The 72,089-nt window shown below is 40.9% G+C and overlaps 1 protein-coding gene across 2 annotated transcripts; it reads right to left on the bottom strand.

Moving 5' to 3' along the window:
* Positions 1 to 17,183: 17,183 nt before the first annotated feature.
* KCNK1 (potassium two pore domain channel subfamily K member 1) lies at positions 17,184 to 43,769 on the bottom strand. Of its 2 annotated transcripts, none has more exons than XM_053938798.1 (3): positions 43,158 to 43,768; positions 22,626 to 23,021; positions 17,184 to 19,784 (listed from the first exon to the last, which is right to left on the bottom strand). In XM_053938798.1, the coding sequence occupies exons 1-3, from the start codon at positions 43,510 to 43,512 to the stop codon at positions 19,525 to 19,527; spliced, it is 1,011 nt and encodes a 336-aa protein (XP_053794773.1). In that variant the 5' UTR covers positions 43,513 to 43,768; the 3' UTR covers positions 17,184 to 19,524. The 2 variants fall into 2 exon arrangements, with proteins under 2 accessions (XP_053794773.1, XP_053794775.1); XM_053938800.1 differs by having other exon boundaries at positions 19,677 to 19,784; positions 22,846 to 23,021; positions 43,158 to 43,769.
* Between the last annotated feature and the right edge of the window lie 28,320 nt (positions 43,770 to 72,089).

Below are 72,089 nucleotides of genomic sequence, written 5' to 3'. Positions count from 1 at the left end.
ACGAAAGCTCTTGGGTAAGATGCAGAACCAAACCTCTACCCTCTGCAGGTGTCACCTCTTGAGGACAAGGACAGGGAACAGCAAAGTGTTCAAAGAGATCAGGTAAGACTTGGGTGATGCCTGCTAACACTGGTGCAATGGAAAGCTGGAAGAAGACATGAGACTGGTGACAACACCCTCCCTCAAGTGTGGCCATGCTCAGTTAATGTGCTTCCTTGATCTTTCTACAAAGAAGGAAAAAGAGGTATCCAGAGAAGAGGCACTCATACTCATTTTTTTAGTCAGGTGGGCCAGCCAATATGATAGGAATGAAGCTGGCCACTGCTATTTGATACCTCACATAACCCTTCCAGTGTTCAAAGATGCCTCAGCAGAACTTCATCAATGATTTTTGGTCAAATTAAGTGGCTTGAACACACTGAAAAAAATGGGATTAAGAACATATTTTAAATCAGAAATGGTTTAATCAGAAACAGTTTCTTTGAATTGTATATATTTTTAAATTCCTTTGATTAATTTTAAAAGACCAAATTTATAATTGTAAATTTATAATCTGTTGTTAACATTTAATAAAGAAAGGGGTGATTAAAAGTTTCCCCTCTCAACAGCATTACTTTTCATACCAAACTGTCTTATCAAGAACCCACAAAGCTGAACTTTTCCTTTCAGATTAAAGTACTTTTTTCTTTTCCTTTTCTGCTCAGTCACCAAACCAGGAGGAAGAACCCCATTCCATTAGCAATCCCACCCAGTGGGTAGGCAGCAGAGAATAATCTGTTGTATGAGAGACTGCCTTGCATGATGCTGACTGTACAGAGGAGGCAAGGGATGAACAGACAAACCAGACCCACATGGAACTTCTCCATGCCTCTTTCCCTAGCCCTTCTGCTGACCCAGTCCTGTCACTCAAATCCTGTGATTTCCCACACTGAAAGCAGTTTCCAAAATGCTGTTTAGCTGTTGCTTCAGCTGCATCACTTTTACATACAAACTTTCTTCTACCTGTTGTCCCAAATGTGCAACATACTGCATGGCATCCACAGTGCAGGCATTATCCAGTTATAGGGAAGTATTATAAATTTAAGTCTGACCATCTCCATCAGCCATTTACCTTGGTAGAGAATTTCCACTGAACACACCTGCGACAAATCTCTTTTCTCCTTCCCTTTTCTTGGATTATGAGTAAAATAAAACACAGCCTATGACATTAATGGTCTTGTAATATTGATTGAACTACCTGGATGCTAGGAAACATTACAGCTGAGGTCATTTTTTCAAACAGTGTATTGAATTACAGGTTTCCATTTGCTTTTTGTTTTGCTTTTTCCTGTGGGACCCATTTGTACACTGAACAAAGTAGGAGCTTGCTTGATACAGCTATTCAGTGTTTTATCTCGCCTTCATTGTCTTGTCTGACCACACTATTTCTGTTTTTTTTTTTCATTAAAAGAAAACTGTTGCTTCTTTTCTGTTTTTCTGCACACACTAATGTCTGAGTACATAAAAATAGGTGTACATTTACTGCCACAGAAATCTGGTGTTGAGGGACTTTTGCTTTCTCTTCCATTCTAGGTGGAGGATAAAGAGAAATTGAAATGTCAGAGCTTCCATTCATGGCATGGTCAACATCAGACGGGTGAGATTTCTCCCTATAGAGCACTCACGTGATACACACTTGTAACACATGATAATGACAGAGTTCTGTAACAGCAGATGTGCTGTAGGCATAGTGACACTTAGACTAGTTGAGGTATTGTAGGTGAACTAGCAGTGAGAGCCACAAAGGATTGCAGTATTTGCATTGTGCAAGGGAGCACCAGCCCTCTCATAACCCAGTGCCACCTCACCTAGGCACCACCTTTAGCTTTGAAGCCCAGTTCCTAGTTATTTAGTAGTGGTGTGTTTGAGTGTTGAGTGCCTTTGTAAGTCTTACATCAGAAAATAGGGGGAATAAATTACAGGATGTGTCCACACAGCAAAATGAGGTGTTTTGGCTTCTGCACAAACAGTTGAGTGCAGCTCATGCTGTGGGAGAAGGAGACTCAAGCAGGCTGTGTCACACAGGGAAGGACCCAGTTGGTGGTGGATGTTCACTACCCATGATCCATGTACTCAGGCAAAACTTTTTATTTATGGTTCTGTTTGTGGCTTGCAGAAGCAAATACACCACAATTACTAGGTGGTTATACACGGTAATTCTAAAATGAGGCCACTCTTTGTCTGTTCCCAAGAGTTGTCACAGTGTCTAGGCAGTGATTCAGGTGGGAGCTCAGTGCCTAAAGGCAGTTTCTTGCCCAATGTCAGCATTTAATTGCCAGACAGCTCCCTCTCATAGAGGCTTAGAAAATAGGTTTTGCAAGGTTTGACCCTCAAAACTGCATCTTCCTATGAAGAAAACCAACAAGGTTCATGCACTTTTCTTCCAGAAGCTGTTACTGGCAACAGTAAATTGTAGAGAACTAAAGTCTTTCTGTCCATGTGATCTACAAAAGCTCAAATTATTGCCCCTTCTCTCTATGTCTTACTTCCTTGTGGCCCCTTTTGGCATGGTTCCTATTTCTAGTCTTTCTTCCCTTGGTGTCCCATCCTGTGTCATTCTTCTCCTCTCCTGCTTCCCTTAGCTTGTAAGCTCAGCTTTGAAAGACTCCTGCTCCACCATCTGCTCCCATAGGACCTCACCCAGCTCTGCCAAATCTTTGTGCAGTGCTTGTTCCGAAACACATTAGAAAGTAAATCAGCATCCCAGGTTGCTACAGTCATGGGCAAAAAATCCAAAGAGAGTGGTTTCTCTTTTGCTGTCTTCAAGACCAAAAATCAAAGCAATGGATTCTTCTGCCCAAGAGACCTGGCCATCTCTCTGTCATATGATGTACGATTGGTCCCATAGCAAACACAGGGCACAGAGAGCAAGTGAGGCCAGAGAGAAATAAAAAGCAAATTGCCCAGCTGCTGAGCTGATGAAAGCTTAGAGCTGACAGTGCCTGAAAAAGCATTACTTCTCCCAGTGAAGACAAGATATTTATTATGAAGTCTGGTCTGGGTTTGAAGGCAGTATTTTTTAACTAAAAAATTTTGCAAATGTGTGAAACTTTGAATCTGGGTGTACTGTTAATGCCAGCTTGGGAGACACTGGCATTCTACACACAGAGTTCACAGGATTCAGTATTTTGCCTTTTTTCCTTTCACTCAGCCTTAGTGTTTTGTAAGAACAGAGAGTTGAAACCACCATTTTTTGAAAGCAATAAACTTAAATACAGCCATAAAGTGTTTATACTCTGCAATCTTTAGAAGGAACTATCAGCTGTTAGGGTTTGTGCACAGGTGACCAGCCCTTAGGCTGAACTAACAGGAGAACAGTCGAAAAGCACCAAACATTGCACAGGGGAGGAGAAAGCAGCTGGCCAGCCACACCTGGGACTCAGTAATCTGACAAGAACTGGAAAAAACTACCAGGCATTTCAGCAAGTGAAACAGGAGCATTGGAAACTCCCTCTGGGTGAAGCCCCAAGAGATAAGGAGGTGCTGATTTGTTGGCTGTCACTGAGGTCAAATCAACAAAACTGAGTCCTGTAGGTGAAAATTAAATAGAAGCAGGTTAGTTATTTGGGAAAGTGAAGGTGTTAAAGGGGATTGCTAGGTGAAACAACTCATGTGATTTGGGCTCTGTGGATTACTTGTCAAACACCCATGCAGTAACATCCCAACATAGCCTGCAGCAGGACAATAAACCTGCCATTGCAACCATGCTCTGTGCATCTGGCTTCCTTGCCTTGTCAGAGGGGGCAAGAGGGTGAGCTCAAATGTTAGGCTGGATGGGTTTGGAGGATGGACCAAACACCACCTTAACATCAAGGGTCCTAAGCAATCTTCCTAACATGAACCCAACTTTTAAAATTTATTTTTGTTTTAATGAAGATTTAGCACAAGAAAAAGTGTTTAGAAGTAGCTCTGTTGAGGTAGAACACTGTTCACAGTCTCTGCCACACTGTCCTTTGTAGCAGCCCTTGCCTCAGCATGGCCATGAGAATGATGTTTTTGTTCCAGCCACACCTTAATGTTCTGCCTTTACCCTGTCACACTTGTTTTCCTTCATTAATACACTGCTCAGGGAAGTTGAGGGACTTGGCAAAGCTGGGCAGTTTCTGCAGCTGCCTGAGTAAAGAAGTACATGGGAGCTTGTGTCAGACTGTCTTGTATATGTGCCCTTGTCCTCTTCCTCCTTTATTCCCTGTCAAGTATTTTCCCGGTTAGCGGAGCAGAAATGAAACTTCAGCAATACAGAAAAATCCTGGGGGTGCAGTCTCTTTTGAGCCAGTGGATGACTTTGCTAATTACCCCATGAAGAAAGTTAATGAGAGAAAAAAATCCTTTAGTGGAAAAAAATCCTGATAAAATAGATGTGTTTGTAGCTGATAGCCAGCTAAGGATAAACACAGAAGCAAGAGCTCTGGCAGGCTGCAGCAGTGTGATTTTTCCCAATCTAGTCATAGGAAGGGGAGTTTGACAAGTCAAACACACAAAAGCTGTAATTCTGCACATCTCAGGCAATTCCATCAGTGAAGTTTGGCACAACAATAAAAAAAAACCCAAACAAAACAAAACTAAAACTCCCTGACTCCTCTACCATGTTGCTTGGTGTGGGATGCCACCTGGGACATCCTAGCCTTATGGGCAGAGAAAAACACAACCAGCATCATGGCTGCCTATAAGCCACAGCTCCCTCAGCTGGACGTGTGAGATGCAGGCAGAGCATGAACCTCCCTTAAGGAAAACAAACCAAGGAGAAGGGCTACAGGCACGTGGAGGCCTGTAATTGCAACTGCAGGTGCCAAACACTACTTCCATGTACCTTCAAAAAGGCTCAAACCCCTATTCTATGTGGACTTTTTCATTGTGCCCTGTGTTAGTCGTCCAGGAGCAGCACCAGAGCCTGGGCTTAGTACTTTGCCTTAAGAGGACACCCTCAGTCAGAACGTAGTAAGAAGCACTTTGGGCCAAGAGACATGCAATTTATGTAGGAAAGAAGAGAGGGCTCCTGTCCTCAGCTCATGCTTACTGGGGTGCTCAGGTGCTGTGTCCCCTCCACAGCTAGAGGTCCTGCCTCCTGCCTGGCTGTGGGGTCAAGCAGATCCTCTGAACATATCCATATGCTCCACAAGCCACAGTGTGGGTGAGGTTTTCATACTAGCTCAGACTCAACCTGGCTGTCCAGCTCCTTTGTACACTGCTGTGCCTCAGCCCTAGGTGATCATCTTCTTCTCACAGGCTCAGCACAAGTATTGTGGTGTCTCGTGTCCTACTTCTATAGGTTACCACCACTTGTGAGAACCTAAAAAGAAAATTGATCTTCTACCTTACACTTGCTTCCAGCACAGCCCTCTGATTCCTTTCTAGTCTCAGTTACTCACTCCCAGTATCACCCTCAGTCCTTCACAGCTGCACCTACCCCAGGTACCAGTTGCAACCCTTCACCAGCCCTGGCACCCCTGGATCAGGCCAGGAAGCTCCACAGCTCTAACCCTGAACTGGAGAAAGGTACAAGCGAACAAGAGATGCACATTTGGGTCTTACCTTTTTCCAGGAGCGAGGCCAGAGCTGTTGAACATACATGGATGCACTGGCCTGGTTAGTCTGTCTGCAAGGCTGCTCACACCTCCTGCCCCCGCCAGCACTGATAAGAGCCACCATCACTCTCTGCTGCAAGCCCCCACTCCACAGCTAAAGCTGTCAGGATTTGTTTTACCAGGTGGATTTTTTCCCTTACATTTTCATTTTAATCTCTCCACAGAGGAGAAGCTCTTGCCCTTCAAACCAGACTCTCCCCATCCAGCCACTGATTGCCATCACCTACATCAGCTGCCTGGCTTCATTGAGGCCAGTTAGAGGTGGAGCTGCCTGAACCCCAGAGGACACACTGTTTTTCTTTAAGGAGCTCCACAGATCACTCTGTGCCTGTACACTCATGTTAATGCAGTAAAGTTAGCAAACATGTTCAGCTAAAAGAAAATTATAACATCTTAAAGATAGCATTGAGTATCATTTGGGGGCAGGATTTGTTCTACTGAGGAATATTAATTCACCCTTTGAGGTAATATCTACTTTATCTGTTGAAAAAAAATACAGCTTTGTTTACTCTCTGTTGGTATTTGCCCAACAGACAGTATTGTCTAGTTTTGAAAACACATCAAGCCACACCAAAGAGCTGCCAGGCTCTTACTGAGCTGATGATTCCTTTTTGTATCATAATTTTCCTTATCTTGGGATCCAGGCTGTCATCTTTAATTATTTTAAAATGAACTGCTGCATCCTTATCAGAATATTTTATCCCCTGGTCACTCTTCTATCTCTTCCTTATTCATAAAAGCAAAGAATTGTGATTAGTTTTATTTGATTATTGGTGTTTTGCCTCATTGCTTCTTAAATTGAGGAAACTTTTAATATAAATATATATTCAGCTTCCCTTTATATTCTGGCTCTCTAGTGTAAGTGTTCTTCCAGGCTGCTCAGGTCTTTCCAGCAGACTTTTCTCACATTCTGGATAATGAATGAATGTGTCCTCCTTCCAGTTTGCCTGGAACTTATCTGCTATGTGATGCTAGAGAAGAAAGACTCCTGGAGTGATGCACAAGCCCAGCTGTTCTGTCTGCATTATTCCATTTCTCCTGCTTCATCAACCACAGATCTAATGTCCTGGTCATTGTGCCCTTCCCCACCAGCCCAAACACCATGGTCCTTTCCTGTGTACACCAATTTTCTTTATTTTAATTGCAGCCTCTTATTCACAAAAATCAAAGTCTGATTTACACAATCTAGTCCCACACAGCATGTGCAATATATAGATAAATGCCTAGGTAGCTACATTTATATTGATTCAGCACAACACATGCATCCAGTGACCAACAAAAAACAAATTTGGAAAAGTGGGGATCAAGTAAAATAGGTTTTTAGCATTTTCATTATCACAGACAGAATGCAATAAGGTAGCTCTATACCACAACACCCAAAGAGTCATCTTATAATCTACATGTGCCTCTCAAGAGTCATTTATTTAATATTTTACCATATTATGCTTAAAATTAAGAAATATTCTGTGCAGAATTGCAATTACATGAACCTGCAAATACAAGAGGATGGGACATGCAGGTAGAGTTAGAAGTGGACCAAGTATACAGACTAGGAAGAAGAGACGGTGGGACACTGGACAACAAGCTTCCCTGGTACAGACAAGAACTTGATGAGAAGAGGCCCAAAGAGTGGTGTAGAGCACCCCACAGAGCAATCAGAGCTCCACACCAGAGAGCAGAACAGTAACTGGCATGAGAGCAGAAGCTGAGATGACACCTGACAGTGGAACAAATACTGGTCGATGAAACACAGGCTGATTATATACCAGTTAGCATTGATTCATGTGCCAAGAATAACAGTAGGCACTGCAACAGAGTGGGGGAGTGTGAGGCACTGAGAAAAAGCTCAGCACAACAGAGCAGGAGATGATTAAACAAACAAACAAACAAACAAGCCCTCACCCCAAGGAGGAAATTATTAAAGCAGCATGAACATGGCACTGCAGCCATCTTCTGTGGGAAGCAAATTCTGCAGTGAGCCCACAGACTAGGAAAGCCCACAAATGGCAACTCCACATTGCTGGGGAAAAATGGATTGGTGAGAGCTGCTAGCCAGCATATGTTTGACCTTTCTGAGAAAAGTGGCATGAGCACCTTCATTAATGACCGTGGCAGGGAGATGAGCCGGCCTGGAAGGAGGTTTGATTTCCGGACCATCTGTGATCCTGCCTGCCAAGCAATGGGAAGGCACCAGCCAGCCCAGGCCCTGGCCAGTATTCCTCCTCACAGCCAAGAGAAGGTGAGACAGGCTTCTACCCACTTCTCATATGCAGGGAATCTCATTTAACTCTTGAGCACTGGGGGACCTGTTGGAAATTGTGCAAACAAAAGGCACTGCTCACTGGAGCAGAGGCAGATCTGGGCTCCCTGTGACCACCTCTTACTGGGACATAGGGAAGGATAGCAAGCACAAACACCCAATAGATTAAACCATTTTAGGTCTTGTATTTCATATGTCCAGCCAGTGTTTTGGTATCCATCAAGACACAAGACACTTCCTTTTTTCTTTCAAGCACGCATTTTCATCTCCTTTGTTACCTTTTATCAATGAGCAGGGGTAAAGCTGGATGATAGCAAAACCCATCATGCTCACTGAAAACAATGCGTAATCATAGAAATGATACAAAGGCTGTTACATACAAATACATACAGATGGCAAGTGCTGTGAATAAAATACAGATTGGTTGGCCTCGTCTCTACATAAGAGTTTAGTACAGTGACTCACAAGAATTTGTTTGCAAAGTTGGATGTACTTCAAGAATTACAAACAACCTAAGGACTTGGCAAACAGGACAGTATAAAAAAATCCATTGGTAGGGGTGTTACCAGCCCACAGAGGTATCTCAAATCACAAATTAGCCCGTCTCCCTTCATGTCTATGGTGCAAGACAGTGCCTGTATTTATAATGGATGACTGGATTCTGTCATAGGAAGAACTAGGTACTCCTGGAGCTAGTAAAAATATGGAATGTAATGGGGGAAAAGTGTGGCATAATTCACCTGAATTACCAAATCAGATCAAATAAGAAGGTGTGTTGCCTTGTGCTGAGATATTTTCAAGGGATGCTGAGGAGGATCTGGTTACACTGCAAAACTGTACGCTGCTGCTTAGGCTAAGTGCCACAGCCAGGAAAGATGTGATAGTGGATCCAGGAAGGGTCATGCGAGAAATTTTCCATAGTGTCATGAAAGGTCCTGGCATTGGCTAAATCACCACTACAGCCTCATTGAGCTGTCAGTGTGCACTTCTCATCAGCTGCCTTTCAAAAGGATTATTTTAAACAGACAATTGGGAAAAGGGCTACTCACAAGTTGAGTTCCTCTCTTTCTGAAGGGTAGATCAAATAGCCTGTCTTGTGTAGTTGTATTAATAGAAGACTGAGAGAAGGTTGGATAACATTTGAGCAATAAATACAGGAAGAGGGAGGAATTATTTCCATTTAGATAAAAGCTACTACAAGATTAAGCAGCTGTACACTGACCCTGAAAAAAATTGGCTTGGAAAGAAGAGGATATTTAACTTTCAGAAATAAAGTGCCAGAGCAGCCTTTGAACAGAGATGCTGGGAGAAGGTATTTGACTCTTACAAGATAACGTCAGATTAACCTACAGAAAAGATTGTGTGAACACAGGGATGGTTCTTGGCTTTGGAAATGATGGTGTAATAGATGGGGTTTCAATTGCTTCAGTGCTATTCAGAATTCCAGTTTAAAGGAGACTTAGTCACATGTGTTTGTGACACAAGATTTAGCTGGTGAATAGGCCAGGCTCCTGGTTATACCCTGGTGCCAGGACAGATTTTCTCTTCTGTGCTTTATGCTGTTCATTTTGGGTTTGTTTGAACTTTCCTTAGGGTACTACAGCTTTTTCAGCCAGCACCAGGATGTGGGTCCAGGTGTGTGGATGCCTCAGTGGCACAGGGACAACTTTTCAGCAGTGCACCTATTTGCATCCCCCACTGGTCTCAGAGCAGTGCAGCAAGCAATTTTGCTTGCTCTTTTCCATGAAATTTTAAGTGGCATTAGATAAAACGGGGGAAGGCTTTCATGTCTGGCAGCTGGCAGAGCATGAAACTGGAAAAGAATATGATGAAAAAAGGCACTGCCATTTGCAATTGAGATCTCCTTGCAACTGAGGGGCTTTCTCCTCTGATCTGAACCAAGTCCAGTCCTGCAAAGATTTCTGCACATCAGTAGATTTGGGCTGGGAGAGATTCTCTCATTTTGGGGAAAATTTGCCTACAGAAACCATGACTATTTGTAAAGAACAGCTTTCAGTCTATACCCTTCCCAAGCTGAACACTTATCCAGGTTTTCTTGTTTTATTAGAACAAGAGAAACCAATCCTATCAAGTGATAACAAATTGAAAATGTTGCATATAAATACCTGAAAAGGTACAAACCATTTACACATAATCAACAGAGCTGTTATTTAAAGTGCACATTTTTAACCCAGGAATATTTCCCAGCTGCTAGTCTGTAATCTAAATGAGCATGAAGTCTTCTTTCCTCAGCAGGAGCACTATTTAGCAAAAATCTCCTTCAGAACCAGTCTTGGCAGCCATTAAACATGCTGGATGTGCTTAGCCTAAACCATTAGACAGCAGCATCTCTCAGAGGTCTGATAACTGAGTAAGACTTAAACCTATTAAAAACATAATTTCTGCTGTAGCTTAAATACATACCTGCAGCTGGAATGAAGCCCAAGTGTCTGCTTGTTTTGAATTTGTCCCTCAAATTGAATTGTCACAAATAACTTCCTGTAATCCACTTAGCTGGGTTTGAGGCTAAACAATACCACACAGAAGCACAGAAGTTAATATTCTGATTTGTGTATGGCCTTGAAGTTTGGATGCAAAATAAACCAAATTTATGTTAAGTTTGCTAAATTCCATGGGAATGTGCACTGTGGCTGCTGCATCAGGGCGAGAATATGAATTGAATCTAAGCAAGACAGGAACTGAAAATCACCTCTGATCTCACTGCCTGTTCTTGCTTCCTCATAGTCCTTTAGAGACCTTTTGTCATTACAGAGATGAATTTGGACTCTTGAGACTGAGGGAGAAGCTGCAGGTCTCATACATGCTTTGGATTCTTGCATAAACTGTTTGTGTCAATGCTTTAACCTCTGGTAAAATAGTAGCACAAATACAAAGGTTGTATTTGTTGTATTGCAGAATCTGGTTGCATTTTTAAAGTGTGATAGAGTGATGGTCTACCAAGCAGAAGGGTTTATAAAATCAATAAATAAGATAAACTGGGTTCTTTCTGAGAGACATGCAAAAACGCAGGCTGAAATTGGAGTGGTAATTCCTTGCAATACTTGCAAACCAGTACATTGGTTTTCTACTGATTTTATACCTCACATGTAACAAGATGTGAGATTAAATGATGAGATGCAATTAAAATGCCAGATTGGCCACATGACCTCAGGGAATGCCTCATGGAGCTGCCAACATGATAGCATTAGCACACCATCGTGCTGCTGATGTAATATCTCCGAAAACATTTTAAACCAAGCCTGTATTGCATTCAAGAAGGGCGATACTTTCTGGATTACAGGACAGCTGCAAAGAGTGACAGTGACATAAAGGCAGAAATATAGCAGAAGCAAATTGTTCTCTTAGCTGTCCGCTCGATCAGTTTGGTGCAAACACATCATCTTGTTTCTTGGAATTCAATGAAATTATCTTATTGGGGGTCTTGCTGAACCAGGGTTGTGTGCTTTCCATTCATCCCTGCTTCCCTGCTCCAACTACTACCTCTGGGAGTTTCATCCAGGCTCACATTTTGCAGCTGGGAAAGAAAGTCCTGGGTAACCATTTACCCAGGGGATCTATTTTTGTCCAAGCTTTCAGGGTCAGTCTGCTGTTTGTGTACCAATCATTACATTATTCTGTTTAGTCACCAAGCTCACATCTAAGGGCATTCAGGACTAAAACTTCTCAAAAACCTATTTTCATGTTGAGATTGGTTTATGTTTCAATGTATGACTTGCAAATCAAAAACTACAACTCTTATTAGCCTCCTTTGTAAGAAGCTGAGGTAGCAATACTTGCACCATCAAAATTATCAGTAGCTTGGCAAATACTCAGAGGGTTTTGGATTGTTTAGAGCTGGAACCTCGCTGCCTGCCTCAGGACATTGCCTTATCTCAGTACCATGGAGCTAAGTCTCTTGCCTCATCTTGAATAGGGAATTGCAGCCTCAGTTGCATTTTAATAACTAGACGTCACCAAGGGGGTCACAGTACAAGTGTTCCTAAGAACATCACAGGAGCACTGTCTATCACAGGGAGCAGCTCCAGTGCATGTAAGATTTTTTTAATTTGACCTGTACCCTGAAGTTAATAAAAATACATCTTCCTACTCCGTGCATTACCCTCCCAGAAAGGGGCTTCACTTCTTACCAAGGGTGCATTTATACATTCATATTTGTTCTCAGCACCTTGTTGATGCCTGAGGCACAGCGAGGAGGGCAGGAGGATTGATGAGATAGCCCTATTGCCCAAAATGAGAGCTCTGAGATTGCTTGATGTAAACATGCAGTTGACCCTTCTGGCAGGTCTGCCCACATTTCTTCTGAGCTCTGACAACCTCTTGCATCCCAAGGGTCTACACAAGAGGCAAACAGCTTCTGCACAGAAGGCTGTGCAGATGGACTAGAAGGCATTTACAAAGCTCCTGGCTCTTGTAGGGTGCAGCAGACTGTGTTTAAAACCAATGTCTCTGTGTCAGACACTTAGGACCATTTAGGGCAGAGATGCTGACACAGACTCTCTGTCTCCATGAATCTCCCCCAGGTTAGCAGGGGTTGGGACAAGTATCAGGTGTGCTCCACGGTTGGGGAAAGGGATGAAGGGAAACCTGGGGGTCCCCAAAAAGAGGGAAAGCATGGAGGTAGGGGCATGGTGGCTAATGCCATCTCCCTTTTCTAGTCCATGGCCACAGCACAGCCCCTCTGCAGAGCTACCACCCTGGGTAGTGGCAGGAGTATGGCACCCTGGTTTCAGTGCTGTGCTGAAAAATGCATGTTGAAAAACTGGACCAGGAATGAGCTGAGCTTTTGACAAAATGCTCATGTTCAGCACTCAGAGGAGCGTGGCCTGCTTCACCTGTTAAAGAGGATATTTGAAGGATGCTCATCTCTTCAGGGCAAGCTCGTAACTAATATAATGTGGTCTGTGGGCTCCAGACAAACACGTAACAAAGTCCCATAGCAATGCTGGTTTTGGAACAATTGATTAGAAATTGTGCAGTTAGCCAAAGAAGACAGGAATTTTTTAACAGGGAAGGTAATTAGTATCAGGGACAGAGGATGAGCTGCGATTGTTTCTGTCAGACCTGGAAATCCTATCTGTTCTAATACTGCAGATGTGTCTTGATTGCTGTAAGAAGAGCATCAAAAGGGTCCTTTCTGCCTTTAAAAGACAGAAATTAATATTTTCCCTCCACACATCCTACTTGTAACAGATTGACTAGTTTTGTTCTAGTGACACCACCTCTTTGATAATACTGCTGTCAAATTACTCTCCTCCTCTCTTCACACTGCCTTGGGCACTGGGCCCTCCCCAGGTGCTGGGCTGGAGCAGGCTGACTGCCCCTTACACTCCAAGTCCCACATGGCCCCCCTTCACTGGCCATCTTCACTACTTACCTTTGGCCTCAGAGCAGCTGTGGTCTCTCCTCTTGTGCCCCATGGGAGCTGCTTTCCCTGCACCACTCCACCTTTGAGGCTGATGTTGCTTGCAAATCTTCCCGGGGCAGACTGCCTGACTCCACGCTCTGCATGGGTCAGGAAAACCAGGGGCTTTTCTCAGCTCTCAGCAGGGTCAGCAATACCAGGTCAAGCTCCAAGGAAGAGGGGGTACAAAATGTGGGTCATCTTCTTCTTTTGTATTGATTCTTCTCCCCACTGAACATGAAGTAGGAATTTGAGCTAAATGGAGTGTGTATTTTCATTTTTGCACAATAAATTTCAAACAGGGTTTCATTATCCCAGGCAAATAGCATTAATCTGCAAAAGTAGCCTACTAAACATTTGAGGGACTTTATCCCAAAGGTGATGTTGTACTTCATTACTGGGCAATGATATTTTTTGCATCTCTGTTCAGAAAGTATGCCTCAAATCACAGCTGACAATCGTGAAACAAATTTAACAGATCTTTGCCCATAATCAGGAAACCAGCCCAGAAATGCAGAATTAGGATTTAGTAATTCCTATTTAAACTGACACTACAGATTGCTGTCTTCTGTTTATGCAAACATGCTAATTAATTTTTGCCCACGTGGGGTTGAGATGGAAGTTTTACAGTTGTAGGATAATATGTATTGCAGGCCAGGATTCAATCAGTCTAATGCTCATAAGCAAAGCAGTAATACACTCAAAAAGAAAAATAAACCAATTTAATTCTTCTAGATGAGCTATTAGTTTTTATGTCATTATGTTACCATTAGCACAAACACTGTCTGACATGCACAGTACAGACAAGTGAATCATACAGTCCTTTTGTGCCAGTCATTGGAAATGGTTTTAGAAATAAAGTGGTGGCTGCAGCTAAAGCTAATGGGGGGGGGGGGGGGGAATGGGGCTTTCCTGTCCCCTCACCTAGTCCCCATCATTAGGGCAGATGATGAAATCCCTTTCTACTCTCTGAATCTCACCTTGCCACCTATTGAGATGGCCCAGCTAGGCACTAGTGAGTTCTTAAGGAGAGTCAGACTGAGAATACTGTGAGCCATGCTCCTGAATGGAGAAGAGAAATTCAGAAGGCTAAGGGGGTAATCCAGTCTCAAAAAAAAAAAAAAAAAAAAAAAATCAGGCATAGAGAAAAGAAGTAGCAGTTCTGTTTGCTACTCCAGATACTTGCACATATGCACTATACACACAAGAGTATGAAACCCCTGGGATCAGCACCACATGGATTTGGGGAATTTTGAGCCTCCCAGAAGAGTGAGTTTCTCACTTTTTAAGGTAAAGAGTTCATTCCTGTCTTTCCAGACAGGCTAGGAACTAAAATGAAAGGCTGACCCAAGGCCAGGCAGTGCTTTGAGGCACACTTGCCCTTGGAAAGTTTCAGCAGTGACACTGACCTACGCTTCTGCTCATGAACACTAAGTAAACTTAAGACAGAAAAAGCTTATTAGGATAACAAGCATAACTTGCCTTAGGGGCCACAGGAGCCCTCTACACTGGGGAAATGCCAAACCATTATCCTGATTCATAGAATATATGGTGCGACTGAAGTAACAGAGAGCTACAGATAAATGTAGATAAATGGTGGAAAACTTACTTCCATTAAACTTAATTTCAGGTGACTTTTGGCAATGTTCTTGCTCTTCCTTCCTTTAACTCCTAGTGACAGGCAATGAAGCCCAGCGAAAACTGTGTGGTCACTTAGCAGTTTGCCAGGATGATTTCTCCCTGACATTGGCTGTCAGCCTGTGCACCTGCTCCCAGCCACACTGTCCCTCCTCATTACCTAAATCTGTCATTTGGCCCCAACTGCCACAAGTGAGATTGTCTTGGTATCAGCTAAGGCAATGGCCCTGGCAAACCTGCACCATCACCAGCAAAATAACTGCATCACAGTCCTCACACTCAGTGGCAACATGATAACCTTTGAAGATAATTGTGAGAACTCTCTGATAAAAAGTAAGTAGAATGGTAACTTAGGAAGCCATGAGACTGACATGATAGGCATTAAAATTACATACACCAAGTACCTAATCTGCATTAAGCAAGACACAGCTTTGCAGAGGCAGTCTCCAGAATCTCAAAAAATATGGTTTCTATTTGAAACAAGCAACAAGAAATTTTTTTGGCTATCTGGAAGCATTTTGATATATGCTGCAATAGCGACAGTAGTACAGAGAAGAGAAACTCTATTTTATTGTACTGGTGTACACTTGGAATAACACTACTTTCCATTACAGTAACTTTATTTTGCTTCAGCAGAAAGCAGAATCTAGAAGAATGAATAATGGGATAACATTAGGGCAGTGGTATTTTTAGCAACTTATGGTTCATCTCACTACATTTGTGGCAACTATTTACAAAGCAAATTGCAACATGGAAATTCAAGATTTGGCATTAGCAAACAGGTCCTGTGCAAGTTCCTATCTACCTAGAGGAAGATACACTGTCCAAGTAACAGCACTTGGACTTTCCTCTTTCCCCTTCCTTCTCTTTTTCAAGAGCCTATTCCATGCAAGTTACCTGCTAACTGCAAAGCACATAACTTGAAACAGCTTTGTGGGAAATCTCCATTTGATCCTGTGCAGGACAATCGCTCATCGACCAAAGCAGAGAGCAGGCACCTGAGTATAGAATCTCTTCCACACACCACACCTACATTGACTTCCCATTCCTCCTAGATACTGTCATGGATCCAGAGCTGCACACTGCTGGGAGCTAGGAGAACATCCTGGGGAATGGTTGCTACACACTTGCCCCTTCCTTACACAAGTTCACATCATGCTCCTGGCCATTGCCAGAGACAAAACACTGGGCTAGACAAGTATTTAGTGCAATCCAGAACTGCTGGTCTTATGCAACTCCTCTGACATAAGCAGCCAGCTAGGGAGGTTTTGCAGCGCTGACATTAAAGCTGCAAACCACCCCAGTCTCTGGAGTTACCTACTTAGAAAATAACTCATTTCAACCTCCAGCAAGTCTTCAGCACCCACACAAGGTGCCACTGGTGAACCTTAGGAAGAAACTTTGGGAGAACACATTCATTAAGGGACAACATGGCTGTCACTCAGCTCCAAAATCAAAACTCGAGTGGGTTTTTCCATTTTCTTTCCTCCAACACAATGAATATCCTGCCAGTCCTTTCCCTTGAAATAACAATAAAACGAGTTTATATTTAATGACTGACAGACAAAGAGAAAATAGCAAATGTCAGCTGTAGCACAGAAATAAAGCTATTAATGGGATATATGCCTGCAACAATTGAAGACAGGAAAGTGAGGACAGAACCCAGGCAATTCTTTTATGTGTACAAGTAATTTGCTTGCATTTCTAACTCTCCTTTGTGACTTTTTTTCGGCACTACTGCTTTATGAGCTACGCTCTCCATCTGGGTTTACATGCACCTGCTTCACAGTTTGCCTCTAGGTAAGGGATGCACTTTATACTGAGGTTCTTACATGATAATCTTTCTCCTTCTGATCTGGACTCCAGTTTCAATTCATCTTATATGCTGGCTTCATGTGAAGATGTAAAAGCTATCTGAAATGAGGGCTATTATTTTCATCAGTTTTTCAGATTTCTCAAATACTGGAGCAGTTGGTTCATAAGGACAGAAAAAATGCTATGTCACTATTTTTTATTTGCTATAATCAATCAGCATCTGAAACAAAACCTAACATACCTTGGATTGCTCTTCTCTTTTTTATAAAGGAATATCCAGGAATAAAGGAATAACTAAGCCACAATTAATATCAAGGTTAGGTACAACACAGCCTCCTTAGGCTGAGGAAGGCTAACTGAAGGATGCACAAACATAGAGAGGATTTCTTCAAGGCACACATACCACTAAAAAAAATACTCCCACTTCATTGTGCAGGCAGGCAAAAGCCAGACTTTTTATTTAAGTTTAAAATAACAAATATTCACCTACAATCACAGTATACTGCTTAGTTTATCGCTTCTGCTTTGAATTCTGTGCTTTCATTTCACGTATCTACATTTTGCATTTGTGTACACACTGCAAAAGTAACTTTGTATATCATTTAACATCTGTGCATATCCTTTAGAGCTTAACATTACATGAAAATTAAAAGACATTTTGAATTTTAAGGTACCAAAAACAATCAATAAAGTTCCACAGAAAAAAATAGTATAAATGTTTCTTATAGTATAGTACTCTTAATTTTATGTCAGTGTCATTTTAATGCCATAGTTTTCAAATATTAACAGTATAAAGGGAAAAATTATCTAAAATGCCTTTCCTAAGTCTGTTAGACTCTGGTGATTTATGATATATGTACAGTATATAAATATATTTATGTATATATGTACATATATAATGGTTAACATTCATTATAAATAGAACTGTGTTAACCTAAGCAGTATAAAAATAGCCACTTTCCTGGGAACATGCAAACATAACATGCTCTCACCTATTCAATAAAACTCAAAACAACCAAAACCTTTAGCTCTGATTTTCTACAAATATAAATTTCAGTTGAAGACTTTCAACTGATTTAACCATAAAGTAAGTTTTTCCAGTAAAGATATAAAAAATTGTTTGATGCTAGCTATAATTAAGCTCAAACACAGTATATTTTGGGTTATTTACTTTCAAGTATTTTTCCCACGTGCGCTAAATCTAGACACGCTGCACTTGTTTTCTTTACAGTAAATTATTATTCAGCTCTAAACATTAAAAGCCAAATTACAGGCAATCTGGCATGCTTGCACTGCAGGTAAAAGGCTCTCCTCGACACTGTTCCTATGTGGGAGGCTGTCCTATTATGGCTATTTGTGCTCCAGATCTTGTATTCATTGCAAAGCATTATCAAGATTCTCCTATCGTAACATTCTTAAGGCCAGAAGAGAAAGTACTAGAACCACTTAAATCTCGTCTCATGCTCACTGAAATTCACTCTGAGGTCCTTGGATTCAGCACAGTGACTGGTAGCTGGACTAAAACACCTCTTCTGTTATAGTCAAAGAGGTTCCAGCTTCAGAAGTTGAGCAAGATCTTGACTTTTTAGTGACTTTTCCCAAAGGGAAAAAAAATCGGTTCCATCTAAACCAAATGTGACATTTTTCCTTTTTTCTTGCCATACGAAAAACTGAAAAATTGATTTGCCCTGAAACGTTCCCTTCTTCTCCAAAGTGTTCCGAGTACCAGTTAGAAAAGCAAGAGAAAAAATAGGAGCTATGTTCAAAGGTGATACTGTTTCTGTTCCTCCATATACCCACCAGCTCAGCAGAGCACAAACTGGGCTGGACTGTGGGAGAAACAGCACCAACTGCTTCTGCTGAGCAGATTTCAACCATCATTACATTAGGAGAATGCCACAAGCACATGACTGTGCCACTCATGTGTGGCATATGCTGACTTGTTTTCATTCCATTCCACATAGCTAAATACCCACTCCTGCCCATTTCAGAAGACTGAAATGCATCTGTTGTCCTTCCCTACCATCTCACCTCATCCAGACCTTTGAATTGCTTTTTCTATCTCTCAGAAAAGTATTTCATACAAAAAACAAATAGCACGGAAGACCCAAGGCACACTCTCCTCAGGACAACATTTTTCTGGTGACTGGAGGACCTTTTAAGGAAGTAGAAAATTTAGATGCAAATGACATTCGCAAAGGAAGGACTGCAGTCTTTATTTTTTTCTTCCTAAAATAATTGTTTACACCTGCAAGTTACTGAGTAATAGAGGGATGACCTAGATACTCCCCCCTCCACCAGATCTAGAGATAATGCTCTGAAAATGTTAGATTAAGATGCTAGCTATTGGATTAAAACTGTGACTATCAAAAGTGCACAACCCAATATCTGCTGTCAACCAGTTGCAAGATGAGGCATGTAACTCAATGAGCTGGATGTCAGTGAAGGCCTAGTCTCCTAAAGATGTTCAACGAAGTTCCCTGTGCAAGCCTTTCTCTCTGGCATCTCTGAATGTGGTAAACCTAAATCCTTATTCCCTCAGCCAAAATGGCCTTATGTTCCCAGCCACATCTTAGATTTATTCCCTCTTCCTAGGGTGGCTCCCACATTTTTCCCAGAAGTCTTTTCCATGTCAGAAGTGATAAATCCTTGTTAAAGTAGCACAGTCTTCCAGCTTTTATAATTTGAGAAAAAAATATGAGGCTTTCTATTACTTATGGTAAATAGCATAAATGCACCAAAACACTGGTATGGATACCCATGTATTAATTGTTTAGAGAGCTGTCATTGGAAGTTGAAGACTGGGAATTCACAAAAGGCTCATTTGCCTTCTGATCATCCTTCATGGAGGCTGCTTGGTCTGAGATGGAAGAGAATGAGAGCTGGTCATGTTCCATTATATGCACTTGGTCCTCTTCCTTGTCCTTCTTCACATAAAACAACTTCCTAAACTTTTTGAGTTCACGGAGTTCACAGAAAGTCTCAAGAACCACCAACATTGCAATAAGGCCCATCAACAGATAACCTGCATGGAAAAATAAAAAAAAAAAATTAAAAATTAGTTATTAGCAAACCAGGTAGGGCTGGACCAGTTTTGAGCTTGTGACTTTTCTCACCCCTGTCCTCTCTGACTAGTATATTAATTTTCTTTATGGCATAACGACAGAGCTTTGAACTGTGATATCCTTGGTTTTTTTCCTTTATTAATTCTACAACCAGAAGACTCCACATAAACAGAAAAAGGAATACTAGTGGCTTCAAATCTGTTACAACTGTGCAAGAAAAAAAAAACATGTAAAGGTATTTAAAAAACCATAACAATAAAAATTTACCACATGCACACTCCTGTACTTACTTAGTACTTTCATGATTAAGTGCCCTTCAAAAGATTTTGATCACAAGATGGAAAATAAACTTTTACCACAATATTCCTATATATTACAAGCAGAAGTAAAAATATGGGAGCTAACTATGGTCATTGGTTATTTGTATCAGTTTAGCACGACAAATCACTTACTACTTCATGAAAAATTCAGAATTATTTTCCTCTAAAATTATTAGACATACAACACCCTGAAATACCTGGAAAAACAAAGCTACTAGAAACATGTACAAATCAAATAAAACCAAAATGAAAAATTACTGTAAAATTACTCCTGGAATTTGAAAAACCAACAGTTACTCCATCTTTTGGGCACATTTGCAATATTTTACTAAGGTACACAGATTACCCAAAACCTGGAAGTGTTACCTAAAATATATTACAAATTACTTTAGCCATGTACTGACTGACTTATTTTGACTGACTTATTTTTAGAGGTAATAGTCAGCTCTCATTGACTGAGACTTTTGGAAATGGAGATCTCGATGACCAGCAGTACACTGAATTATTTTTTTTTAATATTCTCCAAACATAAATGTGTATAGTTTAAAAGAAGATATTAAAATTAATATTTATTAATCTCATAAATAAATTAATATTCATTAATCTCCTACTTCTGATCATTACAATTCAATGAGGAGCATGACTACTTATTTATTTTATCCTTTCAATGAAGTAAATGAAGCAGAAGCTAAGTGTATAACCATTAGCAGAATGCACTTGTCCAAGAGCTGCACATTAAGTGTGCTGAAAAATCAACACAGATTAATGACTATAATTTCCATATGGTCACTGTTCTGTTACCTAAGGGCATAAATATCTCACCTGTAGTTACAGATTATTCACTGGCAGGAACACTCTCCTTTTCATTCCAGGAGTACCATTAATCAATTTTTAAATACAGTTCTCATCTAAATCAGCACTACAGCTAAAATTTATTAATTGTTTTTAAACTTTATATCATAGCATCGAATGAGAGCTATGTATTAACACAAGGAAGAACCAACAAAGCTATATCAATTGAAAAGCATCCATAAATCTGCAGTGAGAATTTGTAATTATTTCTGAGACTCAGTCCATTTAATTGCCACTTGATTTAGAATAGGACTTGTGTTCTTCTAAAAATTCTTGAAAAGCCTGTAGCACTCATTAAGCATTTTCTGACATAGAAGTCCAAAATATCTTATAGAAAATTTAGGTTCAGGAGAAAACATTTTATTTGGTTCCTTGAATTGTTCACATGAAAGAAAAAAAGAGTAATTTAAAAGTTATAACCGAAAAACCTATTGAAATTAGATAGTCTAAGGTCATAACTTTGCCTAAAAGCTACTTCTTCCTTTTAGTATTTCCTGCAATTTATTTCCTAATTGTTGTACAGCTTGAAAAAGCTTTAATCTGAACCATAATGTTCTCTTCAGATTTCAAGTTCTTCAGAACAGCAAGCCTTTAACAAGGCCTTTGCCATGTGTGACTTTCCATTCACTTCACCACTTAGCACCCCCAAAATCAACTCTGCAGATCAGCAGGTTAATACTTAAAAGCTACCATTCAAAAGATAAACATGACAGGGAGAGGAGAAAATCTGCAACAGCAACAGGCCTAGCAAGTTAAAGAAACAAAGTATTCTGTTGGCTAGTTCAAGGCCCTGCTTCAAAGAATGGAAAAAACCTCTCTTCAGGGACAACACAAAACCAAGTTAATAGACTCTTTGCCTACATTACGATTGCTGGATCATGCATAGAAGCATAGTCGAATGCAGACCAGTCTTGATGCCTCTGATGACCCAAAGACTGCTCAGGTTGAAGCTGTATGAGAAACTGCCACGTTTCAAAACACTGTTGCTGTCACCCTCAGCATACACTGACTCCAAATACCAAAATAAAGGTAATTTTCTTCTTAAAATTACTGATCACTATGATTTCTTCTGTGTCAAATATAATGAAACAATTTAGATTTAGCATTCATGGTCTTGCTTTTCTACCATCTCAGTCTACTTGTCTGTCTTTGACAGCTGGTATGTACCAGTGCCAGCTTCAGCTACCTTCTGTTTCAACTGGAGTCAGAAACTTTGCTATTCTGCCTCGTTTTCCACGCCTTCTTGATTCATTTCTGTCCACCTGTAATCTAACCTTATGGGATAGCCTTAGGTGATACAGATCTTCTTGGCTCTGCGATGCACTGATGCCCAAGTTGCTCTTAACCATTTTCATAAAAGTTATGTGAGGTTTTTTTTTTTCCCTACTATTAATAAGAGAGTAAATAGCTATGGTTAGAATAATAGTTTTAGCTTTTTCTTTCTTAACTAAGAACACTGACCTTACTTAACAGTTTCCTCTTTACAGAGCTACCTAAATTAATGCCCAGTTTTCTAGCTGACAAATGATCATTATTCACAGAATGGAGAGGAGGAGTCTGATTGTCAGTTTGATGTTGATATTTTTAATATAAAATGCCTTTTACTTAGCTGGTTAGTTTGACACTTACATGTAATTCCTATTTTATATAACTCTCGGAATTTTTGATTGTAGCCTTCTCCTGGCACATAGTCTCCGAGGCCAATGGTGCTCAGGGAAATGAAACAAAAATAAAATGACTCCAAAAAATTCCAGTCATCTTCCAGGACAGAAAATATTGCTGCTGGGATTAAGAAGAAGCAGGAGACAGTAATGAACCCGAGGACCATAGCATGGATGATTGCAACGACCTGCTTGGAGAAGCCCCAGCGGACGTGGAAGTAGAGCACCGGGCGCCTGGTGATGTACAGAATAATGCGCTGCACCACGGCCGTCAGGAACAGCAGCGTGAACGGGATCCCGATGACCGAGAAGATGATACAGAAGGCCTTTCCCCCATCAGATAAAGGCACTGTGTGGCCATAACCTGCAACAAAGCACAGCAGGCATGGGTTGAGTGAAAGTTAGGGGCTCAGCTGCCAGTCTGATGTTGGCTATATTGAGTGAGAAGAGTAAGATGCACTATCACTAATTCTGAATTCTGCTACTCTTGATGAATGCTGTTCAAAGGTCTGTTTTAAGCAGGCAAACAAAACTCAGTACTAGCCATGGGCAAATAAACCCAAATATTTTTGTATTTCAAAATTGTGATCAGCATTGTATAAATGCTTATTTCAGAGAAGGAAGAAAGGCCTAGTCAGGAGTGGAAGCTTATGCCAGGAAATTTGTATTTGATTCTGGGTTTTCCTGCTGAACTTTTAATTTAATTTTACAAAGTGATGTAACTTTTCTACCCACATTGTAAACTGTGGAATAATACATACTTCAGAAAAATGTTCCTACATCTACAATAGTAACACACACTAACACCTTTTGTGAAAATCAATTAAATTACATAGAAATACTATAATCGACATTCAAAGCTATCTAATTCCATGCCTCCACAGATTATAATCCATCAAAAGGTATCTAAAAGCAGAACAAACGTTTTTTCACAGCAAAACTCCACGGATCTAGCCACTGTGGCTAGATTTTTGCCTCACCATTTACACACCAGGAGGAGGAACAGTGCTGCGTTCAGAGTACAGGAATGGATCCTCTGGGTGTAGGGGCTGATGACAGCCAGCAATCCCCATGTCACAAACCTGTGCAATTGTACCCAGTGCAAGTGGCTATGCTGCCAAAGCACATTCCAACAGACAGCATTTGGTTCTAAATGTAAGTCATCGCCACAGGAAGGAACAGTAAATCCAACATAAACCAGGAATGCTTTCTTCTCTTTGCCAACAAAGGAAAAAAAAAAGGCATTTTGTTTTCATTGCAGCTAGGAAAAGGAAATCTCTTGAAATTTACTCTAGGCAGCCTTTACACTGATATCAAACCAAACAAGTGCAGACAGGCCCTACCAATTCTGCAGCCCCAGATCAGCCAGCTCATTTGGGTTATATTATTGCTGTAGAGCAAGGCATTTTCCAGAGCTACTTCAACTAGCTATCTTGAGCAGTCCAGGCAGAACACACAGTGAATTCAGGGTTATACTGCTTCTGATTTCTGAACTGCACTCTGCACCACCCCAGTCTGCCCAGTGTAGCACTAGACTGGGCAGACATTTCATGAGGCCTCCTGGGAACTCTCTGCCTGCTCTGCTATGAAACTGGCTGTTCTGCAAGACCCTTCAAGTTTTATATGAACAAAAGAGATTTCTTCTCTACTTTGATCGATCTAATGATAGAATCATTACTTTTTAAGTTTTCTAGAGGAGTAAATAAATAATAACATTTCCTTTTCTTAAGATGCATAAAGACACTTCCAGACAATGAGAGACAGGCAAAACATCTTATCACTATAATAGTCTTGTAGAAGAAACATATGAGGTGTAATTTCTCTGTGTTAGCTAACCCAACAGGAAATTTCAGTTGTACTTGAATTTTAGATATTATGAATAATTTACCCAAGCTCAGTCTTTTAAGCCCTGGTAAATTGTATTAATTAATGGCTTTTTTTCCTGCTTAACTTCTGTTTGCTTTATCTTCTTTGAGATAAGAGGATCAACACTGCACAGAGCAGTTCAATCAGATTAATGAAATTGTAGAGAAGTGTTCTACTCTGTGCCTAATAATGCTGGAGGTTTGACTGGCATTTCTGACTACTGTCAAGCTGACACTTTCTTGGCCCTGTCTATCAGAAGTCTTGGATCTTGCATCCATGAGGGCATATCCCATCACTTAGTGTTTGAAACTACAACTGAACATGATTTTATCCACAATTATTTTCAAGTGACACTTTACTGCCCAATTGCCATGGGGCTCTTCCATCATCCTTATTGCCTTAATTAACGTTGTATCTTCAGTAAATGTAGTTGCTTCCCTCTTCCAGGTCATTTAGGAATAAGTCAAACAGTCAAACAGCCCAACACAGTTCTACAAGGAACACCACCTGTGACAATCCCTAGGGGAATGAAGAAACCAGTCCTTCAAGAACTAACCATTTCTCCTACTCTGTTTGCTACCTTTACATATCTCAGGCTATGGCAAGTGGGGAAGAAAAGGATTCCTATTTTTTCCCACTATGCAACTGCTTTTATGTAACTTTTCTTGACAATCTTAAGTGTCAAGAATATTGCCTATAATCTTAGTTATCACTATACAAAAGTCATTAAAAAACCCCAAACCAACACAGCTATACTTTAAAAGAGAGGAAATTAGAGATCCAAGGCCCAAGATACTCCACTGTCTGTTTTCATACACTTGTGCTCTACTGCCTCCCATCTCTGCTCCTGCACCTGTTTGTACTTTGTACTGTGTCCTCTTCAGGGAGGTGTGTGTGCCCATTTGCCTTTTTCAGTGGAAACCACCATGATCAGAAGCATTACAGTTGCAGTCCTAAGGAACTTGCACAAGTTATTTTGTCTTCTGTCTTAGCTGTGACTAATTGCCCGTTGGATCACTTTGTAGATAAATACAAAGAATTGGCCATTATATTCCAGGTAAGATATATTTTCTCCCTCCATTTTTATATATACCATCAGACTTTGTTTTCCAGAGTCTCTAGGTAGCTTCCAACAATGTCCAATTCATAACAGCCTGTGTCAAACCCAACATTGCCTTTGAGCATTTCACACTCTTCCATCCTCTCTTAGCTTGGCACTTGTTGGCAGAGGGTATTTTTTCCTTTCATCCTTCTCAGACACTGCTTTGACCAATCTAAGCAGTTGTGTATCATCACTGCTTTGCCTCTTTATAATTCAGTCTCTCCTGTAGCTCATTAATGAGTTCTTCTCTGCGTTAAGAGGCAGTGGCTGCCTTACAGGTTTTTCAGGACCCCGAATTGAGCATTTAGTGCCAGAATGAAGAGGTGCCATGGTTCTGTTCAGCCTAGACTACCACACAAATCCCCAGATAATGCCCCAAAGGGTGGATGTTTGAAGGTGGAGATGGATCTGACATCAAGTGAGGCAAGTAACAGGCAAACAGAACTACTACACCCCTCAGAAAGCTTCCCCCAGCCAGCCTCTCCCAAGCTATGGGGATGAAGCCTGGCAGGTGTGTACCAGGCTGCAGCACTGCCTCTCTCTTCCACTGCCTATTCATAGTTTAGAGGTACTGTTCCTTCTACGACAGGTTTTGTCAAGCCCCAGGTGACCTGCTGCAACACCACCAGCCCTGTGCAGCACCCTGAGATTCTCAGGGCATGGAGACGGTTATGTTCAGCACATCTAGTGTCCTCCCCAACACACCCATTCAAACAGCAGAATCACACCACACAGCATAACACAGCAAGTGTGTCCATCCCTTTGCTGGTCTGAGTCAGTGTCCTTGAGGAAAAGTCAGACCTTTAAGTCAGCTCATAATCTGAAGATGCCCCAATAAATTAAGTGCATCATGTACTATGTATTTTTAAGTTATGCAAGAATCTTCAATTCATCCCAAGCATAACATGACTCACTGGAGTATGATGAAGATGGTCAATGATAATATTTACATAATTTCTAGACTTCCATTTTATAAGCCTTTGACATTTTCCACTGCGTTTAACAGTGAAATACATCCTTCTTCATAACTGGTCAATTATCTTCCAAGATGAAAAGGAAATGTCACATGTTGGTAGATGTGTGTGGTAAGAGAAATCACCTTGGTTGCTGCTGTGCTCTTCCTTGCAATAGAATAGTTTGAGACCTAGTTTTATGGAGAAAGATGTATTTCATTGTTAAACTTATTGTGCTACCAAACTGGAAACACTTTGGAAAATTTCCCTAACACTGTTTTGCTAAACAGATCAGAGAACTTGGATTTCTAGCCAGGCTGAAATACGCCACCCTATACTGCAGAAATGAGGAGGAAAAATTCCACTGTGACAGGCATTTTTAAGCAGAGGAAATCTACTTGGAAATTATATTTTGCTATCTCCTCAGTTGAGTTAATGAAACTGATTTTGTGTGCATGAGAAGAGGGAAGAGGAAGAAGTGCTGTAAACCAAAATTGAGGAGAGGAGAGGAGAGGAGAGGAGAGGAGAGGAGAGGAGAGGAGAGGAGAGGAGAGGAGAGGAGAGGAGAGGAGAGGAGAGGAGAGGAGAGGAGAGGAGAGGAGAGGAGAGGAGAGGAGAGGAGAGGAGAGGAGAGGAGAGGAGAGGAGAGGAGAGGAGAGGAGAGGAGAGGAGAGGAGAGGAGAGGAGAGGAGAGGAGAGGAGAGGAGAGGAGAGGAGAGGAGAGAGGAGAGGAGAGGAGAGGAGAGGAGAGGAGAGGAGAGGAGAGGAGAGGAGAGGAGAGGAGAGGAGAGGAGAGGAGAGGAGAGGAGAGGAGAGGAGAGGAGAGGAGAGGAGAGGAGAGGAGAGAGAGAGAGAGAGAGAGAAGAGAAGAGAAGAGAGAGAAGAGAAGAGAAGAGAGAGAAGAGAAGAGAAGAGAAGAGAAGAGGAAGAGAAGAGAAGAGAAGAGAAGAGAAGAGAAGAGAAGAGAGAGAAGAGAAGAGAAGAGAAGAGAAGAGAAGAGAAGAGAAGAGAAGAGAAGAGAAGAGAAGAGAAGAGAAGAGAAGAGAAGAGAAGAGAAGAGAAGAGAGAGAAGAGAAGAGAAGAGAAGAGAAGAGAGAAGAGAAGAGAAGAGAAGAGAAGAGAAGAGAAGAGAGATTTGTTTGAAACTTAGTCAGTTTCACTAATAAAAGCTTACTATGCAGCCCTCAAAGACTTGCACTGGCACAATTAGAGACATGATGAAGGGTGTGGTAGAAAACTCTTAAACCAGTTTTGCCACTAAAGAAAATAATCATTAGGTTCATTCTCACACAGCACCATTAAATATGATTTAAAAGTGACTTAGACTTCAAGCTGAGGTGATTTAGCATGGTGCTGATCCAGCTCTCTTCAGCCCTGACAACTTCAGTCATGTTTTCTGGATGTGTCATTAAAGATTTCCTGGCCTCTGTGTGCTTCACAGTGCTCCAGGGCAGGAGCAAAGACTAAATGTGAGTGGCTTCAGCAGGCAGAGGTCTGCTAAACCTCTGTGCCAAAGCATTCATGCCTTACTTCTATCACAGATGATAGTCAAGAGGTATGCATGAATTTCTGGGTTTGCCATTTGGGTTTGTGTTTCTTCTTCTTTTTTTTTTTTTTTTTTTTTTTTAAGTCAACAGCACTTTTTTGTTTTGAAGTTCAAAGTCTTTATACCGAAAATTGGTTCATCTTAGTGTCATCCTGAATTTAAGATCCTATAAGGGTTTAGCTACAATCCAACCAAGAACCATGTGGTGTTGGGCTATTTTTCCCCCACAGAACTCTCAATAACAGCACATTCCTAGAAATAGCTATCGAAAACACAAATATCACATCCTTACATCTGCCTCTAGCAAAGATTTAGCATAAATAAACAAACTCTTATCTTGTTTCAACAATTATTTTCTGTTATCTCAGATTCATTTTCCAGTGGAGAAAGAAGTAAAAATTACAATAGTCTGTTGAATAAAACTCAACCAACAGGTCAAAAGCAAGGTGAGACTTCCTGAGGGCTCCCCTGAGAATTCAGCCAGGAAAATTCCAATTATTCTTTTATTGGTTTACTTGCCCGCTAAGCAACAGATGGTCAAAAATCTGTATCAAAGTAGGGGCTCCAAGAGACTACTTTATTATTAAGGTTTCCTAATAGAACCAACTACCCAAGTCTCAGAAACTTAAATCTACTAAAAGAGAAATGTGACTGAGTTTTATTAGGAAAGTTTAACTTGCAGTCCTCTGAAACATTAGAAAACAAGATGAGTTTTTTGCACTGGAATGTTCAGCAACATGTGTGCAGCAGCATTCCCACAATAATGGATTTTTAAAGTCACTAATCACCAAGATTAACAAGCAATCAGAGAAACAAGTTCTTTAAAAACCTTCCTAAGAACTTCAATACCAACTTCAAGGTATTGAAAGGGGTTGTTGTGATTTAACCACAGATGGCAACTTAGTATCATACAGCTCCTTGCTCACTCCTTTAGAATTAGGAATGAAAAGTAAAACTTACGGGTTGAGATAATAAATTTTAGCAACCAAAACAAAGTTAAATACAATAATAATTATAATAATAAAACCAATAATAATAATAAAAAGGAGGATGAAAAGAATAAAAGCCAAGACAGACAAAAGAAGTACACACAATTGCTCATCACCTGCTGGCTGATGTCCATGCCATCCCCAAGCAGCAATTGGCCTCTACCAGCCAACTTCCCACAGTTTATAAACTGGGCATGATGTTCTGTGGTATGGAATATCCCTTTGGACAGCTTAGGTCAGATGTCCTGGCCATGAGCCCTCACAGCTTCTTGTGCACCTGCTCCCTGGTAGATCATGGGAAACTGAGAAGTCCTTGACTTGGGGTAAGCACTACTGAGCAACAACTGAACTTTCAGTGTGTTATCAACCTTATTCTCATAGTCAATACAGAACAGAGCACTGTACCAGCTACTACGAAGAAAATGGACTCTATCCCAGCTGAAACCAGGGCAGGGTACAAGCCTTTTTACAATTCTTCCTGAGGTTCACATCCTGAAATATTCAAAGTAGGGGGAAAAAACTTAACATGGACAATGTTTTGGCAGAGAGAAAATGTCATTTTTTATTAGACTTAGTCAGCAGCTTGTCTATGATATTGATCTTCTAATTTCTCGTGTTGATTCAGTAAAAAAAAACATGATGAAGATTTCACCAAATTTTACACATCCAGATTTTGTCTGTAATTCCAGAAACCTGCACGTATGGAAAAATTCCTTTTAGCAGCTAAGACACATTTAGCGTCTAACTGGCAGTGAAGCTCAGAGGACACACACTTTCTGAAGAGACTGATAGAAGATAGAGCTTTCTTTTTACAGAAAAGGTCTGGAACCACGGATTCATTCCATGCTGCAACTTTGTCTTTCCACAGCCCCTCTAATTTTCATGTAACAGGTTTTCAAGTTCTATCAATTACTTCAGCTTTCTACCACTTGAAAGACCTTGTGTATGCATGGTGTACCACAGGGATGTGCCAGGTGCTACTGCTGAACCCTGCACCTGTGCACTGTAGTGCTCTGCTTGAAGCCTGGTACAGTTCACTAGAAAAGAGATTTCTAAAAATTTATAATTCACACCTGTTACCATCCCAAATGCCCCCTGGGATGTGTCAAAAGCTTTGAATGTGTTGCAGTGGCACTGACTGCAGTGTTTTAATCACATATCCAGTTACTGAAGAATACCTATCTAGTCTTGCAAACTTAATTTCTCACACTGAAATGAGCCACAGTTTTTCTTCCTACCATCTGGAAATAAAAAGAAACAACCAGCTGCAAATCAGTAGGCTTTCCACCTCCACTTTGAAACAAAGATTGATTTATTGTACCATCAGAAATTACAGAGCATGAAAACAGTGAAGGAAACTTGTATTGTGGGCAGTAAGGAATTATCATAAAACATTAAAAAATTAGGCCATTTCACACTGTGGAGTTAAAATCAAATCTGTAAGCACCATCTTTGCATTAAAATGCAACCTCATGTAGAAGAAATTGTTATCTACTAGATGCAGCAGGGGAATAGGAATATTTACTTCTAATCTTGTTATTGATTTGACATCTGGAACTCAGGGAAATTACAAGCATCAACTCCCTTGTTTGGCAGAGAAAGATACATAGTCCTTGCCTATTTTTGTAAGATATTTCAATATTTCATATATAAGTCAGTCAGTCACCATAATGTATTTGAATGTGGATAAATCCTATTACTATCTTCTGTTTCAATAGCTATTTCTCAGAAACATAAAGATTTTAACAACACATAAAGCCAAACAGAAGCAAAACAATTTAACACAAATAGGAAAAATCACTGAAGCAACTAACAAAAACACACATAACTGAAATGCATCATGCTCCACTTTCATGCAATCACGTTCCATCTGGAATAATAAATTATGAGACAATATTTATATAAGGACCAAAGTGAGATACTTATATAGATGAGATGGCTTACTCAAAACTCTAAATCACAGTCCTAAATATGATGCTTGATGATACTCTCACATCTGAATACATTCACTATTTCAAGCTCAAAACACAAATTTGCAAAACTCAATGGGGAAATAATTCAACTGTTGTGAGAACTAGTTTGCTGAACCACAAACAGATTTTATAGATACACTAGTCCTATTCAATTACTCACACGTTTAAGATATCCCACATAGCAAACAATAATCGTGGTAAACACAAATTTGATTAGTTGCACAGGAATAAGGACAAATGGGATAATCACAGCTCTATGTCCTATTGCTAAATAAAGGGAAAGGAAAAGAACTGTGGTTGCACATACTATTTATGTCCAAAAGCAGATGAAATGTAGAGGTTTTTGCTTATCTAGAAGTTATTTAGAAATAAACAGGAATGTAGCATTTAGAAAGGCAAACTACATAGACAAGACATTTAGCCATCAATGTAAAGACACAGACAGAGCAACTTAAACACTGTGGTTTTCAAAACCTGTATTGTCTGTTTAGACTAACGGCAATTTGTTTCAAAACAATGCACTTCACTTTGCAATAAATATTTCTGTTGGTGGGATAGTTGATGATTCCAAAAATTCTTACAACTATAGGATGGCTTTCCTAGTGGAAATTACATAATTCTAACCTCTCAGGGCCAGAATAAGATAGATGTGCATATAATGAAAGCAGGCAACATAAAATCAAGTATGACAAAAAGCATGACAATTCATTAAAAAATACTCCAGCTGCCCAATCAGAACTCCGGACTCACAAAGTCAGTCAAAGACCATCAACACTGACCAAAGCTTTTGAGACCCATTTCCTTAAATCCTTTTCCAGTAAGGTAGCAAACATATCAGAAATGCTTAGCCATCATCCGTGCTGAAGGTTTCATGTTCAGCAACCTCCTGCCAGCACTTGCAAACAGTGACTAACATGGAAAAGGCTGGATTGACACAACCTGTCACTCTGTAAGGAAATCAGTGCGCTGTACATGGCATCTCTCAGACCTCAGCATAAAGGGGAGGGGAATGTAAAATTATTGGTAATTCCAAAAGGCCTAGCACTAAAGAGTCTGAGCAGCAATGAGTAAACTCATAGTTAACACATCTTTTAAAGTGACAGATTTCTTTGCAAGTGTCTGGTCCTATGAACGCATCCAGTTTCTTCCAATTGTCAATGATAAGAATTAGTAAACTGGGTACAATGGTATGACTGCATTACTTCCTTACTACCTCCAAAGACAATACAATTTACCACATAACAGTAGTTACCCAGCAGGAAAAAATGAAGTTCCCCTGAAGACAGGTGCACCTGAAATACACTGGAGAGAAATATTTTAATGATGGCATCTGAATTAACAAAAAGGAGTCCAGTTAAAATTCTTTCAGCTTTGCTAGCTGACATTTTAATCCTGTGTGAAATACTGCTCCTTTACAAGGGACAGACAATTGTCTGTCAGGTACAATTGTCAGGTACATTATCAGTAAAGGAAACACTTTCTTTGGTTCCCAGCTCCTTTCTTATATCTGTTGCTGACTTGTGCTTTTTCGATTCTTTCTGTGCTTCTACCACGTAGCTACATGAAATGCCTAACTGATCCCAAAGTAACTGCTAGGAAAAAAGTTGCTATTGCTTCTGTCCCTCTTGTATTGGTTGCAGTTTGATCAAATGTAGTAACTTAGAGCAAACTAATCCAGCAGGAAGGGAATATGCTTCTTCCAGTCTGGACAGCACAGGGCTGGACCTCAGGATGAGACTCAGGGATTCAAGACATCTTCCTACATCTGGCAAAGCTGTTAGGTAGGCTCAGCCCATTTTGTTTTACAACACCCTGAGCAAACCCTTTGCTAGGTAAAGAGAGGCAACCAGCATGCTAAAGCAGAGAAACTGCTGCCATCTTCTCACAAAGGCTACTCAGCCATTTGGTCAGTTATGTGGGTCACATTATGTGCTGTGTAATATGTTTTCTCCACATAGTACACAACTGAATGATTCCCTAGAAGGGAGAAGCAACATTTCTGGATTCTCCACTGAAGTAAAGATACAGAAATATGCATTGCACACTTTGATGTGGCTTCTGTAAAACTATTCAAGTAACTGTGATTTCCTCTAATATTACTGAGCAGAAAAACTATTACTAAAGGAAAAGAAAAAAGAACATTAAATGCAAGAAAATAAAGGCCTGCTGAAGTGCATCCACAGGATGGGAAATCAGCTTACTGTATGGGAAAACAACCTAGCAGCAGAAATGGAGAACTGCAAGACAAAATACAGAGGTTCCTATTCTCAGCCATACTAATGGCTCATACGTGGTGTTTCACAATTGTTTTTCCTTTGTCTTAGCTTATCCTTTAGCAAAATACATACAGAAATATCACTGTGATCTCTCAAGATGCAGAACATAACAGTAGTGCACTAATCATCAAAGCAGTTTCTGGTATGCACATGCTTCAAGATCCACTGATAAAATATTATTCAGAAATGTGAAAGATTATCACCATCTTCCTTGTGACATCTAAGGTCACAAGGTGTAATGCAAGGCTAAAATCAGGAGCTCAAACTTCTGTTTGAGATGTTGAGAGAGCTTCCATCTTTTGCTTTGATTGAGATTCATGGCTAACAATAACTCCTAGGAGAAATGACATTTTCCTCAAAGCAGCATAAAAAATATGTATGCTTTCAGGTGGCAGCTAGAAAACCTGACCTGAACATTCAGGTGGCTTCACTGACTACACAGAGCTGCACTAAAAGATACAGCTGAAAATTAAAGATGTATCTTTCCACTCTAGGTAGTCAGAATGCAAGTACATAACAACTATAATAATAAACTGAGGCCTAAATCTAAGGCCTGAGATTAGTCTTGGATTTAGTTTTTTTTCCTTATCAACATGAATTGTTGATTCACACAGTGCTGCATCCTGTAATGTTCACAGTTCTTTGGTTACCCAACCAGAGTTGCAGCAGTGGACCAGGAGCCAGGCTGGAGTCCTGGATTTCACAACAGATGTGTAAAATGCACAGAGGTAAATTAAACAATCCTCACATTAGAGAAATTCATTCCTAAGTACTAATCACACAAATTATTTACAGCATTTTGTGTTAGTTTCTGTACACCGCTTAGAGTTTACAGTAGCTGGCATTTTCAAATAGTAACACAATGATACTTCTCTGAGCCCTGTCCCTTTTTGCTATACTGCTCAGTCAGCATCCTAACACTAACCAAAACAGAGCCATGGAAATCACTGATCTGTTAAAGTTGGAAAAACTCTCCAAGATCACCAAGTCCAACCATCAACCTATATAAAATGTATAAATAAGTAACAAGACCCACTGTGAAGTGTTTAAAATATAATTGCGCATTAGTGAATCATACAGCCTAGAGCTTCCGAAACTCTACAAGAGATGGAAGTTCTCTGGTTTGCTTTAGAGTTCTCTCATTTCCTTTAGGCTGAAGGCTTCAAAGGAAAAGGTCTATGCCATTCTTGTACAGCATACAGCTGGGAAAATAGCTACTTTGAATAACATACAAAACAGAGATTCCAAGGCCTTCCCATATTAATCTTAAATACAATTATCAATTTTTAAGGCTCTTTTTCCCTTTTTGTAGAGGGAGAGGTATATACTTCTATAACGAAGTCCCCAAGAGTTAAACATCCAAAGTATTTAATTTTTAGCAGATCTCTAGATATGTTGCTACTTTCCCAACATGAGGAGGCTTTTTCCACTTTAAAGCTACATACAGTAGAGTCTCAGCCTATCAGGGAAGAGGTGAAATCAGGTTTTTGCCTTGTGTTTGCACTTGGTGACTCTGAAGTAACATCTCCTTTGCAAACTATATTGTAAACAAAAGAGAATACCTACTCTAACTTGCTTCTGGACTTTGGCACTAGTGCTGCATGTTGCAATGTCTGAGGCTGACAATCACATTTTAAAAGCTCAACTGAGCAAAACAGGTGTTCATAGTGTGCCACATAGTTTTAAAATATCAAAGAAAGTAGAAGACTAAGTGTCACATAAGGGAAAATTCAATACAGACTTTAAAATAAAATCATACCTAAGTCCCATTCCAGTCAGTGCTGCATCATTTGAGATTTTCTGAAGGATTACTTTTGCCTCTTAATGCTGAGAAATCTTCTCCTACTTGGAAATAATCACAGTTTTAGTATGCATTTCATAGAATCATAGAATGGTTTGGGTTGGAAGGGACCTTAAAGGTCATCTTGCTCCAACCCTCCCCTGCCATGGGCAGGACACCTTTCACTAGAGCAGGTTGCTCAGGGCCCCATCCAAACCTGGCCTTTAACATTTCCAGGGATGGGGCATCTATAACTAGATTAATCTCTCATTCTGCTTATTGGAAAAAAAAAAAACAAACATGAACAATGATGTGTCTTAACCTTATCATTTCAAGATCTAATTCTGCTTGGTTTCTTTTACCTTAAACCAACTTATATGTCTAGTCTTAGAAACCTTCTGTGAAGAAGCTACTGTCAAAGAATTTAAGGTTATTCAGCTGAGTCTATTTAAACAGTTTTAAATAAATGAAAGACACAGAAGGAGGTACTCATACTAGAAGTAGAATTAAATTCAGATGTACATTTTCACCTTTCCATTTAATTTTGAGTTATTTTAAGCATATTCAGAAAAAGTACTTGGTGTGCCAGACATGAAATGCATGAGGAACAAAACATATTACAAAACCCGATTCTCATAGTACCAATGCTCTCAAACGCTGCATTTTTCCAATGATATTAAACTACATTTGGAAACCAGAGCTTCTGGTCACACCAAAAGTTTTCAATTTGTGGTAGAAGACAGCAGAAAGCCTCTACTTACTGTTATTATAACAGTCTGGACTCACAATTTGCAGGAGAAATATGGAATTCTCATGTAAAGTTTCTAGCACTAAATAGTATGCAACTTTGTCAGAGGGCACAGACTCAATTTCTCACACACAAACAAAGGGTCCTTGGAAGACTACTGGGCCAGCTTATTCCACTGGCAAAACCTGTTTCCCAGCCCAGCCTGCAACTGGCATTTCCCTGGTTCCTCAAAGATGATGTGATAACTTCCAAAGCTGCTCGAGTGACTGGCACAGAATCAGTTTAAAGTACAGACCATGGTAATACTTAGGAAGCATTAGTTAGTAAATGTTTCAAGTCTAGTGCCAGCTGGTATACCACATGGATTCATATATGCTTTTCTTACAAGGACACTGGTACATTCTGTTTTCAGAGATGAATGTGTATCTTTTCCTTTCCAAGGGAAAGGAAATCCATATGTTCTTCCAAGAGGCACTTGGATACTTTTGTGAAGCACAGACACTTGAAAAGCTTTGCTCCATTGATTCCTTTCAGTCCTGCTCTTAAACCAGAACCACATTGCTGTTTTGACCACATAAGAAACAATCTGTTTAAGGTTTAGGCTGGGTTCTTCAGTGAAAAAGACAGCTGGTACATTTCTCCTGGATCTTCTGGAACACCATCAGTAACTACTGTAGGTCATCAGTTGAATTTTGTACAAATATCCTAACTCTCAAGCAGCTGAAGTCAGATCCAGAGAGACAGTAGGTATTTAGGTAGCAAATTCCCAATAAACTTTTTATTACTTTTCTTGGAATCCTGAAGGCATCAAAACTCTCATAGGAATCCTATTTTTTTCTCAAAATGCTAAACTTCTGCTTCTTCACAGGCCAAGAAATACTCTGGTCTTCACATGGTTTAGTAGCTTGCAACCTATTTTATAATTAATCTGAACAGTAACTAAAATAGACATTAGTCCACAGATATGATTTTACTCTATTAAAAAAAACCCTACAGATTGATGATGATGCAGTGGGCCAAAGTGAAACAAGGAAAGAACCAAAACAACCAAGAAATAACGGAAAACAGGAGAAACAACAGGTTTAAAAGACATGTAAAAATTATACTCAGATAAAAGTGAAAATCCTACCAAGTAATGGCCAGGAACTGCAGGATTTGGCTGTTAAGTTTTAGAAATCCTGTTCTGAAAGTATACGTGACTTTTTAACTTAGGATTTTATTTGGCTATGTCGGCAGAATCATAATACAAATTCCAGCCTCACAAAAGAGTTGAAAAAAAAATGTTTAATGAAAGGCAATTTTGGGGGCAATTACTCTCTTGCTTTCAACTGTTGTGTTTCAGCACAAGAAGAATGACTCTAGGCTAAACATAGAAGGCCTACAGAGGCAGTAGTTGCAGTCCTTCACCTGCTGAGAGCTGCTAGGGTGGCTCACCATCATTGGGAATTTAGCAAGGTTTGCTTGGGTTTGTGTTGTCGGGTTTCTTTCAGTTTGCTTGGGTTTTGTAACTTGTAAAGTCCCTCCTTTTCTGGTTGTAAATGTGATTTTTTTTTTCTTTTTTACTATTTCATTGAACATTCCCATGATTTTGTGTTGTAAGGCAGAGATACCAGAAGCATCCAAGCCAGTTTCCCAGTGTTAGTCCATACATACTCTTTCACAACTTCCCTAGATGGTGGTCTTTTTGTCTCCTCTTCCTAAGGAATTCCAGAAAACCCTAGTTCAAATCCTTGTACTGAGAATAACATTAAGCCAAACTAACTGAAATCTCCCACATCCCAGGAAACAGTATCTTGACCCTGGGGCCAGACTAAGACATGACAGCAGCAAATCTGGAAATGCTCCATGGGTATAGAATGAAGGATCTTCCCTTGAGAAGAAAGCAGACACACAGGCAGACGGAATGACTCTTTGACTTTGTGTTTATACCACTTAATCCAAGGAGTAGAATGCCTGGTTCCAGAACAGTTTATTGATCTGGAGGCCAACAGCCTTGGGGCCAGTAGCTGTCATTACCCTGTCCCAGAAAACCCTGTAGGCTTCAGACCCAAACAGCTGGCTTATTGAATGTAATCCTTCTCCTCTGGCATCTTTCTCAACCTACCTCATGATTTCCTTTGCTCTTAGAATGTCTCCTGTATAAAAACCATTCTGTTGCAGAGCACAGCACAACCCCCCTTTGCTTCCGAGATTATCCCCATAAAATTACCTTTTCCTGTAGATGTTATTTCCAAGTAACAAACAACTCTTAAAAGAAGAACAAAATTCCCAAAGTTTGGCATACTCGCCCTGGTGAATAGCTGCAATTCATCACAACAATTTAAATAATCTATGAGTGCTGCAGTCAGAGCAACAGTACAATGAAACTTCAGTGTTCTGCTGGAGTCAGGAATGACTACCAGTGAGAGAGATCTGAGTTTAATCCATCACCAAGTTTGTGTATTTTCAGATAAGAGGCAACAGAGAATCTTATGCCAGGTCTCTAGACAGACATTAGGTATGAATTATGAAACACATTTATTCAGTGTGTATTAATGAGATAATACAGGCATCACCAGGGACAGAGCCCACATATTCTGACAGCAGCAAAATAACATATGCATTTCACAGTGAATTCCAGCATGTGACAAAAAAACCTTGTTTTCCCTAAAGCCTCTGTAAACTATCCTCTTATTTATTACCTTAAGTTATATTTGCATCTTTCTATACAGGTTTGAGAGATCCCAGTAGTTTCTTCCACCTGAGGGCTCTACTGTAAGAGTCTACAAATCTTATGATGTTTTTGTAAAGTTCCATTGTGATGCTTTCATGGCATTTGCTCATCTTCTTCGGATTTGTTCAGATCTGTAATGCACACTAAATATGCACTGGATGTGAGGCCTGTTCCCCTCACGGAGAAGAAAGGCAAGAAAATCAAGCATTTGTGAGAATAACATGGAGAAAAAGATGCAGACTGCCAGGCTTCTCTTTCCCTGGTCTCTTCATACAGAATGAACTTTCTTTTGCAGTACATCACAACCTCACAGCCTGCTACTTGTCATAAAGGCATAGTTTAGTTTCTCTAGCAAGTCATCAGCAGCAATGCTTATGAGAGTCAGATCTAACAGAGAACACCCTTATAAATCAAATTATAGATGCATTAACTTCCCATACAGCTTGGCTGTTAAATAACGTGAATGCAAAACTTTCCCTGAAAACCATATTGTATCTTTACTGGCCCTTCAACCAAGCATTTTCAAAGTAATAGCCTCTGTCAGCATTTATCTGCAACTACTGAATTACTACTGTTCCTTATTCCATTCAAAATACAGTGAGCAGAAATTCAGTCCATTGTGGATCCTGGGTGACATTTTCTGAATTCAGCACCATCAATGAGATTGGTACAGGCTGAATTCTGGAGAAAATGCTGCTTTCACAAACCACTTCGCAGACAACCATGTCACAGGCTTCAGAAGTGGTTGAATACAGACAATCCTCCCCTCTCTTATTGCCTTAACTCCTGTGGTTCAAATGAGAGGCCAGCTGACCTCAATCAAAAAATTTAAAACATGCATTGCCATCGTAGAAGAGGCAACTTCTCACCTTTCCTCTGCAAATCCCTAAATCAGGACAAGGCTATCCTCACCTTCCTTATAATGGGTATCTTGCCAACCCTATCACAGCAGAGAAGCATACAAAGCAGCTCTTCCTCAGCATTCCTCTGGTGTCTAAATGTGAAATCTCCAGCCATGCTTGTAGGTGGCACAGCTTGTAGATGAATGCAAAAATACTCAAAGCTGGACAATCAGAGTAAGTCTTACAGCCCATTTGTATAAAATGCCATGGAATATCCTTGCACTGAGAAAACTCTTTCCAGAAACAAACATAAAACTACAGGCCCCAAGTTCCTAAATTGGCAGCTCCTTTTCTTCCCTACCTATTTTCCTTCAACAAGCAGAAATCAGTGTACTTTTCATATCTGTCAACACAACCAGTATTAATTTCTGTGGTTGCTTCATTCTGCTTACAACTCGTGTAATGCAGTATTCCCATATTGTACCAGTACGGGATAAGATGTTAGACACTGACAGCATGCCAAGATGAGTGAAATCACCACCTGCAAGGGTGAGTGCAAAAAAAAATACTTCATTTTGCTAGAAATAAAAGACTTTAGTACAGATGGCATCACAACAAAGCCAACCAAAAAGAACCGCTTCAGCATAATGATTTGATGGCATCTAGCACTGAGACAAGCAGACCATAGATGTATGTCAGGTATTAATTACAGGGAATTTCCAAGGCAGACACTACTTAAATGCACACAACTGTATATTCTTTGTGTTGAGGATGTCAATTATCAATGACCAAAGTGCTTCATCTTACACATTGCTCATATGACATTCTGCACAACTGCTTAAGTTGCATAGGAAGGAATAAAGTCAGAAGAGAAACCTGCTGCCTGTCACTGCTACAATCTGCTGAAGCCTCACCACCAGTCCATTTCACTGCCCGTTGCTTGCCCGTCCTTCAGGCAGGTTGTGACAGTCCTGTGACAGCCCATGTGCACAGCAATATTAATTGCTTTCAAATAGCAATTTGCCTTATTCTGCAATCCCCTTTAAGTTTTTTTGTTTGTTTGTTTTAATTCTTAACTGGCTTTATAATTTTCTTAAAGGATTTTCTCTAGTGAGTAAGAAGCCAAAGACTATAATAAGGATGGGAGGGAACAAGAAGACAAGTCAGGGTTGCCAAATTTAAACACTTCCACACATGCTCTATATAGAAAACTGAAAGGCTATGAAAGAAGCCTTGTCCTCTCTACAAGGGGTAGGTGTGCATTTATTTACATATGAGAGACAAATTCAGTCAGCTGAACATAAGGAACGTCCAGGTGCTCCCTGTAATTTCAATTACACACAGAAACAACCCTCAGCTGGCACCACCAGTAGCAGGGTTCTCTTTTCTGCTTTTGCCCTTACTGTACTTGGCAAAGGTGTTTGGCATTTCAGGCATACACTTTATAACAATACAGCATATTCTGAATGTTCAAACACTTCTGAACAACTGTTTGAGGTGGCCAGGCGGATTCTTCTGCTTGTCGTCCCTTTTAATGAGTATTTCAAGAGACTTGAAAGATTTCTTGCACAGGTGCAGAGTCAGTTGAGGGGAAAAAACGCACCTCACCAGAAATACCTGTGCTCTGGGGAGAATTTGAACAAGCATTGGCCGTACTGGTCTGGATTTACACTCGTCTACTTGTATAAACTCTAATTTATTTTAAATAGAGATTAAGTGCAGCTGAAGGCCACTGCATGAAATAAGAAACCGATGGATTTGGTTAAAAAGGGCCCAAGTCAAAGGACTATCAGGCACGGAAGGAAGTACCATCACTTGATGCCTGGTCTATTACATCAGTGATGACTGGATGACCTCAGTTTATGAAGCTCACAGAAATAATGAAAACTCACCGCATGCATGTCAGACCTCTGGGTTTTCTGTGCACATGCCATGTAAGGGGCATTTTCTAAAAGGTTGTCCATTTGGACAATGGTACCTTGAGTCTTCTTCCCTGGTAAGGCCTCTATGATCAAGCCAGCTAAACATGCAGGGCCATGCCTTGCCCTTCAGCAGACATGCAGTGGGAAGAGATATCCCTGCCTGAGCTGTACTACTGAAGCCAAACATCCTGAAGCTGTGTATCAGCAGGAAGTGTTAAGGTGTTACCAACTCAGACCCAGCCCCACTGTCCCAACTGTGAACATTTTTTGACTGAGTCATAAAAAAAAGGGGTGGGACCTTAAAAAATTAATTTGAATATTAAAATAGATCTTGGACAAAATAATTTACATTTTATAGTACCTAACAGTATAACTGATTAGAAATGAAAAAAAACAGGTCAATTCAGCTCAAGTTTTAAGTGCTTTATAGCTTTACTGAAAGAAAAAGAGAAAAATGTGGGTGCTGAAGTACTATCACAGTACTATGCCTTTTTCACCAGTAATATTCCTATATGTTGATTAATGCTTGGAAATGTATTCATTGAAAGCATTTAACTGCTTTAAATGTGTCACTTTCCCTCTTCTTAAAAATTCTAGTAATTAGGAAGTGGGGAGGGGAAGTGTTGTGGGGACAACACCTTTTACCTTTACTTTTTAAAAACGTAACTTCCTTATAACCCTGATCTGTACAGTCAATGACAACTATTTATAGGATAAGCATTGCCTGTTTGAGATCAGTCAGGAAGCACTAACATATAATCAGGTGAGCAAATTATTAAATGTCACTATTAGTATCAGCTGATTAAATTTCCTATAATAGAAGAAGTGCTAACTTGGGGGCAAGGAGGAAAAAAAAAAAAAAGACACAGTGCATCTTTTACAGTAATATCAATGTACTGCCAAGACACAAAGCCCTCTCTGGTTGGACAAATTTTAGGGTGATTTTTTTAAAGCTTTTTTAATGCGACAAGCCCTTATTTGTGTCAGTGACCTGCATTCAAATCACCAAAACCCAGCTTCCCAGCACAAATGTCTGCACTCATCCTTTAGAAGGCTATCCACTATGATGGTACGTCAAATGCAACTACTGTAAAAATAAGTCCTTGTAAAAACTACGGTCAGAGGAACGTTTCCTCGAGCTTTTCAAAACACCAGTGCAAACTGCTGTCTGGAAGAAAAGAAGCATTATCTTTCAGTCACTCATATACAAATATTAAATGGAAATTGACAGTAAAACATATAAATGAAATTTAACTTCATTATAACCAGGTTAGCAGTCCGTCCCCATCCATCCGTGTGTGTATCCCTCCCCCGGGAAAGAAGAATCCGCCAGAACGGGAAAAAAAAAAAAAAAAAAAAAAAAAAAAACGAAAAAAAAAAAAAAAAAAAACACCACCAAAGGAGAACGCAAAGGAGTCACCTCAAGAAAGCATTTAAAAGTTCAAAGAAAGAGCCGGGCATGTCGCCAGATTTTCGAAACCGCCAACGATTTCAAGGTGGGGGCATTGGCAGCCTGGCTCTTGGCGCGAATTCACGGGGGGGTGGGGGGGGGGAGGGAAGTCAGTAATGGGTGATGCATCCTACACAAAACATGCCTGTCGCACGGGAGAGTTTGGGAAGTACGGCTCCCTCCAGAGACCCTCTCAGGTCGCTCCGTGCCCCCGGCCCCGGGCGTGTGGCGGCCCCGGCCCGCAGCCCCCGCTGCCCCACACCGGCCCCGCCGCGGGGCCCTCGGGGGTCCGGGCCTCCCCGGAAGGCCTCCGGCAGCGGGCGAACCTCCTTTGCCTTACCCGTGGTGGAGAGGACGGTGCTGGCGAAGAAGAGGGAGGAGGTGAAGTCCCAGTTCCAGTTTCCCGAGGCGTTGCTGAGCACCGAGACGCCGTAGTTACTGGCCTCCAGCACCCGCATCAGGAACTGCTCCAGCTGCTGCTCCGAGAGGCAGGCGTGCTCCTCCAGGAAGCGCTGTTTCAGCTTGCCCAGCTCCTGCCGCAGCAAGTCTTCGTAGGGCAGCTCCACCGAGGAGAAGACCACGGCGCCGAACACCAGGTAGAGCAGGTAGCCCAACACCAGCAGCGCGAAGCACCAGGCGGAGCGGTGCTGCTCCACCAGCCGCACGCAGGAGCTGCCCGCCAGCGATTGCAGCATCTTCCCGAGCCGGGGCCGGCTGAGCCCCGGGCCGGGCCGGGCCGCTAAGGGGAGCAGGGGCTAAGGGAAACAGGGAAGGGAAGGGGGAGTGCGGCTACCGGCTGTCCCCTGTGCAGCCGCTGGCTGACTTTGAGGGCGCGGAGCAGCGCTGATGTGGCGCTCACGTGGACGCGCGGCGCAGGTACCGCGGCGGAGGGAGGGACGCAGGGAGGAAGGGCCTCCCCCCTCCTCCTGCCGCCGATGCTGCTGCAGCCGCCTCTTGTTGGGACGCGGGCGCTTTCTCTCTCTGCTGTTCCTTGTCTCCGAGTAACGCGTGGAATCCCCCGCTGGCGCTCAGAGAAGCCGACCCGAGAGCCTCCCCCCGCCCTGTGCTGTGGCGGACATTTATTCCCTTTTCCGCACAAAAGTCTCTGGAGATTTTCTTGTCCTGCTGCTCCCCGCCCCCTGCGGTGAGGAACCCCCAAACCAGCAATTCCTTCTGTTATGAACAGTTTCCAGGTGTTCCCCAGAGACGCGGGCAGGGCCTTCCTACTTCCCATGGCAACACTAAAAGAAAACTACTAACTCTAGCTAAGTACCGATATTGAAATGCTAATTAGCTAATTGCTCTGTTTGTTTTCTCTAAACTACCTGGGGACAACCGGCCCCCCACCCCTCCACGCTGCCACTCTGAGACTAACATGCTAATAGAAACCCCTTAGGATCATGGGAGTATTTTTAGAAGGAAATAAAGAATATAAATCAAAAACTGAACACAGTAGAGGAGTCTAGGCAAATGCCCTAGCTGAGGAAGAGGGAAACACATCCCCTGATTGACTTTTAACTGTCGCCATCACCTCAGAAGGAACAGACTACATTAGGCTCTGAGAAGCAGGGCGCTAGAGAGAGCCCTGGTGCGGCCACCATGGCAGGAGCAGGGACAGCTGTTGTTCTGGACTTCAGCAACAGACTCTGCACGCCACGCCTCCTCATCCTCGGGCCACCTGTGTACCACAAGGAAAGGAGAAAGGACAGCTGCTGCTTGGGACTCCAGTGACCGACTCTGCACCCCTCCTTCCTTTCGGCTGCCTGGGAAAGCTACGACCGCGGGGGCGAGCTCTGCGTCGAGCCCCCTGCCCAGCTGATCTTTTTAATAGAGAGCTGAATATTAATAAAGGCATTAGCCCTGTACATTTCACCTTCCACTATTTTGTTGGTGGTGTTGTTATTTACTTATTTATTAATTCATTCACGTTTCAACGCAGAATAAGGTTACACAGTGTGAAGCAGCACGCTGAATTTCATTCAGTGCTGAGTGAATTTCATTCAGTGCTGAGTGATGTGATGAGTTCAAGGAGAAACCCAGATGTCAGGTGTTGAAGTCCTTCCTCAGGTCTGTAACTTCAAAATGAGGCCTGTTTGGGGGTGCGGTTTGAACCAGGTGACCCCCAGCAGCTCCCCAAACAAGCTAAAGGAGTCTTTACTCTTGTGAGACGCTTACTTTTTAATAGTGTGGAGTGCCTGGCTAGTGCTCAGAGCCACATCCACGGTGAATACAAATGCACTGTGCAGCCAGCCTTCTGTGTAGCCCCAGCCAGAGATCTTCACAAGTTCAACTCTGAATGCTTCTTTCTTCATCCATCTTGAACTCCAACCAGCAAACACACTGTAAACTTGCCAGATGAGGCTCCCCACCAGATGAAAAGGAGCAATAAAAATTACAGCTTCCCAAACTGTCCCTTAGGGTGAATAAAGACAGCTTCTAGTAAAGGAGAGAGAGGAGGGTTCCCTAGTCACAAAGCTCTGCCATGGCCCCTCCAGCTCTCAGCCGATGGCAATTTATACAGACACAAAGGAGTAACTTGCAAATTAGAAATTTACTAGGGCTGAGCCAGGGAGTTTGGACCGAGTAAATAAAATCCAGCAACCTATCTTAAGCTGTGAGGTACCCCTCGAAGCTTAAAGGACTACTGTGGGAAAAGAATAGAAAAATGAAAGGCCAAGAAAAAAGAATTTTCAGGATAAAAACTTAAAATGATATGTCAAGGTTTCCTTTTTTACAATAGCTACATGAAGCTGTGGGATAAATCTGGCCTGACAGAACAGCTCATCCAGTTCCTGGTCCATTCCCCACTGCCAGCCACAGCTGGGTCATTCCAGGGCCTTCAACACATCCCCCACCCCCATGTTTCATTAAAATGTAAAAGTGCTCTTACATGCAAACAGCAGCTGCTTGAATGGTTGGTCAGTAGAGCACTGAGGAGATGTGGGAGGTACACAGGAGACAGGCTGAGCAGGCAGACTCAAAGAACACATGTGTGGTATCCGTGATAGGCAGTGGTCATGTCTTTCCTATAAAACAGAATTTTCCCAACCTTCAAGCCAAATATTTGTTTAAAGGTTAGAAAATGTTTGCCTAAGAACACACCTCTCTTCAGTTATAGGAAACTGTGGCTGGGTAAGCTGAACCAGCCTCCTTCAGTTTTCCATTTTTATGAATCAATCACTCTCCATTTTTAGAAGCCTCTCACACTTAGAGGCTTGTTGGGCTGAAGAGAAAAGGAGAACTCTCTGCTGAACAGAGCCTGCAATACTCTCCTAACTCAATTTTTATCTCTAAAGCTTTTTAGAGGCATGGGCTGAGGGGAACAATGGCAGAGCGTCACAGCTGTGTCACCAAAGCATTCAGTTCTTGCTTCCAAAGCAAACATCTGTACAGTCTGAGTTTTAGCCACCATTATTGATATTCATATTTTAACTCAAAGCACTTAACATAACTAATAACTTAATTATAGATTTCTTTGGGATAGGAAGGTGTCTTCATATTCAGTTTTGTGATTTTGAGTGATTGTATTTACCATGATAATATCACATGTGAATGCAGTTATGGCATTCCAGCTTCATTCCACAGCGTGCTATATCCATTTTCATGTTTTGCTAGTCAAAGATTAGGCTAGTCAAGGATTCAGTGTAGTGAATTCCATGTTATGTCCTGTACAATAGGAAGTCACAACATGCTTCAGCAGGGAGTGACTGAAATTGGGGAGCAGGCTGTTACAGAACAGCCTCTCCCCAGCAAAAGTTTCATTCTACAGTGATCATCTGTCTTAATAAAACATTAATCCAGTTAATAAAGTGTACCACATCATCACATTGCTTGTCCACCAGCAATGCTCTGTGGTGACTGGGCTCCTTACTGGAGAAGCCCAGCTGCAAGCAGAATGAAAAAACCCATTATTGGTAGTTACTGGTGCTCTCCATTGCACAAAACTCCCTCAGAGCTACAGAAAATGCAAATACAAGCTGCCTGTCTACAGGGGCAGAAAAGAAGGCAGACATTCTAATCTACCATAGAACTGAGACAGAAACCACAGTTATGTCCTGGGGTGCTAGAAAACCACAGAGAAAATTAGTAGTCTCCAACACTGCTGCCTAGGGAGGTAGGACAACTCCCCTATCACATCACTGGGCTAGCAGCCTCTGTGGCACAGTCCAGAGGCTGAGAAAACCCTCTCTTGTACATAAGAAGTGTAAGGCCCTTTCAGAGCTGTATGAATCACTGACATTTTCTGTTGGGAGAAGTGAAATTGAAGTATAGAAGTTTTGTGTTAATGGCAGTCTGTTCTTCTCTGAGATTTCTGGTTAAGCAGAATAATCTTTAATTACAGAAATATTTCCAATTAAATGCTGAAGGGTTTGAGACATCAGAAGATAAGGAGGCGGTGGCTAGAGGAAGAGGACAGCTTGGTGGCAGACAGCGACCAGAGAGAGGGATCACTGGACTCTAGTCTTTTGTCCAGTGACTGAAAATGATAATAGATAAAAATCGTAGCTTCAGTGAAAAGCAAGAATAGCTCACAGCAGTGCTCCAGTGCCCAGAGCTTGGTCTGTGCTGGGTGGCATAGGCCAAAGAGGAGATTTGACATGGAGGCTCTACTGCTGCAATCGCTGAGTTCTAGTCAGTGAGCAGGAAAAGGGAGTCTGGGGAAAGGGAAACACCCATGTTTGGCACCGTTACTTATATCAAGACTATAAAATATTTTCAGCACCAAAACAAAAACTGAAAATTACTTATATGCACTTATATGCACTTCAAGTTGACTGAAAGGATGATTTATTTTCCATTTTTTTCCCCCCAAAAAGAGTAATCCTTGGCCAGATCACAAAAATTTTTCCATCAGTCTTGGAAGAAAAAGTCCTTCCTCTCATCATGTTGTAGAACCTTAAGTCCCAGAAGCTGGGTAAATAAAATTAGTTACCAGGCAATACTTATCCTGCCAAACCTGTTCCGCTCTGGCGTATGTACAGCATGACCTCACAGTACAGGGAACAGAGGAGGTGGTGGTGAGGAATGGTGGAATGAACCAGGACAGTGTGGGAGGCAGTAGAAACTTAAATGGGGAAAACGTGAGGCAGTATCAAAGCTGTGTTACCCTGACAACTGAATATTGAATAGCAGCAGGGAACTGATTTGTCCTTCAGAACCTTTCTTCAAATTTGGCATGGATATAAATTCAGTGGTTATGGCAAGTTTGAAGTCTGATCAGTACTAAATTATGTATACATGAAGAAAGATTGCCATAAATGTGAGATTCTCTGAATTCACTTCTATTAATGATTCTGCCCCTAGAATATTTTTAAATGAAACTGATAAAAAGTAGAATCCTTCATTATTTGGTCTATCTGTTAAGTGAAGGCTGGAACATAATACATTTCCTTTTATAGAAGAAAATTTTTCTGATCAATTGTTTCTAAATACTCAATTCGCAAGCTTTTGCAGAAGTTAGTGCAAGGTTGGCTAGTGGCTCTGATTGAATGTCATGGTCCTGTGGGCAGGCAGGATGTGAATTTATAAGTATCACCTCCTCACAGGCACTAACACAAATGTAGGTAAGTTGAGAAGCAGTCAGATGGGTTGCCATGTATTCTGTTTCCAGTGGGTAAGGTGTTCTATTTTGGCTAAATGGAATCATGTAGATTTCGGTCAAATAAAGTAAAACTTATAAAAGTTGAAACAACAGAGCCTGACTTTTCAGGGAAAAAAATAATCTGTGAAGAGGGGATGCATTCCTGTCTTAATTTGGCAGGAGGATGGAGATAGAATAAGAGAGTACAGATGTATTTAAGTCTTTAAAATTTATCAGCAGCCATACTGGTGTCAGTAGATACATTGCTATGGAGAAAAAAAGAGTCAGCAAATTCTGTGTCCGTGTTCATGCCATTTCCAACAAAACCTGCCTGGCTAAATTCTACTTGAGAGGGAAGGGAGGAGGCTTGAGATTTAGTGGTTTGCTCAAAAAAAACCCATTTTATGCTGTTTACTTAATGGTGCAACACTGTTCACAAAGGTTAAGATCACTGATTTGTGATAGCAAAGGAATGAATGTGCCTAGTTTGGACCTATGTTTGGGGGAAGGTTTGCATCATGAAGTAGTAGTATTTAGAATCAAGGAAGTTTATATGCATGATCAGGCACAATTTCTTTCTTGAGTGAGTCATCCTTGTTCAGCATAAATATAATTTTCCTTAGAGTTGCAATAAGTATTCATATCTAACCAATGATCTTGGTGTCCAGGTTGAATAACTGATAGATAACTGTTTTATTAAGATAAGCGTTTTATGTGATGGAAAAAGTATATATTTGCCATCAGGTTTACCAATGACATTATCCAGAAAGCAGCTTGTTTTCTCTAAGAGATATCAGTCCAATGGGGATTAGGGCTGCATATATGTATATAAATACACATGCCCATGTATATACTTATATGGTCTTATATAATTATATATATAGCATGCTTCTTCAAACTCCTCACTATTATATTCCAAGTTATGCCATATCTTTGTAGAAAGGTAATTACCTGTTATTCATAGGAGTGTGTTTACACTAAAGAAATGTACTAGCTCAGAGAATTCAGGATGTCAACATGACCTTTTTTGTGAAGTACAGTAAATAAAATTCAACGTTTTCGATAAAGTGACCTTGCCCTCCTAAGTCCTGCGACAGTCACCCAGCAGAATCGGTCTTTTTAATCACTTGTTCAAGATGTTGAAAAGACAAATTATATACTTAATACTTTGTACTGAAAAATAAGGGTTCAAGTCACAAAATACTTTATATCTCTTCCATCTACTCTGTAGAATTTTTTGTCCTTCTTCCCCCAGCTTGGAGTCTGCTCTTAAAGGTGGTCATGGTGGGAAATAAAATAATGCAGTAGCTAAAGTGGGCTCACACAACTGTGGGTGTCCAGGCCTCCGACCTCATCTTACCAGTTCTGAGACCAGTTTTGGTTTTGTGCCAGTTCTTGGGCACCCAGGAAATGATGGTGTCAGCAAAGCCCACCAGCATTCTCTGGGCCAGTTTCAAAACATACAGACTTAGAATGGATTCAACACTAAATGATCTGTCTGTAATTACTTTTTACAGTAGTTGGGCTACATTTCCATAGTTTCTGATTTTGGTTGACTAGGGTGCCATCGTGTCCACTCAGATCCCGCTCGAGTGGCCCGGCCGGGCGACACGACGATGGCAGAAGGCACTTCCTTTGGGTTCCCCGAAGGGCTTGCAAGGAGTGCCTCCAGAGGAGCGATGGGACGGCGAAACCACTGAGAAAGGAGGCTGACTCTCCTCAAACATCAGGTTTTATTGATAGCTCCAGGAGCTCCAACTGTACCTAACCCCAGCCGACCGACGAGAGCCCCGAGAAGGCCTCTGCGGCGACTTATAAAGGGGGGAGTGGAAGGGGAGAACAGCCAATAGGGTCAAACCGGGGAGTGACTTTCAGGGAAACAGATAGGGATGACAACCTATTAGGGGAAGGTAGGGGAGGGGTCCCTGGTCCTGATCCAATCACTCGACGCTCCTGATGGAAGTTTCCAGGTGGTGGGAATGGGCTGCCGAGTGATGGACATGGCACCAGGGAGGGGACACGGGAATGACTCAGCAGTTCTGCTGAGTCAAGGGGCAGTGTAAGGGAAGAGTGACAAGGGAGGAACCAAAGGGATATGGGGGAGCAACAGGGGCAAACCATCTTAACAACACGGGTAATAACAATAGTAAAAGCAAACACAATACAACACTAGGGCCCAGTCCCAGTCTTAGTTTAGTGGTGCAATTGGGCAATAGTGTACATCCTTTTACCTCTCTTAATTTTACCTCTCTACAGTTTGGATCACTGTAGAATTTGTGTACTTGTTGTAAAATCAGTTTTATGCAACAGGCTGAGTTGAACTTGTGTTACAGTGGCAGACAAAAACTTGGACCTAGCAGTGGTGACGTTCTCTCCGACAGCTCATGCACCCTCTTACCCATTCACAGAAAGGTCACATTAACTTATCAAAGCAGCTTTCAGCTTCAGCTTCATTTGACTCTGTGTTCCTGGGCCCTAGCACATACACACAGCACTGCACTGCTCTCTGAGGCCTCCTTACCCTGGGCTATGAGTTTGGATGGAACAATATGTGCATGCTTGGACTGTATGTAGTGGGCCAGTGTGCTGGAGCCTGGTCTGGACACACTGCTCTTCGGCTCTGCCTTAGGCAGCTGGGCTCTAGAGACTGGAGATGTTTCTGAGGCTGTTATCATTTGTAGCAGTGAATGTCTTCATGCCTGCAACGCAATAATTCCAGCCCATGGGAGACCTAGTGGAAAGTGCGCATCATCTCCAGGCCAAGATTCTTCACTAAAGTAGGGATGTCTGATGCTGGATGTAGCTGCCTGCATGTGGATGATACAGGGCAGGTACTTAGGATGAGTTTCAGATGCTGCCTAGTTGCTGCCCAAGAAGTAATCATCTGTGGAAGAAGTAGGGTTGAAGACCTGGGAAAGGATCTTTTTCCTGCTGTATCCATAGATGATAGCTAGGATCTACTGCAGCTTGGCTTTTCAGGGTTCTAGGCTCCTAGAGAGCAATACTAGTGAGAAGCCCATCTTTGCAGTGTCTAATACATAGAATACATTCTAACCCAGATGTTCAGGCATACCTGAAAACAACACTTGCGTCTGACCTTGTGTATTTCCTGTGCTGTTTGGATCCTACAGTTTAAAGGAGCTTAATGTTTAACTGTAGGGTGGCATAAGTTCCAATGCTTCCCTGAAAATGTCTCAGCAGGATGGAGGACCCAGGCAACCTCTTCCCTGGACACAGGATTTACAGCCAGCACATGGTAGAGGGGAGCACTGAAACAGGCACCCTTCTCTCTTCATTTCTGCAGGGAAAAGCTGTGTGTTTTTCTGGTTGGTCCTGACAGCTCAGAGGCCTAATAGTTCTTCTCTGGGAGTGGAGCACAAACCAGCACACTCACCAGACACCCTCAGCCATGGCATTTATTGCTTGTAGCTGAAGGCCTGCATTACCTCAGTGAAGTCAGCAGGAATTACTACTCCTCAATGAGGAAACACAGGCAAAACCATCTAATCTGTGATACTCCCACCCAGCCATGCTATTTGGACAGGTCAATTTTCCAGGCAACCCTTCTGCCTCAACAGTGTTAAATTTTAATAAGTGCTATTCATTACCTCACTGAAACATTGTCTGGAACAGCCCATGGGTACTATTGCCACATGCACCTGCTATAATGAACACCAAAGCCTATTTCAGTGACCTGAATATTTTGAAAATTTAGTCCTTTATTTTTATCCACTTAGAGGGAGCACAAGCTACAGTGTCCTACTTTTTCTCAACTGTGTCGTCTGATCATCAATCAAAATTGAGGCTGAATCTTCTTATCACCCATTGACTTTCAATCAATCTAACAAACTGATCAGAAGTACAAGAGAAAGGTTTTGTCACTCAGCCCTATACCTTTGCAAATCTTGAGTCATGAGATATTATAAAATTTACAAAAAATACAATTTCAGCAAGGCCAAATCATACACTCTTCCTTGGAAAGCTACACTTAGATAGAAGGAACATCCCAGGACAAAGAGAAAAACTTCTGCGAAGTAAGACAACTTTAGTATGAGCTTTTATACTATTGGGTTGCTTAATTTTAAATATAATACAATAGTAGTATTGTTTCATCCACTTCCATCAGAGTCCATGGTACACTCTTATAGCATTTACCAGATACAGAAATATAAAAGATATTTTTAACTACAGGTTGTTAAAGAAATGGCTTAAAATGTAGGTCTATCCAGAAGAACCTCTGTTAAAAATGTGACAAGTTTTTCCCCTGTACTTCAGAAAATGCATGAAGCAGTTTAAAAATAACATGTCACTATCACCTCTACCACCAAAATCTGTTTTTCTTGTTGTTATGGCAAAACAAGTGTCAGTGACCTGATCCTATTCTGTCTGACTCATGAGACATATATAGGAAACAATTACAACATATGTGAAAAGATCATTCCTTCCTTCCTTCCTCTTAGAAGCTCTTTCCCAGAATCCAGCCTGTGATCCTTCAAAAAGTCTTCAGCCTGGCCAGGAATAAAGAATAAAAGGCTGAAATATCCCACTTTCCAAGGAAAACAACCCACATTTCCCACTGTGTCACCATTTGTCTTCTGATGTCTCACACCTGATTTTAAGACAGATCTAAAAAAAAAAAGTTGAAAATATGTTAGGTTGGGACCTAACACTCACAGCCCTTTTGAACATTGCCAAGTGTGGATTTTCTTTTTCTGCTGCATTGTGATTGTCTCTACCTCCCCCACTTCTTTGTTTAAACTAGTCTTACCTGTGCCTCTTCTTGCTCCTAGTTAAAGTCCTCTTCTCCTACACATCCCATAAAGTTAATTTAGGACTATACTTTCATAAATAGAAAAGTGAAATAAAATTAACACTATGTATATTTTTCAAGCTATCCTTTAATAAATTAAGTCCTAAGCATTACCTCAGTGCAAACAACTAATGATCAAATCCTAAACCAGGCTGCAGAATTGACCATTAGCATAGGTTTTCCAATGAAACTGAATTGGTGTTAAATTAATTTTGGGACAATAGATATACAGCTTAATATTAGGAAGAATCTTGCTAACAGGTTTTATGCTTTGGATGAACCTCTGTTTCCAAGTCTACCACCTCATCACCTCATCATACACCTCATCAACATAAAACTAATCAAAATAGTAATGATTTATATGAAGTTATAACTAATAGTAATCAGATGTATTGTCGCAATGACAATTATTTTATTTTGTGTTCATTAAGTAAATGCAAGTTTTTTTCTAGGCAGTGCACAGAGAAGGAAAGATGAAAGATAAACCCTAATATTATTAGTTGTTGGAGTAAAATTTAATATCACCAGTCAAAGGGAGAAATGAATAGTTTTTACATTGTACTGATATCTTCTGTTTCACTGCAGTTAAATTCTTACCATGGGGAGTTTGACTATAAAATACAAAGGCTTTCATATGCAAGTGTGCCTACTATACCACATTAAATGTTACTTTTTAAAAAAGCATTATTAATAGAGTGCAATCTACCTGCAACAGCACAAAAAACTTTTGGTAAACAAAAATAAATCTGCTGATGAAATTCAGTACATCCAAAATCTATTAGTGAATTGAAAAGGAAAGTATTGTCTATAGAGAAGTAACTTCTGGCCTGTATTCTCTTCTTCAGTTAATCTGAACTTTGATTACAGTAATGTAGTATAAAACATAGTACTTTCCAGGGAGTGAAACTAGAATAATCAGACTGTAATAAAAGAATGTTTCATTAAGATTTTTGTGAGAATAGTGCGTAGTGATACATATTTAACATTAAGCTTCACTGATACTAAGCATTTAGGTTAGTGCTGAGTAAACCTCTTAGTCCTCAAAGGATTCTCAGTCCCATTCCACAAGGGAAACAAGCATGAGAACTCATGGAGAATATGCAGCAAGCAACTAGAGGCTGAATGATCTCCTGTCAGAATTTCAGTAAGGACAAATCTCCCCTAGCCAAGATCAGTGAAAGGATATTGTGGAATTGCCTCAAATGTTTAAGGCAACTAGAAGAGAAATACTATTTGTCAGGTAAAAATAGTGACAAGAATCACACAATGGGTGAGGTTGTATGGGATTATATTGATGAAGAAAATGATGATGATTATTCCTACTATCCAAAACCATAGCAATTTGGTCCAGGGTTACAAAGTACCTCAATATTATTGAATATTTATATCTTCATGCTATTATCAAATCTATTCAGCCACAAAATTTATCTAATATATGATATTACTGTGCCATAATTACTGAACAATTTAATAATTTTGAGCACTGAAAAGAGAGAGTTTCCCTGCTTTAAATCTCCTGACGGCTTGTGAGTGAGGAAATTCTGGTTTTCTGATTTTCTATCTGAAAAAATGGAGTCATACAAACAGAAGATCACTTTCTGAAAGCCAGTCACCATGAGATGGAGAGAGGCATTTAATAACGTAGTCAGGAGTGCCAGCAAACCCCTACTGACATCATTAGGAGTTGACATGTAGAGTTGATAGCAGTACTTTTTTGCAGTCTCATGAAGGACTTGCCTGCCTCCTAAACCTCTAATCTCCAGTGACTGAAGTCCCTACATGGAGGAGAAAGCAATGATGGAATCAGTTGCCTGCTGCCTGGAAATGAAATCTATGTGCGAAGCGGATTTTTCTACAGAAGGTGGAAGGGATGTCTGATTTCCAAGCTGACCTCTGCCAGAAAGTTTTGTTCCCTGGCAGTGTCTTGCTCCTTCTCTGGGCCACACTCTTTACCTGTCAGTAATTCCTGCAGGATTTTCTGAATGCTTGTATGCATGCAGCCTTGTCCAAAACTCATCCATGCCCCAACTGCTTTGTTGCCAGTCACCATCAGCCCTTTCTACTTCACACCCTCCCCTGCTAATGATTCCACAAACATTACCCCCCACTAAAAAACAACAGTTGTTTCCAGTTTAAATGGCAATGGATGAAGAATCCTGTTGGTGTGCAGTCCTTACCTTCCAGTGCAGCACCTCAGGCAGAGCTGACCTGAGTGACTTCCCGTGGTGTCCGGGCTGTGGTGGAAATGCTGCACATATGCCAGGGACACTGCAGCTGCTGGCTTGCTGCCTTCTCCCTCATGTGGCTTTATGTGGCTCATGTATGGTTTTCCACAGGCAAAGGGGACAACAGACCTGAAGGACCATTGCGCAGAAAAAAACTGAAACAGCTCAGGAAAGCCAAGAGTCTTGCGGTTAATTCCCTAAACGCCAGTTCTGAAACTTGAAAATAGACACTCCAGAATTTTTAGCCACAGGCTTCTTTCTGCTTAGACATTTCCATTCATATTCTGTGATAGATAGATATTATTTTGGGATAACAAAATGGCTATTACCACAGGATCATATAAATTCTCCCTGTCTTCTGGGAAGTTCAGACTGAAAGATAATTTGGATGTAACCATCCTAAAACATTAAACATTTATGAAAAATATATATCACAGCATCTTACATACAATTGTGCAATATACTTTCCTCACTTTGCTCCCAAGACACTTTAGATATTAAATTGATGGAAAATGGTGTGATGCTTTGAAGAAAGAAAAGATCTCTCCTCCAGCCCCACAAATGAACTCCCTAAGACGTATTTCTTCTGCTTCATGTTAAGGCAGAAAACTGCATTTCCACCTCATCATTTTATATTGTAATGGTTCTGGTTATGAAAATGGAATAATCAAAAAAGCTAGTTTTAAAATAGCTTCACTAAATTATAGACAAAATTATATTGTCTGCTGAGTTAGAATATCTGTCTATTAATTAGATTTAAATGTCGCTCCTTTCAGTGCATTTTAGCATTTCTGCAGACTGTAGTCCTTATGAAGTATATAGTTCCAGATTATAGCCTTTCTCTTTTGAAAATTATGACCCTGTGACATGCTTTCAGGAGATGATGTCTTAATATTAGCTGTAAAAGATAATGTAATAGTTGATGCAGTCTCATTCCTGTGGCATAATTTGTTTTCATTTGCTTTTCTCTATGTATTGTGTGTTGTAAGATTGTGAGGAAAATATAGCTAAGGATAGTACAGAATTTTTCTATAAATGTCTCTATTTTGTATTTTACAAGTGATGCTTATGTATATGAAGTGCTATTTACATAAAGAGCAGTGGAATTTCAACGATTGTAGTATTTGTTTCTCATTCTGCAATCTTACTGTATAAATAAAGAAACAAAGTTATTAGTATGAAAGATATTTATATAGCTGTCTTTTTGCAGAAAAAATGCCAACTGACCGGCTCTTGTTAGGTTTTTTTATTGCCTGCAATAATGCCATCACTTACTCATGCACATGTGGTGGCTGTTTCCAAATTGAGATTCGTTTTCTGAAAACCATACTGAAGAGCAAAAAGTGACTCCTAAAGAAACTGTTGACACCATATTGCTAGTTCATCTGGTTATCAAGACATTGCTATGCTTTAGTGTCTTCTGGGTACACCTACAGTATATAGGATATGTATAGTGTGGAGAGATGGAGAGAGGAGGGGGACACACAAGCAACTTGTGGTGTCCCCTGGCCACCTCGCAGCTCTGCCACGTGTCCTGGTGGTGTGTAAGTAGTTGCTGCAGTGCTGGCAAACCTTCGTGATCCTTTCCTCCTTGTCTTCCAGTCCACTTTTAACATTTGACCAGCTCCGATATGTTCCCCAAATCAGCCTCTGAGCAGTGACAGGGACGGGAGAGAATGGGGAGTAAAGGTGCACAAGGCCAGATCATCAGCCAGCATTGAGCAGAGGAAACAAGACCAGTGTAGGTGGTTTGTCACACCTGCAATTCTGATATGGATGCCTTCATCTTAGAGAAGAGCAGAGCTGACCCTCTCCTCTACCAGGTACACCTTGTTCTCAGGTGTTCAATCACTGCTAGATTTGTGTTTAAATCAATTGAAGTACAATGCAGTGGAAATATTTTCCCTTCAGGACCTCTGATTTTCAGAAGATATAGTTCCCCTTGTTAGCCAGAAATGAACTGTAAAAATCACACCTCAGCCCAGATGAATTCTGACTGTACTTGAGACATTAACCTAATAAAACTGTTAACTTTAAACTCTGGAATAAAAAGAAAAAAAGGAACAATTTTTTCATTATGTAAGTAAGGTAACATCTCCCATTTTGGCACCCTTTGTACCACACAATGTTGAGTTCAGACATTTCAAATCTTAATTTGGACATATACATGGACTTCCACAAACTTGTGATGTAAGTAGAGCCATGATTTCCAGCTCAGGTGACCCGGCCTGCCTGGCTCTCCTTGCTTACCAGCCATGGGGCTGGTGAAACAATGCAATTTCTTTTATCAAAAAGTCCTGACTCCAAAGATCTGTCACTGCAAACAGTCATGGGAGCAAATCACATGTGAGCCTAAAAAATCAATATTGAAGAATAAATTGAGCTATAATAGCATGTCTGTCTGGTTATTTAAACATAGATGAACAAAGAAAATGCAAAGCACATGAAGCAGCCAATAAAGGTTTACAGAGATTACTCAAAAACTGAAAAATTGCAAGGAAACTCCCCTTCTAGAAACAGCCTAGATCAACACCCTCTGAAATCAGAGAAGTGGCTTGTTCCCATGACTTTGAAAGTTTTCTCAAACACATAATTTCTGTCTTCCCAAACATGAAGAGATAGTAGCTAATTTCCTTTTTTGCTTATATGCTCCTACTAAGGCCCATTGATAGTGCCCATAAAAGACAAAGGGAAGGGTCTTGGACATGTAACAATTCAGCCTTCAGGCCATGAACTTTCAAGGAAATGGCACACAGTGAGCTTGTCCCAAGAGGCCTTATTAAATTTGCAGAACTATGGACACATTCAAAAGGTTCTACTGAATATTGCTATCAAACTTCTGAACTGTTACAAGCATCTTTTGGTGATATTCTTGAGGCTTCTTCTAACATTCTACAGAAGATGCAGTTTTCCTTTAAACTCCACAGGGTACTTCAAAAGTCTGCAAGGGTTATAATTTTCTAATAAATATCATTGTATCAAACATTTCTTTTAAAATTCTTTTTCAAAAGAAAAAGTAATGAAAAGCCAACAAATAATAAACACTTAGAAAATAAGGTTTTGACTATCAAGACAAAGCGGAGACAGCTGAAAAAAAATAGCATAAGTGAATATAGTGAAACTCAAGGGTTCGTAAAGAAATTAATGACATTAATGAAGCACTAGCAGGGATCTACAAATAATCACACATTAAAAGCATGGAAATGTGATGCTTTAGTTGGACAAACATCTCTTGACATCTAGATCCATAGGAATAAACCTTTCTGGGTGCCATACCAGAGTCAGCAGTTTTTCTCTAAAAACTAACTTTAAAATCCTAATAATTTTTAAATAGTTATCTATGAATTATTCCTAGAATTATTAGGTGCATCTGCTCCATTTCTCATTTCTCATTTCTTTTGGGATGGTCCTCACTGGGCGGGGGGAGCCTGTGAGCTCCAACTTGATCAGTTGTTCCTTAGAACCTGGCCAGGGGATTCATCATGGGAAGGGCTGATCTGATACCAGTTCCCTAAATACTGTGCTTGAGTCAGCCTGGCTCAGTGGTGATCAGAAGCCTGAAGATATTTTCCTGAAGAAGCTGAAATAAATTAGGTATGTTTTACAAGATATGTTTATGCTTGTTTTACAAGAAGTCCATCCTGCTTTTAATGAGCTAATTACCCTGCAGCCTTATTGCTGGTTATGCTTTTCTAATGCATTGTGAAATCTGCTGAATCTAGAGGCAGAGCAATTATGACACCTCAGGTTCGTTTGTGATTACAGTTTGTCACTGTGTAAGCAGTGACTGTTCTCACAGCTCACATTGCATCAGAGAAACTCAGAGCATTTTATGAACACTGAGAACAGTTGGAAGAATATATCAATTATTAATAAGATACATTCTTATGTTTGAACATTATATGTTGTCTTTTCTTCTCAGAATGTTTTCCAATATACAAATACACTAACAGCTTTATTTTCTGTGGCATTGTATAGAATCTATGATCAATCTAATAGAGTTTAGGGTAGCAAGCAAAACTATGGTTGTTAGAGAAAATGACAGAAACCACTCTGAGATGCAAAAAGTAAATACTCAGAATTTGGCTTAGGATATGGAAGCTAAAATCTGCGTACTCTTGGAAATGAAATAATCCCGTTTTTAATGGCTGCGGTGTCAAGGGTGTGCCCTTACAACTGTTTAAACACAACTCCTATTAGCACCAGTGTGGATTTTATGTTAACACAAAGTCAGAGAGATGAGTCATGCACAGAACAGTAATAGCAGATCACTGAACCCACACCTGGGTAAGTGTCCTCTGCACTAGCTGGGCATTAATGGTGTGTGACCACTCTGCTTAAGGTGGCACAACTGCAGCACTCAGCAGGGACAGGATGGATTTTCTCTCTGTCTGCAGCAGAGAGCATGCACTCCCATCCTGGGTCACACAAAGGATGGGCAAACGTGCAGAGGAAGGGCAAGGTTTAGGTAGGGACAGGCAGCTACATCACTCTGCTCATTCTTGGGCTCTGTGCAGTAGATAAGTGTTTTGGATATGGGAAAATAGCTGATACAGGGGTTTGGCACATATGTGAGAGAAGGCAGCCATCCTGGCACCCTACAATGCCAGAAATAATGGTGCTGAGGCAGGGTCTATTTGGTACCTGTGTGAGGGTGTGTGCCAAAGAACATGCTGGCTAATGGTAGGATTATTGAGGCAGAAGGAATCTAAGTATTTTTGAGTAGTTGTGCCAGTAGCTGGTAAGAGAGAGCATATTTTACAGGCAGAGAACTGAGACAGTGATGAGGTGACTAAATTAAACCCGAACATGGGAGACAGCCAAGTAATCAACTAACATCTCCATATTCCCTGCCCAGGTTCTTAAAGCGGACAGTGCTACGTGCTCTACTTTTTATCTCTGCCGCTGTGAGAGGCTGTCCCTGTTGAAAAGCATTCACTGCTTTGCATGCTAACAAAATACTGTGCATGATGAAAGGTTCAAAGCCAATCACTGTAGCAGCCTTACTTAAAAATGCAATTAGAATTAGTTACTGTTAGCCAAAGGGAGTAGGAGAAACCAGAAGGTTGGTCTGGATGGGTTTTTTCCCCCTAACATACTGGAGGGGGAATGGAGCTAGAGAGATAATATGGCAATTAAAAATCAGAAATGGATGAAATTAATGATGAAAATGGCTGTGAGAGGCTGAACTTTTTAACTTTTCTTTTTTAATCTGTCTATAGTATATTAAATAAAGAAAAGAAGTTTGAATAATCAAGAAGTCAGAATGATGCTGTAAAATTAACTGCTAATTAAGAACACAGAAAAAGTAAATAAAAAAAGTAAAATATATGATGAAATGGCTCCAGTTACACATATCTCTAAGGAGCCAGAGGAATTGTGGTGTGTGAATGGATTTGATGGGTGTTTGCTTCATCTGGGTTTATGTACCTAAAGGCAGTGCTAATTTACAAGGCTCACCCCTCTGTAGTCATGGCGAGGGAGTCACTTCCAACACCACAACAGTTCATGGAAAGACCAGAACAAATAAAGTGTTTTTCATCAGGGATAGCTGTGATCAAACCTAATGATGATAATGCTACTGCTTCACTCAGCTTATTACAGTGTTCTTATTACCAGGACTTTAGAGCCTTACTGATATTGAGTTCACACTGGCTCTGTATTCCCTTAACTCCATCAGCTTCCAAAGGAAAAAAGGAAGGAAACTCTGAGACAGAAATGAGGCATCTTCAAGGGGCAAAGTTGCCACTTCAATTACTGAACCAGCACTAAGCTCAGAAGGGTAAACTTCAAAGGGACTGAAGCCTCTTTTCTCCAGCAGCTGGATGAAGCAAATATGACACATATCAACACAGATAGAGGTTTTTTGTTTTTTTTTTTTTTTTTTTTTCTGAATCCAGAGCTAAGAAAACATCTTTCATGCATCTAAAGACTTGGAAATCAAAACTGATTCCCTCTCAATTTCATCCTTGTACTTTAATCAGAAATGATCCCTGGCAATAATCTTGTTAATAAGAACCCACAGTAACTGTAGAGTTAGTATACCTCAAAAAGCTGCTGAAATTGCAAAATTAGCCAGCAGCAGAACAAGACAGGAAGATATCCAGAGATCAGTGGTTCATCTTTCCATTGTGTACCAGCCTTGCCTTCTACTGAAGATTTACATATCCCTGATCATTTTCATCTGCTGCCTGGGCTCTGAAAGTGGTGTGGAGTGACTATGCACAGGGTAGTCTGGAGGGAACATTCCAGTTGTCACATAAGGAAAGCGCTGCTGTGCTGGTGCGAAAAGAGAGAAAACAGCTCTGACAAGCAGACTGTGTCTGAATTATTAAAATTCTACCTACCCTGGCTGCTGAAGTCCTGTATCCTGCATTAGTACACCGTCTGCTGTACTAAACAAGTGGCACCAGGGAGTTTAAGAAAGCAAGGGAAAAACAATAAAACTATGTTGCATATTCTGTTGTTTTGTTGTTTTTTTTTTTTTTTCTATAAGCTGCTAATTAAAAAGAGACATAGAAAAAAAAAAAATCCTGCCCCACAAAACAAAGTATTTTCTTTGCTGCCCTGCCCTTCCTGAGCAGTCTGACAGGGACAAAGCAGTCTGCATGCTGCCATTCCCAGCAGGACATCGTGTCCACCATTCCAGCTCTGCATAAACATCCCAGAGAGGACAGAGGGATGGCAGCTAACTAGCAGCATGTTTCACTGATCATTTTAAGCTGGAATAATCGTAGAGGTCTGAAACTCCCAGTTCAGTCTGGAAATAAGCATAGAACCTCATCACATTCCATCTCAGCAAAAGCCATCAGTGGGTAAGATGTGACAGCAGAAGACCCCAAGCCACTAAATGGACAAATAATATATTTAAACTTATGCTTTCAGGGCTTATTCCCAGTGGCCTCCACCCTGCCCATCAAATCAGCTGGAATAAGGCTAGGTTCATCAAATTCCAGTGGCTTCCCCTGCATGATTCCTCTTAATGTATATGTGCAGAGGAGTGCAGGAGAAGCTTGAGTGGCATTTTTAACAGATATAGGCTGCAGCAGCCATCAATGCATCACTGGTAAAGGAATCTGAGTGTACCAGTGTATCTAATTCCTTCATAGTAGCCCTCACTGGTAAAACACTACGGACAATAATATGCAGTAAGGGTTTATTAAGTGGGGGCAAAGGAAAGCAGAGATTAATAGCATGAATTTTATGTGGAATTTTGTGACACATTTTTTCCTTAGCCTGTTTGCAGTTTTGTACTCCAGTGTATCCCATTTGGTATTTTTCAGGCAGCATTTTGATATTTAGTCAGAAGGGAAGACCTACTGCAGGCAAATGAAAGATGAGCAAAATATTTCCTTCCAATTCTGCCATGAACACTGGCTGGTCACCTATGCATTTCTTGTTCAGATACCCTGGGGATAAATTTGCATGAAACTGTAAAAATGCACACTGAGAAAACAAGCAGTGCCCAAATTGGGAAAAGCAAGGACCACAGCAGAAAGATAGGATAAACTTGAATCTTTTGGTCAGTTTTGTTTTAATACTTTGTACTTCTTTAGATAGATCCACACAGTATTTCATCAGCTCCTCTGACCTGGTCTCAGTATTATTCCTTTGACTTTACATATTCCTTCTTCAGTCAGCAGAAAATATGGGGAAAAAAGGCCTACCTCCACTGGGTGTGGAATGTATCACTCTCTGCCCTAATGAGGATGCTTTTCCTTGATGTGCTCCCTCTTCCATGTCCTCTGTGCTCAGATCTGCTCTTTTAATGATCATCTGCACCAACCTCTGAGATTCAGATGAATTCCCCACTCAACTTTCCCCATTTGTTTGTCACTATTGAGAGTTTTATGGAAGAAACACAGCTAACTATCATTTGGCACATCCCCCTTTGGTTTTCTGAGAGATGTTAGAGTGGATATACTCCTGCATTGTTACACAGGGGGTCAAATACATCCCCAAGACTTCTACCTGCTGTAAGTAAAAATCATCAGCACTAAACTCATGCATGAGTTCATCACCTGCAACTCTCATTCTGCCTTCAGGAGTAGGTGCCATTGAAGCATACAAAAATAAAATTCCACATAAAATTCATGCTATTAATCTCCACTTTGCTTTGCCCCCACTTAATAAGCCCTTAGTGCATATTTTAGTCTGAAGTGTTTTACCAGTGATGGCTACTATGAAGGAATTAGATACACTGGTACACTCAGGTTCCTTTACCAGTGACACAAAATAAATGAGAAAATTTTAAGAAGAGCTTCTGATGGCTTTGAATTGCCTGATTAGCACAAAATTATGGCTGCAATGCACTAAAAAACCCACTCCATAATCACTGTAATTAAAACCTTATGTACCTCCTCCTGTTTCCCCCACAGAGTGGTCATTTGTTAAATTGCCTCATGAGGCTCCTGCATCAGCTTCACATTTCAACCTGATTTCATGGTGTAATAGGGCTCTCACAATTACTCTCTGTGTTTGCTTGTTTGCAGGTAGGTGTGTCAGCACTTGTCTAATCACTACTGTGCTAACCAGCCAATTTCAGTCAAAGTTTTGGAGGTCACAGAGGTATTCTGGTCCTGTAAGATTTACAACAATAGAAAACTCTGTAGAGAGAGAAGTTTCTGTACATGCTTTTCCTGAAAGAAATGTAAATACCATCCACATTATTAGATGTAAAGGAATCCACTCGGAAGCCCAATTAAGCTTTATTAATCCTCCAGTTTGCCAAACAATTTGTAAGTAACCTGATCATCCCACTTGTACAGAACCATTGCAAAATAAGGAAAACAGGGACCTCTGGGGGGCTTCTAAACCAACCAACTGGATAAATGATACGTCTCATACCTGCTAAACATCTGTCTAACCTGTTAAAGATTCCCAGCCCTGAGGACTCCCCAGGCCATTATATGAGCAAACAGCTTTATTCTGCACCGCCTTATGCTTCGGCTGAAACTTTGTAGTAGATTATAGAAGCTCTGTAAAATATGGTTCAAAGCCTGCAGTTCATGGCTGCATTTGCAGCATTTTTTTTTTTTTTAATTTCAATTTAGAGCAGTCTAGGTAAGGCAAGAAAGGTAAAGCAGTGCTGCAGCATTGATTTCTCTCAGGGACACGACAGCTGCATAAAGGGCTCTGCTAATTATAGCCACCAGCTATCAACAGACCCCACAAAAGCCACAGCAGCACTGCAGCTATTTGGTGCCTGCCACAGTGCATAGCTCTGCCAGCTGAAAGAATCTGTCAGACTTTAGAATTGATTTCCAAAGGTAATGACCCAGCAGGCCCCTGTAATAAAATAAGGGTGGACTTGACTCTGAAGGGTCCTTCTGATGGTGATTTGCTGCCAGAGCACTTTCCTGCAGCACACCTGGTTTTAATTGATGGGACTTCTCAGAGCTGGATCCATTATGCATGACACAGTCAGCTTCAGGACTTTAATCCCAGAGAGGTTACTAGCAAAGCTCCCTTAAATTTATTTTGGAAACAGTATGTACCATCCTTGAGACAAGAAAGTGCAGGCAGAAAATTGCAGTTCAAATATATCTGTTCATAAAAGACTCAAGAATGTCATTGCTTCTTAAAAAGCCAGCAACTATTTTCCAAGTTAAATGGGATGGATCAGCGTGGGTAAAAATTATTTTCTTCATGCAGATTTTTCATTGCCTAAACATAAGGCTACATTTGGAGAGATATGTGATTATTTTATACACAGTTAAAAACAGTGCTTTGAGGAGGATTTGGAAATGCCATCCTCTCTCCTTTCTCTGGTTTGAGGGAGTTCCAACTGCTTGCTCTTTTGATTCCTGCCCAGCTGACACCAAACTTCTGCTCACTGCCTGTCTGGGTCCCTAGGCTCTGTCTATACATGCTGTAAGGTTTGGGGAAAGAGGCAGCTGAAGCAATATCCAGGAAAAACAATCTAAACAACTTTACTTGACCAGACCTTAGCTCTTTGCCTTTCCCAACCTTTCCCTAGGAGTAAAAAGTTTAGTGTGAAATTTTCTTTGGTGAAAATCCGTGGTTCTGTTTTCAGCATCTTAAAAACCTTCAAGCTGCTGCAGTTTGGCAGCAGCTGCCTCTACTCTCTCTGCTGCATGGGGGCCCTGTTGGCTTCTAACAGGTTTGGCTGCCACTGGCTTATCAGTGCAAGAGGGTAATTCCTCAAAAGAATGAGATAACTTCATAGAACAAGGCAGCGATGCCATTCATACCCTCCTCTCCCTAAGCCTGCCTTCTTGCCAAAAAATGACAAAATATTTAAGCATAACATAACTTTTTAATGGTTTGTGGCATTTGGAGTTGAAACTCTAAGCAACAATTACGTTAATGAGAGATAAAGTATGTTCTTGGCAGTTGAACACTTTTTGTTGGCATTGTCATTGATTTGTTTATTTTTTGTTTTCTTTTCTTTATTGCTGACCCTCATTTGTATGCAGTAAGTGCCATTTACAGCTGTCCTTGAGAAAACTGCTGCACCTTCCAAAACCTGTTTTTTCCATTTCTTTTTTTTTCCTTTCTTTTTTTTTTTTTTTTTTTTTTTTTTTTCTTGTTTCAAAGGTAACAGCTTTTTAAATTTTCAGGCCTTTGACATGCCATGGAGTTTTTCCCTGAAAAGGGTAATGACTTTCTCACCACAGCAGCATAGCAAAGCACCAGGGGAATAAATGTGGGGACTTGCCATTACAACAGAGATTAGAGAAATTAAGTGCCCATCCGCAGAGGACTCAGTATTGGGTTGAACAATCACATTCCCATTTCAGTTCTTAATTGCACAATGAGCAGGACGGAATGGAGTAGATCCAGGGGGATCTGCAAAGGTTAAAAGGAAATACTCAGCCAGAGCTTGCTGCTCTTCAACTTACACATTTTGAGCACAAGGATCAGCTCTATCTAAACAAAGCCATTTTCATAGGGAAATCCCTTGAAAAACTGGTGATTCAATTCTGTTTTCCTCCTAAGATGGGACTTTACTGAGCTGGACACAAGGAGAGGTGTGCTGAGGTGGGAAGGCAGGGAAGGAGAGGCTGCCAGGCAGTTGCATAGTGCCCCCGTCAGTGCGCAGAGCAGCAGTCACTGCTGCGAACACTGGCAGCAGGAAGGCTGAAATCCTCAGGGCTTCTGCCCTGCTGGGTTTGGGGCTGTGTGTACATGTGCTCTGCCTGCAGAGGAGCTCCACCCACACATGAAGGACCTTTAGCTTCCCAGCATACCGTGAGGAATGGAAGCATCAGTTCAGCTGCAATGGAAGGATGCCACAGTTCCCTTAAGCACATTAATGTGATCTGCATGAGCCAGAAAAGCCCTAGCTGTGAGAGCTGGGTCACAAGCTCCATGTAGGAGCACTGCTGTGCAGTGTTGGTGACCTGGATCAGGACTGGGAGTCTTTAAGTAGAGCCTTTAAAATGGATATGAGGCTGATTTCCCCGTTTCCCGTCACACCTGTGGTGTGGCACACAGCAGGTTTTTGGCATTTCTTAGTAAGACACAACTGATTCTGTTCAGTGTCTGAGTTATCCTGTGACATTGGTTTGAAATAATGTAAATAGAAAGTGAATTCTGTGCTTGAATTTAAAAACTACTTATATGTGTGTAGCTCTTAGAAATAAGGAGCAGAGCACAGAATGTCTGCTGGATCTGTCCACTGTCCCTGCACTGTGTCTCTAGCATGCAATAACTGACATTCTTTTCTTCTTTCACTCTTTGGGGATATTGTTTGAAAAATCTATTACTTACCAGATCAGTGAATCAGTAGATGCTCTGTTTCTCCTTGTACTAGATCTGCACTAAGCACAGCAAGAAAAAACAGCCTCTCAGACCATGGATGTTCATTATTTTTAACACAGAAATATACATGAAAGCTATATGTTCCAGCACTTTGTGTTCCACATCACCATTTCTCCACCATTGTGTATTCTTAGTGAACAGTTGAGATTTTAGGTTTTTAATGAAGAGGAGAGATGATTTCCAAAATTACAGAATCATCTGTAATTGAAAGAGCTGCAGACTGACTAAAAAACACCTTGTTGCTTTCTTGGGATTATATCAGAAGCACCTTTCTGGCACTTGGCAGGCATTCCTGAGAGCTGCCCTGCTGCATTGAGAGCAGATGCTGATGACAATCCCACCACCCCAGCATGACTTCTACTGTGCTGACACAGCCCCACTGTCTCTAATTCTGCTCCTTGACAGAGGATCAGACCTACCCAGGGCACACTGCTGCTGGGAAAACAATGCAGTACACACATAAAATAAAAACAACCAGGAATCACAAGGGTACATAAAAGGACATACACTTTGTGCTGACTGACGTCAATGCAAGCACAAGTCACTGGAGATTGAGGCTGTACTCTCTGGCAGATGCTTTTCCTGCTTCTGTCTTGGCTCTGGTTCTTCATTATTGCTTTACTCAGTAGTCAAAGCATGTAACACACCATGTAGTTATACTGTGCAACACATCTGTAATGCTCCAAACATGAAACCCAAAACAAAATAAAGTTCAAGGGGGGATGTCACCAGCTTTCTAACAGACAGCAATACATGTGTGAGAGAGGACATTTCCACAGGGCTTGGGGTGAGCCACTGATGTATCCCAATTCATTCCTTGATACCAAGGTAAGCCAAAAGGAAAGAAGGAGTTAAGAAGTTGCTGCCAATAGCAGTATCCATTTGCTGCTAACACCCAGCCTAGGTAATCATTTACACCCATGTTCAGTGTTTGTGAAACTCTCCCCAGATTGCACTTCAAATTCACTTTATACACATAAGGAGTGACCAGATGAAAGCTCAGGACCAATGCATTTCTACCTGCTCCTATGTGTCATCCTTGAGTAGCCTGCACTTCAGAAAACTCATGATTTTTCTTTTCAGCTACCTGCAAGATGTAGCTTTTGTGTTCAGCTATAGGTTACTCAAAAGGACTGGTTCCCCCTGTGCCCTGAAGGAAAATGAAAGAGCCCACCACCCATGAGATATCAGGATTTGCATTTCCTTAATTGTATGCCTTGAAATATATCCCAATTCCAGAACAAGGTTACTATAGTTCCTTGAACATAAATGAGGATATGACATCACTTTTAGAAAAGCAAAGAAGAAGACAGTGATGGGGGACACTGTCCCAAAATCTGAATTAATTTTTAATTTGTTGCTGGAGGAACATTTGGATGTTTGATTTTGCTGCACTAGAGAGTTTTCTCTCCATTTCAAGAGTCTGAAAATTGATTTTCCATAACCAGGTAGCATGATATCTCAAAGATCTAGGAATCACTATACCAAGTTTCTTGAATGTATTAATAGCTATGGTTTTTTATTAGCCTAGAAGAAGGATAAGGAGGAGACAGGTAGCGGTCACTGGACAAATAATCTTCAAAATGTGGAAAATACAAAGCAATTTTTAAAGATGCTGGCTGTAGCAAGATTTTTGCAAGTGCTGCTGACTACCAGGGAGATAATTCAGGCTCAGGTGGATGAAGATGATCTTGATTTGTGCAGAATGATGAAGGACAAACAAGGCAAGGCAGAACGACCTCATGTCTGCTCGGGAACTTCCCTCTGTTTCCCTTTAAGCAGCCCAGACAACAGCCATATTCTAAGTCTAAATGTCATCTGAAAATTTGGACCTCATCACAGAACTTAAATCACTGGTTTATAAAAGTTATTGAATTTTTGCACATTTATAAAATGCCTGGTTGGAATATGCCTCAGAATTAGAGCTGAGAGAGAAAGAGATGGACAGTTTTATCTCACAGAGGATTTAGATGTTTTAAAATCTGGTTTGCCTCCAGTTCCAGTATTTCTAGTGTTCTAGAAACTCCCAAGTTTCTAGAATAGTATTCTAGGTTTCTTAAGTTTGTATAAACTTGAAGGGAACAGTCTACACTGAGGTGGACCAGGAGCCCAGGAGGCAAAAGTGCTGCCAGTGTCCTGCCAGTGCCTGGAGGAACACAAACTCCTGGATCCCTGACAGCTAGAGCTCCTGTGGCTGCTGAGATTATTTTGAATATATGTACATTGCAGTGCCATGTGACATCTAAAAGAAATTCCCTTCATACAGATTATTTCAGCAGATTTGGAACTTCATGACTGCAGAGTCCTTTTATACTCAGTACAATCTCATTCTTAGTTTGGTTTGTGAAATCAGACTGATTTTAAAGTCCATATAGATTAAGTTGTGTCTGTCTCATTTTTACATCTTGTAATGGATGTGCACACTAAAATATTAGTTTGCAAAGAGTACATACTGTAACATGGAGAAGAATATAATCAAAGGACAGAACACCCTTCCTTGTGATTTGGCTAAAGACAAGTTGGAATCTGATATTCATCTAGTTCAAATGAAGCATACCTAAGGCATTCATTCTTGTACCTGTGGTTCATTTACTAGAATGTTTTTATATAATCTTGACACCTTTAAGTTATATTTGTGTACTTTCAAAACATCTTAGCTCTTGGTGCATGATGACCCAATCGATTTATTGGCAGCAGGATTTAACCATGTCAGAAAACAACAGACCACTACAGAACTTGCACCGTTGAACTTTGCCAGTTAAAGGTCTGTCCTAATTTTTCCTATTCTATAGAAATCAGAATTGAAGCACAATTTACTTGACATCTTCTCAGGTGTTTCTGTTGCCAGGTGCAAGTTTCCTGTGTACATAAAAGCACATGGTTTTACCAGTATATTCAGTTACACCTTATAGCTGATAAAAAGTGACACTATGTACAAAAATGTGTTGTGTTATTGTGTTATCCTTCTGCTCCAAGTACCCTGGACATGCCCTTTGCATTCACAGCAGGCCTTGGAAAGATGTGCGTTGGTTTTATAAGTAGCCCAATAACCTCCAGAGTATTGTAGGTATGATTTGGATAGTGTGCTAAGATTGTGCTTGGCAATTACTTTGAGCTGGTTTCAGCCTTGCAGAAATGAGGACAGACTAATTAGACTTGGACTCTTTAGCTGAAGAGACATCTGAGAAGGGAGATAATAGAGGTTTATAATGATAACTGAAGTAAACATGGAACAATTACTCAATCTTCCACCCACTATGAGAATTAGAAGGCACCCCAATTATCAGCAGTAGGATTAAAACAATGAGAAAGAAATGCCTTTTCCCCTAACATCCAATTAAACTGTGAAACTAAGTGCTCATGGAGGTTGTAGATGCCAAACTTATAAATGAATTAAAAAAGGGATCAGACAAATTCATGTAAGCATGAATGTCCACCAGTGGTCAGGGAATGTGACAGTCTGGATGCAAACTTTGGCTCAGGAAGCCCACTGAAAGAAACCGGTAGCTGGGAAGGTACTACTTTGCATTTATCCTGCTTTATGCTCTCTCATAAGAATCTGTTTCTGGCCACAGCTGGAGGCAAGATGCTGGGTCAATCTTTCAACTCATACAGTATAGATGTTTTGTATTTCCAGTCTTCACTGGGCTGCCCTAGCATTATTTCAGGCATCCATATCATGGGAAATACAGTGACAGAAGAGCTGTGAGAGATGCTGAGCTCAATGGGATGATGAGGAGAAAGTGGACAAGTTTATCATGCCTTCAGCAATGCAACTAGCCTGAGGTGGGTAATAGGCTGCCCAGTCTGTGGCCGTAGGACAGTACATCTGAGTCCTGGACTACTTCTGCACAGCAAAGTCACTGCACTAGAACATGCATTCAAGTGTCCACCATGATAGGATGGTCACCATGGCAGGAGAGTCACCACAACCTCCTGCAGGCCACAAGCAGCATGGGTTCTGGGGCCTCAGCCAGCACCATAATGTGGAGAACCATACGTACCCTCTTCAGGACTTTTATTACAATAAGAGACCACAAAAGCAAATTAAAGAATTGATCTCTTGGTGGAGAACAATATGACTTGGACATTAGCTGTATTGCAGTTACTACCTCAGTCCTTGATATTCAAACTCTTGTACAGTTAGCTGCTGCTCTGAGTTTTGGCATGCTATAAACTGGGAAAGTCATATATACACAGACTGAGGCACAGCATTCAGCACGTGCAACACATCTGCTTTCTTCTCCAAGATCACCAGCTGGGAGGAAACAGGAACTCTTTACCCAGTTTTACTGCTTTGTGCCTTTTGCTGCTTGCAACCTTTTCTCCATCTGAGAAGTGTAGCCACAGGGCACAGCCCTACATTCAGTAGAATTAAAGTTGTAAGAGAACCAAAATTATGGTCTCTCTTGAAAATAAAATTTATTTCATTAAAGGAATGAAAGAATCTCTCTAGATAAAACAAAAACCTATTTCAGATATCATACAGAAATTAAAAAAAAAAAAATAAAAAACTTCTAAGCCAAGGAAATCACTGAGGAATCATTATATACAAATTTCAAATATTGGACATATCACCTCACCAAAGTGATGGAAAGTGTCCTTTTAGGATCTCACAAATCAGAGAGAAGAATAATCTGAGAGACAGGAAGCTGAATCAATATACTTTCTACTTTCCTCCTGAATGAAGATTGCTTTCACTCTTGTTTTTGCTTTAAAAAAAAAAAAACAAAAAAAAACACAAGGGGGGGAAATAACACAAAAACTCAAAGAAATAATATAGTTCCCTTTCATCACAATTCTTTCAAAACTGATTTTAGATTGTAATTTTCCTGGAATTGCTTCTTGAACAGTCCCTTGGCTTCCTAT

This window comes from Vidua chalybeata, chromosome 3, assembly GCF_026979565.1.
Source record: "Vidua chalybeata isolate OUT-0048 chromosome 3, bVidCha1 merged haplotype, whole genome shotgun sequence".
NCBI lineage: Eukaryota > Metazoa > Chordata > Aves > Passeriformes > Viduidae > Vidua > Vidua chalybeata.
Note: the sequence above shows the minus strand (reverse complement) of the source record. Positions and strands in the feature narration are given on the sequence as shown.

Bases quoted from the DNA above. Each gene is read 5' to 3' on its own strand.
- KCNK1 (XM_053938798.1), bottom strand. From the start codon at position 43,512: ATGCTGCAATCGCTGGCGGGCAGCTCCTGCGTGCGGCTGGTGGAGCAG. The intron at 23,022-43,157 runs GTAAGGCAAAGG...GCTTTGTTGCAG, and splicing joins CACCGTCCTCTCCACCACGG to GTTATGGCCACACAGTGCCT. The intron at 19,785-22,625 runs GTAAGTGTCAAA...TTTTCCATGCAG, and splicing joins ATATAAAATAGGAATTACAT to GTTATCTGTTGATGGGCCTT.